This window comes from Cricetulus griseus (assembly GCF_003668045.3).
Source record: "Cricetulus griseus strain 17A/GY chromosome 1 unlocalized genomic scaffold, alternate assembly CriGri-PICRH-1.0 chr1_1, whole genome shotgun sequence".
NCBI lineage: Eukaryota > Metazoa > Chordata > Mammalia > Rodentia > Cricetidae > Cricetulus > Cricetulus griseus.
The window spans coordinates 165,982,492-166,054,580 of NW_023276807.1; the positions used below are offsets into that span (position 1 = coordinate 165,982,492).

The window sequence follows — 72,089 nt, forward strand, 5'->3', positions numbered from 1 at the left end:
ACCTCTGTGCGTTCACCCTGGGTGCACATACCTTCAGCATGCCATTTGACTTTATTTTTATAGTCAGACAAAGATGAAAAGCTCAAGATATCTCTAGATACAACCTTAAATACCACTAAGGGCCACGGGGAGACAAAACAACGTTTTTACCAGACAGGGGACAAAGATGACTCATCAGACAAAACAAATCCACTTCCACCCCCACCCCACCCCATCCCATGGTTCATGGTTGTTGAACTGTTTTAATTTTATATTGCAAAGTGCTGTTGCTGAATTAGAAGGTGGAATAGGAAGACTGTTAGAAGATGAAACAGAATCGTGCTGGCTTGTGTTCGTTGTCCCTGTCCACAGTGCTGTGAGTGTAGGTCTGGGCCTTGGCTCCTGGGGGAAAGGCCCAAGACTGCCTGGGTTAAAGGCTGCTCTCTATCCCCTACAGGCTATGTGACTTGAGGAAAGCTATTGAATTTTAAAAATCCAATTTCCTGCTTGTAAACGTACCATAGGATTATTATGAGACTATAGTAAATTCATACACATGGAAAGCCTCTGGTGGGGAGGGTTGTAGGGATGAATTCTCCTCAGGAGGCACAGGAAGACTGCATATACTAAAAATCTGACCCTGTGACTTACTTGCTGGACATTTGGGGCAAGAGACTTCATTTTATTCCACTTTCTTGATTTTTTTTTTTTTTTTTTGTGGCAGGGTCTCATATCTCAGCTTCCTTACTTTTGCAAGAGGTGAGTGCCCTGCCCAAGAGCCTCCAGTGCAAGAGTTTAGATTAGAAGCTTAAGAGAAACTGGGTGCCTGCAGTGGGCAATAGAGGGAAACCCCCACTTTACTTCCTTTCATCCTGGTAAAATATCCACAGAGCAGAATGTACCACCCGAGCCATTTTTAAGTGTGCAGTCAGTGGTATTAAATACATGTAAGCGTGCATCCCTTAGCAGCAATCTCTTCAGGACTCAGGAAGCAGATCTCTACACAGTAAGCGTCTTTCTTATATGCTAACTCCTGAGGTACTGACTACTCAACACAACTGTGTGAGGATTGTCAGACTGTGTGTGTTGGATTATCTCACAGCACAGAGCCCCTAAGTTGATCCTTACCATAGCATTTCTCCAGATTCCCTCCCCTTTAAGGCTAAATAATAATTCCATCGTCTGTGTCTACTGCAGTTTGCTTGTCTGCTCACCTGTTAATGGACACTTTGGGGTTGTTACCAAATTTTAACCAGTGTGAATAATGCCACCATGTGTGAGTTTTCAGAGCTCACTTAAATTGTTTTGGTTATTTGTACAGAAATGGAATAGATATGCTATACAGACATTTCATTTTAACTTTTTGAGCATCTATCATCATGTTTGCTATAGTGGTTGTGCCTTCCACATGTACACCGACCATGCCCAAGAATTCAAATTATCTTCAACACTTGGAATTTTCTGCTTTAAAAACGTCACAGCCATATTAGTGAATATAACGTGGTAAGTTTTGAAAGACCCACCTTCAACTGCAATTGCTATATTACAGCAACCATGGCTACTTGGGGATACATCTGTTAGGCAGTGTGAGGAGATTAAAACCATCAAAATTATGACCACTGATACCTGTTTCATCTTCTTTCTTCAACCATCAACCTACTGGTTCGTGGCTGGGCTCTGCTGTCTGCTGGGGACTATTTACCAGGTTTTCTTATAGCAAGCTGCACCTGTATAATCAGCATCAGCCTTATGAACTATGTCCACACCACATCCTTAAAGGAAATGGTGAGTGCACACTTCTTCCTCTAACTTTTTTTTGTAATTTTTTTATTAGTTCAAATTAGGAACAAGCTTGTTTCACATGTCAATCCCTTTTCCCTCTCCCTCCCCTCCCCCCCACCCTTATTCCCAACCTACCACCCACCTCATCCACCTCCACTCCCCAGGCAGGGTAGGGCCCTCGATGGAGGCTCCCCAAAGTCCACCACATCATCCTAGGCCCCTAGGCCAAGAGTGCATCCCTTCATGTGGGATGGGCTCTCAAAGTCCCTTCTTACACCAGGGAAAAATACTAATCCACTACCAGGGGCCCCCTAGAGTGCAGAGACCTCCTAATTGACATCCATGTTCAGGGGTCTGGATCAGTCCTGTTCTGGCCTCCCAGACAGCAGTCTGGGGTCCATGTGTTCCCCCTTGTACAGGCCAGCTGTTTCTGTGGGTTTCACTAGCTTTGTACCGACCCTTTTGATCTTCATTCCTCTCTCTCTGCAACTAAGTTCCAGAGTTCAGTTCAGTGTGTATCTGTGGGTGTCTGTCTCTGCTTCCATCAGCCACTGGATGAGAGGGCTCTGAGGTTTGGGCGCCCGCCGCAGGACCTCTTCCCCTAACTGTATACTGCCTGAGATACTGATGCAGTGGAGGTTCTAAGACCCAGACACAAACCCAGGCAGGGACACACTATCAACCCTGCATTGTCATTTTCAGGACTTCCCACTCAGGAGAAAAATAAAATTCTGCTTTGTATTAGTCACTGAATTTTGAGATAATTTAGTCTATAACATATATAATCAAAGTAATTCATTAAAAATGCAGACGGTGCTTCAGAAACCTGCAGAAACAGTTGACCTGACCTAGTGAGAGCATGGAGACTCTAGTCATAAAGCAGGGCAACAGCATTGGACCAAACCAAGCCCTCTGAATGTGAGTGCCAGCTAGGAGGCCAGGGAAGTCTATGGGACCTCTAACAGTGGAGCCAGTCTTTAACCCTAGAGCACAAATGAACTTTGGGAGCCCATTTCCTATAGAGGGATACTATTGTAGCCCAGATACAGAAAGAAGGGTCTAGGCTCTCCCCCAAATGATATGACAGACTTTGAAGGTCCCTGGTGAAGGGCCTCACTATCCCTGGGAGGAGTTCGGGTGATTGGTGGGGAACATGGGAGGATGGGAGGGCAAGGGAATGGGGGGATGGATATATAAATATGAGTAGTAATTAAATAATTTAAATAAAAATGCTAATTTAGTCAGCCACAAAAATAGAGGGAGAGAACATCAACTGTCCTGAGTGTAGTAAAGGCATTTTCAGGGAGGAACATCACCTTCCAAGCCAGACCTCTTGCATCAGAAAGCCACTCAGGTTGGGACTTGTGAGTTCTTCCAGACTTCTGCTTCTTTGCCACAGTGAATTGTGGCTTCAGCAGTGAGAAGTGACTTGCAGCTGTATCCCTGGCTTGCAGCTGTGTCACTGGCTCACAGCTGTGTCACTGGCTCACACCTGTGTCACTGGCTCACAGCTGTGTCATTGACTTGCAGCTGTGTCACTGGCTCACAGCTGTGTCACTGACTTGCAGCTGTGTCACTGTCTCACAGCTGTATCCCTAACTCACAGTTGTATTACTGGCTCACAGCTGTATCACTGGCTCACAGCTGTGTCACTGGCTCACAGCTGTGTCATTGACTTGCAGCTGTGTCACTGGATCACAGCTGTGTCACTGGCTTACACCTGTGTCACTGGCTCACAGCTGTGTCACTGACTTGCAGCTGTGTCACTGGCTCACAGCTGTGTCACTGACTTGCAGCTGTGTCACTGGCTCACAGCTGTGTCACTGGCTCACAGCTGTGTCACTGACTTGCAACTGTGTCACTGGCTCACAGCTGTACCACTGGCTCACAGCTGTGTCACTGACTTGCAACTGTATCACTGGCTCACAGCTGTATCACTGACTCACACCTGTGTCACTGACTTGCAACTGTGTCACTGGCTCACAGCTGTATCACTGACTCACACCTGTATCACTGGCTCACACCTGTGTCACTGTCTTGCAGCTGTGTCATGGGCTCCCAGTTGTATCCCTGGCTTGCAGCTGTGTCACTGGCTCACAGCTGTGTCACTGGCTCCCAGTTGTATCCCTGGCTCACATCGGTACCACTGGCTCACAGCTGTACCATTGGCTTACAGCTGTGTCACTGACTTACAGCTGTGTCACTGTCTCACAGCTGTGTCTTTGGCTTGTAGCTGTGTCACTGGCTCACAGCTGTGTCACTGGCTCACAGCTCTATCACTGGCTCACTATCACTGGCTCCAAGTTGTATCACTGACTCACAGCTTTATCACTGACTCACAGCTGTATCACTGGCTCACAGCTGTGTCACTGGCTCACAGCTGTGTCACTGGCTCACAGCTGTGTCACTGGCTCACAGCTGTGTCACTGACTCGCAGCTGTAATGCCATGCCATTAGATACCCGAGCACTTTTGAGTTTGTGCTTAGATCACATTTTGCATGATTAGAAACTCTATAAGTACCACTGTAATTATCTACATAGCTGATACTTAGAATTTAAACCTATTCAGTTCATGGAGAGATGATGTAGATATCAAAGCATAGGGACTCTAAAAACTTGGAGTAAAAGTTATCTGTATTAATGCTAGTAATATAATTACACCAGGAAGTTTCATACTCAAGACTCATGTGTTGCTTTTTTACAGGAACTATCTCTCTGTCTCTGTCTCTGTCTCCACCCCAACCCCCAGCTATGAGGCTATTGCATAGTTAGTTATTTACAAGTTATCAGATTATATCCAGCTCCATAAGACTGGATCCAAAGCACCTGTTATTGGCTTAAAATGCAGTTGATGGATATTAGTACATTCGGGGGTTAACATCGTACAGTCAAAGGATGAAGGATTATGTTGCAATTCTATGTCCTGAAGTAAGGGAATTAAAGGTGAGTCTTGTCTTCCCAGCACAGTCATAGCCTAAGTATGATTTAATTTTCCGCACTAAGACTTTGACTCATCGAGGGCTATCTAAAGAGAAGGGATGTTCTCATCCGGCCAGCCTCGCTTCATAAAGATTCCAGTGAGAAAACCACACACCCTGCACTTTTCTTCAGTAAACATTCACCCTGCTCTTAGGGTTGCTGAGAAGACCCAGGAAGCCAGAGAACTAGGTTCCCTTTCTGTGGGCAGCTTTGTCCCATATTATTATACATCAGTGTTCTAGTTTAAAAAGCAGTCTCCTGGGAGCTTGGCATGACTAATGCCCATGTGTTCTTTGGTTTCTGGATCAATATATAAAATAGTTTCTGAATTGCTAAAGCTGAGGTCAGATCACTGACTATGGCATAGGCCATAGAGGAGACTCAGTCTGAAATATGCAATCCCCAAATTCATGTGAATTGTTGGCGAATTATATGTTTTTTAAGGGCTGATTTTAATGCCTATATGTTCTCATGTATACATTCAGGAGCACATGTGTGTACAAGTATGCCAGCATGTGTATATACACAAGCATAAAGACAACTTTGGAGGACACCTTCAGGAATTTTGAGATAGGATCTTTTATTGACCTGGAGCTGATGAATTAGGCTAAGTGGGTTGGCCAGTGAACCCAAGGGATTCTCCTGTCTCTGTCCCCTAGTATTGGGAATGAAAGTACATGACACTACACCTGGCTCTTCATGTGGCTTCTGGGGAAAGAGAGAGGGGGAGAGGGGAAAATGTATCTCTATGTGCAGAACTCAAGATGGGTATCCACTAGAAAGCAAAGGTCTTCTAACAGCAGAGCTAGAGAACAGAGTGTAAGGATTAGATTTATAAATGCCTTTTAATAGAAGAGACATTTCCAAGCTTGAAGTGTTTCCTAGGATTGAAGTTAACATGTAACTGTCATAGATAAAGTAGGGAGCTTTTTCTGCCTTGATTGTTGGTCTGCACGAGGAAATGTACTGTCCCTGAGATAGGAATCTTCGTATTAAGAAGGGATAGATCCCCTTGATGGAAGGCTGGTCACTGCCTAGTTGTACCTCCCCTGTCAGTCACCAGGTGGAAACTGAGTTTCACTGCCTAATGTGTCATAGAGTCAAAACTCTTCAGTGATGGTCTGTCATAAACCCAGTGTTCTCCATCACCTCGGGTCTCACTGCATTTCCTTCTTCCTTTCTTGGGATTCAGCTCTCTTCAAACCTTGCTTCAGTTGCTGCTTCAGTGCCTCTGACTTTAAGAGTAAGAGTTACATCCTACCAAGGGCAGCAGGTCCCATACTTCTTCTGATCTTCCAATATGCAACTTTCTTCTTAAATGTAAGCAACTTCTTGGTGTCTATGGAGACTAGTCTCCCCAGCTGCATATTCTACATACAAGACACATTTCTGTCTCCCTTTAACCGAGCAAAAAGACTTCATTAGGAGAAGAAAGCACCCAGCTGGAATTCTGTGCATCTTGAACTCATAGAAGGGTTCATTGTGGAAGACAATGTTTGCCCTGTGAACTGTATTGAGCAATTAATGTGACATTCTCCTCCCACTTCCACACAGGGCACTATAAGGATGGACCTTCCATAGCCATTGGGGAATGCAAGACTACAGTATTTGCCACTGAACATTACCCTGTCCTATGTTATGCAACCCCACTGACATCATAAGAAATTTTGATTTAGGCGACAAATGAGCATTGAATTGTATCTTGTTAAAACACCAGGCAAACAAGACTGATGGTAGAAAACTCAGGGACCCAAGCCTTCTGAGGCTTTTCTTCTTTGTATCATCTGGTGATGTCCAGTGACACTGAAGGGTATCACCCAAAATGGGGCTCATGGCTTTTTGGCCACTGGTCCTTTCTTTCCTGCATGACAGACCAAGAGCTACCATCTTACAAACTGAACCATTTGTTTACCAGGATGCTTCTGGTCACTGACACTCAGAAACAAGTCCAAATGTGCAAAAAGTCTGCACACCTTTCTACAAGAGCACTTCAAGAATAAATGTTGGGAGAACTACCCTAGTGGGATTAATTCAGTATCTAACCCATGACAAGAACCACCTGATGGTGGGCTTGTCTTCCTCATCAACTCTGCCTCTCCATCATAGGCTCTACTCTCATGTGACCTACTTGTTTCAATGGACACAGATGATTCAGTGGTTCTGTGATATGTGGATGATTTAGACTGTTTCCTAAGATTCTGTCTTTCAAGACTAGGTAGACCCAGAAGAATCTACTTGGCACTTTGGGGATGAGCCAGATGGGTAGGATTCATCAGCATCATAGAAGCCTCCCCTGCTTGAATAGAATTCTTGGCCGTATTTGGAGACACATTGGCATGGCTGAGAAAATGAGAATGCTGCTAGGGGTGAATGTCATGGTCTGAACTGTTTGATGTTGGAGTCCAGTGATGTCCCAAGGTAGTTCATGTGGGGTGGAGAAGGTAGTCGCTGCTCTGCCGTGTGTGTTTTAAAGGTAAGATAGTCTGGGAAGACATTGCACTGATCATACATTCCAAGGGACCAAGCTGAAGAATTGCATCTATAGGATTAATAGATTTACAGTTCCATTTGCATGTTGTCTGATTTACTATCGTCTTTAGCAATCTTCAGTTGTGCGATGCAGCACTACTATGATGCCGTCTGCCGGAGAGCTTCACTTTTCTCTTTCTTGTCATCTTTGTAGTTATGAAGCTTGTCATCAAAGAGCATCATGTGTTCTACCAATATTTGTCAGTAAATATCATTCCCCATGAGACTTTTATCGAGTCTAATGCACTAAGAACAAATCCCGATTTCAAACCATAGAGGGCTGAGAGAAGGGGACAGGGAGAGTGTGGCATTTGTTCTTCCATGCAGCAGTTACCCTGGAGGAACTGAAGGGTGAGAGCCAGACACTCTCCCAGACCCTCAACCTCCACCCCAAGCTCCTGTGCTCTGTGTCTCCTGGGCTAGGAGTACCGGCCACTCCAGAGAACCCCTCCCCGCTCAACCAGATACAGAGCAGGCCTAGTCAGCACTTTTAAAATTATTTGACTAGTTCTCAGTCTTACACAGGGCACGCAAATAGAGGAAGATGTCTAACTTACTCATGATTTCCCCTCTAATGTGTATTAGCACAGGAAAAAACACTGAGAAATATAAACGCTGGAAAAGTGCATTCTGTGTTTCTGGGTCATGGTGGTATCTTCTAAGGGAATCAATTGTGTAGTGCCAGATAGCGTAGCAAGAAAACTTTTGACCATTTACCCCAGAGAAAGGAAAAGTTATGCTCACAGAGAAACTGTACAGAAATATTCTGGAAGCTTTATCTGTAACAACCTAATTCTCTCAAAAGATGAATAAAGAAAAGGTGTTAAATTTATACAATGCAATACTAGTGACTTATTTATTTTGATGAAGAGTTATAATATCCAAGGAAACTCATTATAGGTAGTTACATATTTAATTAAAATTCTATCAATCATCTATCATCTATGTATCATCTATCTTATCCATCATCTATCTCCCTGTCATCTATCTATCTATCTATCTACCTACCTATCTACCTATCTACATTTAGAGGCAGAATCTTAGTATGTAGTCCAGGCTGGCCTTAAATTCATGATCCTCCTGCCTCACTTAGTGCTGGGCTTACAGAGGTCTGTTGCCATGACTGGCTTAGCATAGTGTAGATATGGTATCAGAATTGGTTTCTTTGTTATAAAATTGCAATGCTAGCATATAGCTTGTTCCACTGCTGCAGAATGGGATTGTTGGGTTTGTTTTAGAAGTCATTTAGAAAGGACAGTTTGCTCAGGCATCAAGGAATCTTTTATACACTGAGGACCTGTACATCTTGGGCCATGCAGGACATAGAGCTACATGCCTGCCTAAGTATTTATTATTATTATTTTGCCCAGGACTCCAATAAACAAAGTGGGTCATTTATAAAACTACTTAGTTTCTCCCGGCTCCAGATCAGTGGGAAATGCACCACTTTCCCAAATACTCAAACCTCTTCCTTTTTCCTTGAATTCCTCTCTATTCTGATATTCAGAACTGTTGAACATATTTTTGGTGGTCGTCAGTCACCCTGAGTAGACACTTTCCTTTTGCAAACATCTTTCTGATAGGATCTGTGTTCACAGACAAACAGTGTGAACCCCTTACTGTTCACATCCAGCGTTTTTACCAGAGCACAATACATCTCCTCTTCCGGTGACTGGGGCCTGAGCCACTGTGGTGTCTAGGCAGGGCCCCTAAGTAATTACAGTGTTGGCCTGTGGTCTTTTTTCAGGAAGTGCCAAGTACTGCTTGCCCTAGTGTGTTCCAGATCACTGTTCAAGGGACAACAGGAAACAGATACCAAATAAGGACATCCGGAAGCAGCTGCTGCCTTTCTGGGATAAGAGCAAGGTGGACAGGTTACCTCTCAGCACTTCTACTGCCTTCCACAAGTCCTCTGAAAGCTCAAGATCAGGAGAGACCTGTGCACGAACTGTGATGACACCCAACTGATCGAGCCTGTACATGAGGGTGTTGCATTCCTGCTATTGACTATCCTCTGAATCCGAGAGTGTTTCTTTGGCACTTCTGAACTACTTATTCGGAAAGTCTCTGCTTTTATAATTTATTTGAGAGAACAGTAGTTTTAATAGCATCTAAGCCAGGAATAGATTTCTAAAACTGTAACTCAATATCTAGAATTAAACTCAAACTCACTGGTCACAGAAATTGGGCTCCTCTCTGAGTGTTAAATTCTGATGTGCAATGTGAAAGTAGAAAAGTAGAGCAGGTGAGAGGAGGTAGGGGCAGGCGGGACAGGATCTTCTCGGGGGTGTTGCGTCTGTTTCTCTCAGACCTGTCCCATCTTCCCATGTCAAGTGGAACTTTGTTGAAATGGTCAGTGAACTTGGAGAGACATTTAATATCACTAGGGACAGAGAAATGATGACACAATCAAGACCACAGTAAAACACTATTTCAAACCCAACCACAAGTTGTAAATGTCTTGTACTGCCAGTGGCTGGAGAGACAGCTCAGCACTTAAGATCACCTGTCACTCTTGCAGAGGACCTGGGGTTCAATTCCCAACACTGACATGACTGCTCACATCCATCCATAACTCCAATTCTAGGGGATCCAACACACTCTTCTGACCTCCATTGACTCCATGCACATACATGGTTCACAGACATACATGCAGGCAGAATACTCATAATAAAATAAATACATCTAAAAATTAAAAAATCATCGATTACCATGAAATATTGAAGGGGCTGTAGATAATGGATTAACATAATTAATTATATGTTTAGATTTACTCTATGATAGAGAGGGAGAAGGGACAGAGAGAGAGAGAGAGAGAGAGAGAGAGAGAGAGAGAGAGAGAGAGAGAGAGAGAGAATGAATGAGTACATTGAAGTTTACTTGGGAAAATTCCTAGTAAGAACTAGGAATGCATTCACCTTCTCATCCATATTCCTTTGATGATAAATCAGATGCATAGTTCTACCCCACAGGTGCAAATAGCCAGAAAGTGTGTGCCCTGGATGAGAATGAATTAGTGAAGCATAGCATTCCTATTCTTTAGTGAGAAAATGCAGATTCAATGAGTCAGAGTTGGACACTTACACACTGCCTTGAACAAAGAGCCTAAGCTGTGCGGCTGCAATGAAGCAAGGGACTTGGGGTGCATAGGCAGTTAAATGAGCAGAGAGGTCCCTTTCCTTAGGCAATCGACATGGTGGAGCAGCATATTTTTGGGTAGTATAGTTTTACTTTCTTCAGACCATATTAGCAATGACTAGCATCTTGTTGAGTGAAAGGATGAATGAGTAAATTCATAAGGAAATATAATGTGAAAAAATGCTAACCAACTACTGTATCATTGCATTGCCAACAAATGAAATAAAGACTGATTATCCAAAGGGCCCAGGGTACATAAATAAACATTATTGTTGGAGAGAATGGCCCTATAGTGTGCATTTTAATGGCAGTTTCACTTGTAATGTCTGCATTTCTGGACAGTTTCATGTTGAGATGTCTTACGTGCATTTCATGCCACTAGTTTATATGTTTTCAGATGGTGTCTGTAAACGGCTTCCTATGAAAACAGTGTTCACATAGAAAAAGTGTTTCCAAAGATGGTAATTATCATTTTTGCATTGCCTTTCAGAACCAGACACACTATTTGACTCAGAGTTAGAGGTTTATGTTGGAAGGTAAACACAGACAATGGAATCTAACCCTGGTTGTTTCTTGTGGCTGGAAGGCTGAGTCTACACTGTTGATCACATCAGCAGCACAACACATGTTCGGCTATTGCCAGTGGCAACCTGTTACCTGAGGGGCTTTTGTTTGTTTGTTTGTTTGTTTCATCAAACTGTTTTAAGTCTGTCAATAAAGATTGTTGAGACAATTTCAGCAAACAGAATGTATGTATGAAAACAGCTGAACCTCCTGCATCCTGCCCCATCCTCCCAAGGCTGACACCTCACCACAGCACTTCCTCTCCTTGTCTCCTGCATTATTTGCTTATTTCCAAGCCTCACAAAAGTAAGTTAGGGAAATGGCATTCCACCATACCTAGATATGCCGAGTGTGTAGCTAAATATAGCAAATACCTTCAGTTAAAAACAACCTACAATTGTCCAAATAAATGTGTCTGATGCTACAACACAACTACCAGTTTTCCAACAGTGTCTTTCCCTCTTTTGATTCAGTATTCTAACAGGAAAACAAGCCACACAGTATAGGTGGACATTTCTGCATCCATTTTGTCCCAAATAAACACACAGAAGCTTATATTAATTATAAACTGTTTGGCCAATAGCTAGGGCTTTTTATTGGCTATCTCTCTCTTAATTATTAACCCATTTCTATTAATCTGTGTATCTCCATGTGGTCTTGGCTTACAGGAGAATGTCAGGCATCCTATCTTCCCAGTAGCTACATCTCTCTCTCTCTCTCTCTCTCTCTCTCTCTCTCTCTCTCTCTTTCTCTCTCTCTCTTTCTCTCTCTCTCTCTCTCTCTCACACACACACGTCTATACATCTTATATAAATCATCTTGAATAAAGCAGTGTTATGATAAATCTTTGGATCACATTGCACTGCTGGAGGAAGAGCAGAGGGGAAAAAGGATACTTCCTGTTTCTCCTTGCTTAAATATGAGTCTCCTTGCTATGTCACTTCCTGCCTGGAACACCACTTCTCTACTACATTTCCCAGAATCCTCTTTGACTCCTAGTCCTGTCTAACTTGTTGCCTCATTGGCCAAACAGAACTTTATTAAACAATCAATAAGATAAACACACAGAAGTACTTCCTCCATCAGAGCAGAGATGAAAACCTTCACATGTGGGTTGACTACTTTCTGACAGTCACTGCCAAAAGGGTTTTTGGCATAGTCTGATTTGCTTCTTCACAATTCTTGTGGGTTTTATTGTTACTTTGCAGTTGGAGAAATTCAAGTTCATGTCAAGACACAGAATTAATTGGTGATGTAGAGTCTGAAATGAAGTTCTCTGCGTTATACCAACTTTCAAGCTATGCCCACTTCTATCCTTTATTCAGAATTAGTAATCTACTGCCACCCCCAAGCACACCCATTTTAAACAAACCCTTTAAAATACCCCTAATGTGTGTGATGCTCAGCTATATTCTTTAGTTCTATTCCATTTGCATATTTTAATATTTTCTTTTATTGAAAATTGATCTCTTTCATACAATGTATCCTGATTGTAATTTCCTTTCCCCCAACTCTCCCCATTTCTTTCCCACCTCCTCTCCCATGCTGATCTACACCTTTATGTCTCTCATTAGAAAATAAACACAAACAATAAAACAAAATGATATAGAATAAGGTACAACAAAAACCAAACTGGAATAAGACTAAACAAGCAGAAGAAAAAAAGTCAAAGAAACAGCACCAGAAACACATACAGATGCACTTACAGACACACATGTTCATACATACAAGAATCCTCTAAAAGCATAAAACTAGAAGCCATAATATATACTCAAAGAACCTGTAAGGTTAAAAAAAAATACTCTGAGACAACATTGTGAGACAAGAAACCTCCTTCTACTGCTGGGCATGGGGCCTGCCCTTGAGAGCAGCTCAATTCCCCAGTGAGACACCCTTAGGGAAAACTAATTTTTCATTGGCAGTGGTTATCGATTGGAGATGGCTTCTGGGATAGGGATGGAGGCAGGTGTCCACTTCTCCTTTCAGCTCTAGGACCCCATCTGGTGCAGACATGTACAGGTCCTGTATATGCTGCCTCAGTCTCTGTGAGTTCGTACATGTGCCAGTTCTGTTGTGTTTAGAGGGCCTTGCTTCCTTGATGTCCTCCACTTCCTCCGGCTCTTACACTTTTTACTTCCTCTTCTGCAGAGTTCCCTGACACATAAGAGCATAAATTTGATGGAGTCATCACATTTAGAGTTGAGTGTTCCAAAGTCTCTCACTCTCTGTACGTTGTCTCGCTTTGGGTTGTGTACTTGTTCCCATCTACTCCAGGAGGAAGGGTCTCTGGTGATAGCTGAGCAATGTATGGATCTATGAATATAGCAGAATATCATTAGGAGTCATTTAATTAGTTGTTCCTTTAGCATAATAGAAATATTTGGTTTCCCCTAGGTTCATGGGCTATCTAGTCTCAGGTTCTTGGTCACCCAAGCTATATTGGGTATGGGTTCCATTTTGTGGAGTGGGCCTTAAGTCAAATCAGATATTGCTTGGTTACTCCCACAAGCTTTGTGCCACTATTGCACTGGCATATCCTGTAGGCAGCAAACTGTTGCAGATAGAAGGGCTTATAGCTGAGTTGGTGTTTACCTCTCTCCTTTGTATCATGTAGAGTGCCTTCAGTACAGTGAATACTAGTTTGTAAGGGTGAAGATTCCACATAGGCATCATCCCAAACAACTTCTCCGTGTTCAGTGAGTTGTATGGGTATTGTCTTCAGCAATAGGATCTTGCCATAGGTTTGTGGAGAGTAGTCAATAGACTTGGCAGTAGCTTGGGTTGTTTCTGGTTTCCCATGGGACCCCTTTTGTCAACAACTCAATTTGATTTAATCCATTTCCAGCACTGGAAGCTTCATTTGGTGATAAGGCATGTCCAGTTGTGGCTCTGTTTCCCCATTATTTGACAATTTCATTTAGATAAACTTCATGTATGTATATGTCTAGGAAATGTCTACTATATTAGGTTTCCAAATGACCCATCAAAATAGCCATTGGTTTTGACTGTCCTTCCATGCATTCTCCCCCTTATCTCCCTCTTTCCTCTCCCTCCCTGTTTGGTCCTCCTAGGCCAGTCTCTCCCCCTAATCGATCCATAGCTATCTGTTCTATTTCCCCTTCCTAGGGAGATCCATTCCTCCTGCTCCATTATATTCTGAAAAATCCACTAAAATTAATCTGATTGTTTATTCATGGCTTGTGACTCGGTTTGAAATACCTCAGGATGTTATTTTCCCCTTCGCTTTGTTTCTTCTGGTAATGCTTTGGAGGAGACTTTCTTTTCAGTGCTGTCCAAAAGTTCTCCCCTTTGTTCTGCCAAGACCTTGAATGCCAAATTAAAGGAAATGTTGTCCTGGTTAGCTTTGCTTATTTAAATTTATAATGGTGCAAACAGAAGACTGTAACCTGATTTCTCTCATGGCCTTAAGTCATTCAAGGTCCCCTTTCTCCTCCTCTTCTTCCCCTCTTTCTTTTTGACCACATACCCAGGAGGGGACAGATAGACCCTTCAAATTGAACACTGTCATTTTCTGAGTTGATGGGTAGTTTGCTGCTGGAGGGGAATCCAAGGCCATGTCTATAAGAGGCAAATGTAGACAAGTGATCCACTGATTTGCATTTGGCCTACAAACCTTCTCTGAGTGGGTGTGCTGTGTGGGAGAAGAGGTGGAGTTGGGCTCTGTATCGTTTATCCTGGCAGTGCTTCACCAGACAGAGTGATCTTGGGTGGCCTGCCATTCCCAACTCATTTCCTGGTGAATGTCATGACATTCCCATAGGGACCATCTGTGTCACCTATTCACAATTTTCCTTGGGTGGTGGTACATAAGTATACTTATTTATAAGTATGTAAGTACTTCAAGTTCCTGTCCCACGGTGGTATTAATTATCAAGCTCAATCATCCCCTGGGTCTGACAATGACAACTTGTGATCCTTGGTAGCACTAACTCAGCCTTTTAGGTTAATAGTGACATATGTAATAGCTTATTGAATCCTCACAGCAGCCCTGAGGATGTCATTGATATTGTATCATTTTACATTCATCTAAAGCCTTGACTGTCTTGCAGGTGGCTTTTGTTCTGTAGGTTCTTGAAAGGGTATGGGAATTAAATATGAGAACAAAGGAAGTGGTATGAAGAAACAAAGGAAGAGATGAAATTCACTCTTTCTGTCTCTGTCTCTGACACACACACACACACACACACACACACACACACACACAGAGTTTCAGTGTCCAAGTCAAGATTGCCCTGCTTCCTTCTGCTTTAGGATTTGGTCGTCTTGGTTTTGTCATCCTCTGTTGTAGCCCAAATTATGACAACTTTAAATTGTAGAATTTTGACTTTGCTATTCTCCTTTCAAAATATGATTGAGTTTGTGTCTCAGATCTGAGCTTATTTTGTAGTCACAGGATAACTCGGCTTCCCAGTGGAAAGTACTTCTTTTCTAGTTGAGTAGCAGTTCTTAAAGTTAGTGCACACACAAATCACCTAGGAATCATTTCAAAATGAAATTTCTTAGGCATCATGATCAATTTATTTAATATGCAGACAGGCTGATCTTGAACTTGTGGTCTTCCTACTTCAACCTCCTGAGTGCTGATATTACAGGTGTGTTTGATAGCATACCTTGCTCCTATAATTATATTTTAACACATTTAGCTATAGTGGTTTGAATTCAAGTAAGTCATATTATAAAAATGCTAGCTGTAGGTATTATAAGGTATATGGAAAAGTAACCTGTAACCTGGCCCACAGATATATGTCCATACTCAGGAAGCTGAAGCAAGAGAATCATGAGATGACTGGGCCAACCTGGGATGTGTACTGATTTCTGGGCCAACTTGGGGCACATAATGTAAACTCTGTCTTGAAAAAGAAAGATAATACAATATGAAGAGTCAATGAGAGAGAATGGAGATCTTTCATACTGAGGACTCCTTCTTGTTTTTTGACGTCCTCTGGAGTTGGGTTGACCCTCAGCTAGGTTCAGATCAATGGGATGTGACAAAGCCACTTCTTGACTGACTGCTAAAATCCCTATTACTGTCTTTCTTGGGCTGTGTCTTCATCTCATCTTCTGGCAGATGGTGCCAGGTGGCTGAGAAGCTAGAAGGTGGTGGGACAAGATGGAAATAGCTGGATGTTTGAGTTACTGCTTAGAGAAGAGCTGCTTGGCTTGCATTGAATTGTGGCATGAGTAACAATAAGCCTGCTTGTGCTGAACCATTGAAAATCGAGAGGTTATTTATTTTGGCTACATAATCTATTCTGTGTCCATAATACAATGTTATGTTATTATTGTGATGGGAAATTTTCATTTACTATTGTAGGAGAGACAAATTGTTACTTAATGCCACCTGTAACCAACAGCCTAATAGGAGAAATATGGGCAGTTAGGCCATTGACTCTTTAAACCAATAGCCAATGAGAACATCCTACATCTGATGTGTGCTGAAAAGGTTTAGAAAGTCTGTCTTATTTAACATGTGAGGAATAACTTCCTTTCTTTTTTAAACATAAAAATGGTTTCTGGCTTTCTTGACTCAAACTTAATTGCAAATCAGCATTTTTAATTTCTAGGTTATGAACTCTCAAATGTCAGAAAGAGAAATAACATCCATGAATTAAATGATTCATATGTGCACAACCACTATACACTCAATGGGAAAACTGAATGCAACTGAAAGGATGAAAGAGAATGAAAACTTAAGAATCTGTGGCTCATGGGGAAGGGCCTAGGCCTGGCCCAGGATGTTGTGGTAGACTTTGGGGAGCCCCTTTTGAGGGCCTTACCCTGCCTGGGGAGTGGAGGGGGGATGGCTAGGGGCAGGTGGGATGTTGGGGGGGAGGGGAGGGAGAGGGAGAAGGGATTGACATCTGAAGCAAGCTTGTTCCTAATTTGAACTAATAAAATAAAAAAAAATATTGTGATAGAAAAAAAAAAGAATCTGTGGCTGCCATTCTTACAATTTCTTAAGAAGGGAGCCATTGAACTGTCCTCCATCCTTCCTCTCCATAAGTGTCTAGTTCTGACTTTGTCTGCTGAAGGCAGGGTTTAAATGAGTCCACCAGATACAAGATAAATGATAATTAGGTATTTATTAGGGAAGCACTTACACAGATAAGAGTAAATAAGCCCCTCATTCTGGAAGATGCAGTTTCTGCCCTTCTGATGCTCTCCACAACCCAAGAAAGGGAGAGTAAGCTCCTCTTCTACCTTCTAATGGGTCACATCTGCACCTGAAACCACACCCAAAGGGTGTGGCCACCACCACAAGTTCACTGGCACGGCAAGATTCCAATACAGTCTTCCACTAGGAGACAGCCTGATTTCTATTCTATGTACTATGAGTAGATTATTTCAGTGTTTCCCAACTGCCTGCCACAACCTACTACCTATTCATGGGCTACAAGATCAGTATTAGGAGGTGAAAACCTCATGACCAGAATTGAACAGATGAATTAGACACTGTCCAAGTAAACATGGCAAGGCTAATACTACTCATCTCATGAATATTATCTCTGATGTAAAAGTACCCACAGTTTGTTCCTGTTACTGAAATAACCATGCTCTACAGAGTTCATTGGGCACTGAATACTTGCACCCAGAGACTGTACAGTTAGGTTTATGCTGTCTCTGCTTGTTCTTGTTTCATTAACCAATCAAAATGTATACTTGTTTACATGTACCTCTGTTTAACCTGTACGATTGATCCATCAACACTGAACTCACACCAGAAGCTCTGTAACTCATTCCTGTCTGAATGGATGTTACCTAATACATACACTTCTCTGTAAGGCTCATCATAGCCTTCTTTTTTATTTTTAGATAACAGAATTGATTTTATTTTTAAAATGTATTTATAGATAATTTAGAGAGGAACTATTCCAAACTTGTAGCTTCTTCATTCAAGAAAATTAAATAAAAACAGTTATTACCTTGGGAAGTTGGAGCCTCAAGGAAAAGAAAAGAAAAACCTTAAATAACATCTTATTAGAAGACATGATCTGCAGTTTATCATCATAGCCTTCTTATGTTTTGAGTCCATGGACAATACTCCAGTTCTATGTGTGTACCCTTTTAGACAGTCAACTCATCAAATCAGTCAAACACCCACACCTACCTACCCACACACTTAAAAAGTGGTACTGAGAAGACACAACAAAGGGACAGTGGTCCCCAACCGCAAAGCTGAAGTACTATCTAGTGCTGTAATGAGTCCTGTGGAGAAGTAGCTGAATTGGGTAAGGTAAGCATTCATGCAGGAGATCTGAAACAAGGATGACGTCTTCTTCTTGTGTGGGGATCATCAGTTTTGGGTAAGTCAATGTCTGTTCTGTTCATGAGCATGTTCTTGATCAATGGTAAAACCACAGCCTATACTCAGAGGTTTCACTGAAAATGTCAGTGTACAAAGCATTACACTTGTGATGATGGGGGTGGCATATAAATGTGTAGACAGCATGTTTACATGCTTGCAGTATCAGATTATGGTGCAGGACTCATTTCTTATTGTGGCTATGATTTTTAGTGCATTCTGGGAAAGTACTGTACCAATTGAGCTTTTCCCCAGCCCACCCCAGGCTTATGATTATTTTTAAAATATATTCTCTCATATATTACACCCTAACAGCAGTTTCCCCTCCCTCCTCTCCTCCAAGTCCCTTCTGCCACCTCCCCTTTACCCCCAGTCCACTCCCCTGTTTCCCTTCAGAAAAGGGCAGGTCTCCCAGGGGTATCAAACAAATATGGTATATCAAGTACCTTACCTCATATTAAGGCTGGATGAAGGAACCCAGTAGAGAGAATAGAGTCTCAAAAGCAGGCTAAACAGTCAGAGACAGACCATGCTCCCACTGTTAGGAGTCCTACAAGAGGACCATACTACACAACTGTCACATATATGCAGAGGGCCTAGGTCAGTCCCATGCAGGCTCCCTGGGTTATCAGTTCAGTCTCTGTGAGCTCCTATGAGCCCAGGTTAGTTGATCTGAGAGTTTCTTGTGGTATCCTTGACCCTTCTGAGTCCTACAATTCTTCCTCCTTGACCCTTCTGAGTCCTACAATTCTTCCTCCCTCCTCTTCCACAGGATTCCCTGAGCTCTGCCTAATGTTTGACTGTGGGTCTGCCTCTGTTTCTGTCAGTTGCTGGGTGAAGCCTCTGATGACAATTGGGCTAGCCTCCAATGTATGAGTATAGCAGAATATCTTTAGGAATCATTTCGTTGACTTTGTTTTTCCCAATTGTGTTTGGGTCTATCTTAGCTCTCTGGGATACCTAGCCTCTGGGTCCTGGCCCTCTAGGCAGTGTCAGGAGTGGGCTTATTCTCTCTCATGTCTCTGGTCTCAAGTTGGATCAGTCTTCTTGACTACTGATGTAATGTCTGTTCCACCTTTACCCCAACACATCTTGTGGGAAGGACAAATTGTAAGTTGAAGGTTTTATGGCTGGGTTGGTGTCCCAATCCTTCCATTGGAAGTCTTACTTGGTTACAGGAGATGGCTGGTTCAAGTTCTGTATCCCCTATTGCTGGGAATCTTAGTTAGGGTCACCCTTGTAGCTTCCTGGAGTTTTCATTGCACTAGGTTTCTACCCCGCACCTGAAATGCCCCCCAATTACAGTACTGTCAGTACTCTCTCCCTCCATCCTCCCCCTGCCTGATCCCTCCTGTTCTTTTCCCCATTCACCCCTCCAGTCTATACTCCTTATCTATTTTATTTCCCCTTCCCAGGAGATTTATGTATTCCCTCTTGATCCCAACCCTGAGTCCAAGTTGAGCTACATCCCCAGTCTACCCTGGGATTATGCTGTTTAAAAAGGAAGTTGGAAAGACATTGTTGTAGTTGTTTTTATATTTATCCTAGTTTTAAAAGTCATTTTCTTCATTAAAAATCCATTATGTATTAATGTTTTTCTTTGTGTGTGTGTGTGTGTGTGTGTGTGTGTGTGTGTGTGTGTGTGTGTGTGGCTGATAATAAAATCTCTTTTCCTGGCTCTGGAAAAAGGATTAAAATAAGTTTTCTAACTGTTGCATCAGACCCAACTTCATGTTTGTGTTTAGATCACATGCCTTGTTAATGCCAGTTGAAATTGGCAAGAATATGAGGTTATTTTCTTCTAATGTCTTTCCTATCAAACATGTTGGAGACAGAAATGTTGTCATTGTTAAAAGCAGAAGTATTTGTGGCTTTTAGCAAATATATACAGTGACATTTAATGGAAGAAGAAATCCTGTAAACTATGTAAAATCTGTCAAATAATAGATAATTAGTATAAATGGCAGGGAGGGGTTGGAGGTGCAGCTCCATGGTAGAGTGTGTACATAAGACACTGGGTTAAATTTCTATAACTATAGAGATTATATGTGTGTGGTGAAGAAATACCAATGATGAGACCCAGATGGACTTTCTGTAAGAGCAAAGACAAGGTGGATTTAACCTTAACCTTTGTCCTTCATGGAGCTTAGCATAATTTTTGGCCATGTGTTTGCTGGCTAAATGATGGTTTGCAAAGTATGGTATAACCAGTCTCAAGAGAGTTCCACTATAATCTAGAGTATCGGCTCAGATGAGGCCAAGTGATGCTCACACATGAGTGCAGGACTACTGATTCTCTTTAGATGTGTCACTGTTATTTCTGCAAAGAAAAATTACTCAACGATCACCTAAAAGCAGCCTTGTCTCTGGTGACAGAATCCAGTCCTCAACCACCAAGTATAGCAAATAAAAATATAGAATGCCGAGGTAAAGGTGGGCAGCTTCTAATAACCTATGCTTACGAACACTGAAGTAAAAGTAGTTCCTGAGACACTTTTAAATTTAAGCAATTGTTTTCATGAAATAAACTACAGATACTGAGTTATGTAGCTATCACTTTAGCACCATTTCCTGAACGATTTGTCTCCCCTTGCAGTTATTGTTTTGCAAAATTCACTTAGAAACTCCCTGACAGTCACAGTGTGTATTTCATTTCAGTATAGCAGGCTCTCAAAAGTGTCAGAGCCAACTCTTCTGTCTACTGAATATGCATTAATGAAAACCAGCTCCCAATATTAGCATTAACACTGACCAGGCCATCTGTACAAAGTCAACAACTCCAAGCCCTTTGAATTTGATTTGTTGAGGTACATAATGTCACATTTCACAGCATTGCTTGCTTTATTGCTCTTCATGACTGTTTGTCATTGCTTGATCAATGACTTTAAAATGTACCCACCAACCAGAGCTTTGTTGTCACTGTTGCTTCCTTCGTCTTCCAACACTCGATGGTCCCCAGTGTGAGTAGCATGAATATGAAAGATGGATCTTCCAAGAGCTGAACAGCTCCACAAGATAGGGCCAGTGCTGTAGTCATTGCCATCTCAAGTTGGAAACTCTTCCTTTTGTAAGCAGTGGTATCCATTAACGATAGACTTGGCCCTGAGATATTTTTACCCTATTTCTTCTGTTGTTGTTACAGCCTTTGCCCATTTCTACCAAAGACTGGAGCACCTCAGGGAGCATCGGAGCAATGATTCATATCTTTCTGTCACAGTGCTGCTCCAAGTTCCTCCATACTGAGCAAAGCTGGTTTTCCAGGCCATGTCCTGCCCAGAGAGACTCCATGTCACCAGCAGCATTTGACTCCATTCTGAGCTTGACACAGAAGCAAGATGCTCTGCACTTCACACGATGTGTAAAGAACATCACATGTCCAGCACTACCCATGAGGGACATACTCATCAATACCTTATTCCCAAGAATAAAAAGGGTCCTGCCTTATAAATTGATCAGAGTACATTGGGATCATAAGAGCACATTGGCATATTAGAATCACATCAAGAAAACGAGGTCCTAAAACTTACTTAACATACAGACTATGAAGGGTGCGACACTCTAAAGCTATGAACATTCAGAAAAGGGTGCAGCACCTTAAAACTATGAACATACAGAAAGGGTGCAACACCCTTACCTGGACACCATAAAGAGGGGGTATGCCTAACATCACTCTGCTGGGGGGCCCCAGTGCTTCCTTATCGGCATACCTGTTGTATACTTCAAGACATCTTGCAACTGCCCCAGGAGCTTCAGCTTGGCTCAATTTCCACTGATTATGTGGGCTGCTTAAACAGCTGATTATCAATCCTCCTGTCTATCCATTCAACCTACCTCTTCTCTTTGCCATTGCAGTCTCCAGCATCCTGTACCTCACCTGGGTAGCTGTTCTTGACCCCGAGGCTTTGCTCAATGATGGGCTTGTGGTTGGACTCAGTAATAGAGCCTGCTGCAGACCTCCAGCTGAGTTCATTCAAATCTATGGAACTTCCTTTGTGTCTGCATTTGCTTCCAGCTTTTGCCTTATAGTAAGTCCTGTATGGAGACCTCTGAGCTCTGCCATGAGTCCTCAGGCCATTTAAATACTATTCTGTGACAGACAGATTAATTAGCTAGATAGACATGTAGACATGTAGAGACAGAGACAGATATTTGATAGATGATAAATGGTTGACTGCATGGTGTATAATAATGCTATGAGAATAAATATTAGAAGTTAGTATTTGAATAAAAGAACTTGTGTTTGCCTTTGCCAGCTATCAAGGGAAAACTGAGACTAATTGTCAAATTTCAAGCCACGAAAGTAACATAGATTGTTAATTCACCATTATTTGATAAATTCTGACACAGGGGAGACACAGATGTCTTCATGTTTCCGACACGGTATATTCTGGACAAAGGATCTCTCTGATGTGTATAGTGTGAGAGGGAAAGGGACCTGAGGCAGGTGAGTCTGTTAAGAGGCTTTGCACTCTCCAGGGGAATAGAAATGAGAGCCATTAGCTTACACTTTTACCAAAGGTTGGTAATTGACTCATACAATCAAATCAAATAATTCATTCAATTTGGTGTTTTTAAAATCAAGATGTCACTTGGCCAGAGATCCTAATAAAACTTAGGACAAGCAAAAGACTTGTGTGTGGACTATATTAATCCATGTATTCCTGAGAAACAAAGCTATTAATAATCTCTCTCTCTCTCTCTCTCTCTCTCTCTCTCTCTCTCTCTCTCTGTGTGTGTGAGTGTGTGTGTGTGTGTGTGTGTGTGTGCATTTTGTGTGTGTGTGTGTGTGTGTGTGTGTGTTTATGAGTGTGTGTATACATAGGCTTATTTAAGGAACCACCAGCCCATCAGCCTTCATTGTTGGGTTTGGGAAGCCAGATCTGCAAATGGATGGTGGGGTAGATAGCTGGTAAGGAGCTGATGCTGATTCTTAAGTGCTAGGCTGTCTGGTGAGGCATTCTTCCTGGCTAGGGCAGGTCAGTCTGTTTTTCTATTCAGACACACAAATGCAGGAATGGAGACCACTAATGCTGTGGAAGAAGGTCTACTTTATTTTTTTTAATCATTTTTAAATTTGAATTAGAAACAAGATTGATTTACATGACAATCAAAGGTCTACTTTAAATTAGGATTTATATTTCTTTTTAGCAATTCTTTTTAAATCTTAGTTTTGACTTCTCAATTTACAAGATTTGAAATGGGTTGGATTTTGGACAAACAGGGTAGTTTTCTCCTCTAATAACTTTATTGAAGTACAAATGAACACAGCAAAGTGTATAAGGTGATGCATCACAACACACACACACACACACACACACACACACACACACACACACACACACACAAAGCATCATCAAAATGAAGACAATAAAAGGCATTTCCTGTGGTTTTTATAATTCTTTTCCTCCCCTACTATACTTCATATCATACAACCTCCGACCTATTTTCTGTCACTATGTCTCTAAGGTGCAGCGTGTGGAATTTTTAAGATGTCTGTCTGAGTGACCCTTACCCTTCGACAACTCCACTTTCTTTTGAGTTTAAGTGGTACCTGCAAATATGTATCCTTTCCGTGGTTATATCATATTACATGGCAAATAGAATTTGACAGATATAATTGAGGTTTTTGTGTGTTTGTTTAGTTTTGCTTTTTCAAGACAAGGGTTTCTTTGTGTAGCTTTGGAGCCTATCCTCAAACTTGTTTTATAGACCTGGCTGGCCTAGAACTCACATAGATGCACCTGCCTCTGCCTCCTGAGTTCTGGGATCAAAGGTGTGTGCCATAGCCACTGGGCATAATTGAGCTTTAAATGGATAATTAATTGGGTAAATCTCATCTATCCAAATGAACCATGAACACTCCCCCCCCATTTTCTTCTGAAAAAAAATGCTTTAGCTCTTGTAATTCTTTAAAATTACATAGAAATTTTGAAGTCCATTTATATACTTCTTCCTAGATTCTAATTGCCACTGTATGGAACCTAGAGACAAATTTTGGGAGACTTGACTACACAGTATCAAGGTTTTCAGCCCATTAGCATGTTTAGGCTCTCTTTAATTTCCCTCAGCAAAATTTGTAATTATCTGTATTTAAGTTCTCAATTTTATCATATTTTATTTGTTGGAATTAAAAATGTATTTGCAGTCAGGCAGTGGTGGTGCACACCTTTAATCCCAGCTCTGGGAAGATAGAGACAGGTGGATTTCTGTAAGTCTGAGGACAGCTTGGTCTATATAGTGAATTCCAGGACAGGCAGGGCTATGTGTAGAGACCCTGTCTCTAAATAAACAAACAAACAAACAAATAGGTAGGTAGATAAATAAGTATGTCTAAGGAGATTTATTTTTGAGCCTAAAGTGTTTGCTTTAGTGCAGGTCCCTCATGCTCTTAAAGAATGTCCCTTTGTGTCAAGTGCTCTGTGCTATGTAGCCATCAAGTACTTCTGTTAAGACCCTGAAGATCTTCCTGAGTCTCCATCAGTTGTTTAAAGAGAGCTGCTAAACTCCGCAATTAAGACTCATACTAATTCAAGTTAGGTTCAGGAAGGCAGCTCAGTTCACTACCTTCCCCTGGAGTGTACGTGAGCAAAGTTCCAGGCAGTGAGTTGGGCATTCTTAAATGTGACTGGGCCCTTTAAGGTGCTCAAAAAAAAAAAAAAAAAAACAGTGGTAGGAAACTCCTTCCTTCATCTCCCATCCTATTCAACAGACTGCTTTCCCCACCCCCATTCCCCTTCCCCCCCCACTTCACACATATGTACCCCCACACACCACACACACACACACACACACACACACACACACACACACACACACTTATTTCTCTTTGTATATAATTCTGGAGCTGCTGTTGTTGAATAGTAATATAGTATTTCTGATGTTATGTGTTTTACATCCCTCAATAGTGAACTTAAAAACACGGGTACATCCCTAAGCTAGTACACAGAAAGATGCCAGTTGCCTATTGTGGAACTCACAAACTAGAGAAATGGTTCAGGAATTACCATGTACATCCAGGGCTCCAGGAAGGATAATTTCAGGCACATACTTTTTTTCTTTTCGAGAAGTACGGCCTGTTTTTACTATTTTGTGCTTCATAGTTTTCACAAACAATGGAGCGGGGACGGAGTTTGTGATGTGGTATGCATGCTTGCACTTGTGCATAAATACCTTACACCGTTTCACCTTTTTGAACAGCTATTTAAAAAATCTTGCTTGAATATTAAATTAATAGATTTTTTAAAAAAAAAAAAAAAACCTTTATGTCACTGTTTAGATTAGATCAGAAAGGTTTCCTGGAGTTACTATTTATAGATTTATTTTTAAGTTCCCTTAGGCAATGGCAAGACTGTTGCATGCATGAGGACAGCTGCCTGAATTATAGCGCATCGATTTTAATATGTACCTCAGGAATGATAGGGTCCTAAATAAGCCAGTCGTATTTACCAGAGAAACCTAGAGTTTTCTTAGATTGCCAACCTTGGCAGGATGAGAAATGCAGGGTGACAGAGCCTAAGTGGCTCTTTTCAGATATATCACACTGATTATCTATATTTAAGATGCAAAACAGTCTTCCAGGAGCTATTTAATTAAGTGAAAGTAAGTCCTTTTGGAACCAAGTGGTTCAGCAAACAAACACACACCAGCACGCCAGGGAGCGGGGCATTATTATGGGCTTCATAGGCACAGTGACACTTTAAACCCCCACACCAGGGATCCTAAACAGTGATTGGTGGAAACATTATCAAACTGAATTTAAATTTCGGCAGGTACAAAATTGTCATGTAAAAGCTCCGGACAGTGTCCACTCTGAGTCTGGAAAGAGAGATAAGGGAATCTGGATTTTCAAAGTCCCTTTGAAGGCTTTCAAGGTAAGATGGAAACCCCCCTTTGCAGGAGTCAATTGCCTTCTGTGGGAAGCCTTTTTCAGCCTCAGAGATGAGAGGGACTTGGGGTAAAGCTTTCTATCTCTTAACCCTTCAAGTCTAGGGTATCTATGAAAAGATAGTGGGTTTTGTGGGAGGGATGCTGAACCCATCTGATAAGATACCAAATCCCTGAAAAGTAGAACTTATATTTGCCCCCAGACAGTGTTTTTTGAGATACTCTTGCTTTTCAGAAAAACCTAAGACGAAACAAATATTCTAATTGCAATAATCTTAAAAATCAACAGCTGGAATGTTTCATGTATCATTCGCTATAGCTCTATTATTGTTATTTTTTGATCCAGGGAAAATATATTTAAGAGCTTTAAATCGAGTCAAAGGCATTTTTTTCAGTCTCCTCATTGGAATGTAAGGAGCGATGGGATTTAACCCAAAAGGACCACATACTGTCTTCCTCTTTGAGACAGGGATGATGGTCGCATCCAAACACCAACTCTTCTTGAGAGGAAAGTTGGATTTGACATTTGATTTAACCACTGTTTGCTGCCTCAAGGTCTGCCTAGTTGGTGTGCACAGTTAAAGATCTATAACAAGAAGGCTTGTGCTTTTTCCAGGGCTCAATATTTGGCTGATATCAGTCTTCTGACTGGACCAAGTCAATGAATCTCAGCTTAAATTTAATACTCGAAATCAACAGAGACCTGAGAAAGTATTTGTCTGGCATTTGATATGAAAATTCTAAAAGCAGACTTTCAAAGGATTCTACGCAGAATACCCTCTTATTTATGTCAAACTGATTTTTTTCTGGTTCAAACTTCATGATGATAGGTTCAGAAAAACAAAGATGTGTTGCCACATGTTGGCAAAAGTCGAGGTGGAAATTTGAAAATTGTGTGGTTACTTTGAATGGTTTTGATAAGAAATTAGATAACATGTTTTAAATATCTTTAAAAATGTTTTTATTAGTTCCTTGAGAATTTTTTGCCATATGTTTTGATCATATTCACCCCTCCCCAACTCTGCCCAGATCCTCCTCCCTTCTTGTACCCTTTTTGTAAACAAACAAACAAACAAACAAACAAAAAAACAGGACCAGTCTATGCTTGCCAAATATTATCAGATGTGCACCTTCCATTGGAGCATGAACCTACACTCTTAGAGAAATCCGCTTTTTTGTCTCTCCTAGCACCTATCGATTGTCAGTAGTTCCATGGCTAGGGGTGGAATTTTATGACCAGCTTCCCTTTGTATGCTGGGATTTGGTCAGGTTTGGGATTTCTTAGGTCTGGTCATGTTGTCACATGGCTATGACAATAGCTCAGGTGTGAAAAGTCTACCTCCGCCATTCCAACAAGGCCCTTGCTCTCTGTTCCTCCATCTTCTTATTGACATAGTCACACTCACTTGCTAATCACTACATCTCATTTAATGTGGCAATATATAACTTAAAAGAGGCTCCTCAATTCTAATGAATTGGCCATGTCCCTTGGGCCTTTGAACTGCCTTGCCAGCAGGTGCAAGTATCACACACCACAGTGCTCACAGTGCTGGAGTGAAAAGGCAAGAGAGGGGACAGGAAGCCTTAGATGACCAGACTTCCGTTTAGAAATGAGATGGATGTATCGATGAACTTTATTACAGGTGCCTTTCCTGGACCAGGGATCCCCAGGTCACTGTTGAGATGGCTTCTGCAGTGGCAATAACTGGGTTTGGACTTGCCAAGGGCAGTCTAAGCTTGGCTGATAGACAGATGGCCGTCCCCCACACACCCCTCCCTCGCCAGCTCTATCTCAAGACATTTTAGTCTTATTTCAGTCTATGAACTCCAGCTCTTCTTAGCACCTTTTCCCAGAGGCCTCAGAACTGTGTTCTCACTCTTCTGAAGCAGTACCAATAATTCTTAATACATATTCATTGGCGTTCTATTCTAGTTCACTACTAACCTTGAATGTAATCAAGGCCATTTTATGACATGCAAGATTATAATCTTTAAATCTCGTGGAATGTCACAAAATAGGAGAAAACAATCCTTTCTATCGTGACAATATCATGACACAAAGAAGTTAAGTTTTAGGAAAATATGAACCTAAATTTAGATCCATGTAGATTTTTTTTATATATTTTTATAATCTCTATTCCAATGTATGAAAAATATGCATGTGACTCTTGGTGAATTTGCATTGTAAGAGGGGTGAGAGATTTTGCTCTTAGAAGTCCTTTCATTCAGTGGGAGACTACTAAAACGTACTTGGGGAAGTGCGGGGTGCTGTTTGTACCCTAAGTACTTCTTCACCAGCAACATCTGCAGGTATCCTTTCTGCACTTTGCATCGGAAGACAATGATAATCAAGACACTCCCCTGGGCTCCAGGACCCTATGGCAATGAAGAGGAACATAGGGTTAGCTAGGCAACTTCCAAACAGTATGGTGTGTTGCCAGTGAGCTCGAAAAAGCCACTGGCTGTGTGGAAGGGGAAATAAAGATGCTTTAGGAAGCTCCGGAAGATTCTTCTGCCAGCCCTTGGGATATTGTGAGACGTGGTTTTATTATTCCAGACTGAGGAAACAAAAGCCCAATAAAGCTATTTCAAGTTCTCAAGCTCAGATGGCAGATAGCAGGGGAAGAATCTGAATTTAGGGAATTTGAAACCAAACCTTGTGTTCTTTCTCCTTGCCCAAGCTCCTTCTCATGGATTTCTTCCTCTTAGAGTGTTTATAGCCCAACTCTGTAGTCAGGTGAGGAATTACAAGTACTTCATCTTTTAAGTTCACTCTTGGTAAAAGCTAACCCCGGGGAAGAGAGCTGTTACCCTCATGGATAGCAGCACAGGGCCAAAGCCACAGCCATGTCCTCTGTACCTCTGTGGCTGTTGCTCCCACGGACAAAAAATGTCAGAAACCATGACAGTGTTGAGCATGCCGAGGCCCTGACATGTCTCCACAACCATAGCAGGTTTATTCTGGAACCTGGGAAGTCTTCTCACATTAGTGCTCTCCCTTTGCCCTAGGAAAGGGCAAATGTAAAGACTGAAATAACGACTTCCTGCGCTCATCATCTTCCAGTTTTATAAATAATTCTGTGGCATTCTTTGTTCTAAACAGACAGTGATTATTATTCATAAAGAAAATGAAGATTATTATATATATTTGTATTTGGGCAGCGGCATGGGCCATTCCGGTAAGTACATATTCCTAACCAAGCCTTCTTACTTTGCTCTGTCTTTTAGCCCAATGTTAAAGTGTACATATTTCCTTAAGGTTTTGCAGAGAAGTTGAGTCTAAACACTTAGATTTGCATCAAAACTATTATGTGATATCATTTGGAATCTCAATACAAGGCAAACATGTGAACCAACTCATGTTCCCTTTCTTCCCGTTGAAACACATCTTATCAGAGGATAACAGACTTTTACAAGTTTATTCATAGTAATTAAATGACCCGGAAGTTGTGGAGGCTCTGTCTGCCTCTGCTTCATTCCATGGGAATTTCATTTCAGTGTCCACACAGCTTAGACTGTTTGGGAAAAATTGAAGCAAGAACAAGAGTTGAAGTTCAGGTTTTTCAATGCGTGATCAAATCGGGGTTCCATGTGTGCTATTTGTGTGTTCATTGTGGAAAATCTGGAGCATACGAATATGTACAAACACAGAAACATTAAGAATTTTATTAGCCATCCTCCATGTCTAGCATTTGTTTATGATTTCACATCACCAGATATGGTGTTGTTTCTGTAGTTGAGAAATTTTGCAAGCACTTCAAGCTTACTCTTGTAGAGCTTAAGTAGCAATTACTTGATACTGCTTCTCCAGCAGCACACACTCACTATTGTTTTACTGGTTTTAGTCTGACATTGAACTTGGGGTGGGTCCTGTACAGGTTACTGCCAGGAGTGGCTTAACAGAACAGGGATTCACCTTGTCTTTATACATGTGAAGTAAGTGGGCTTGTAATACTAACTGATGACAATGTTATAAAAGTTCTCATTTTCTCAGCTTGAAATTCCGTATAAGCACTTTAATGGGCTGCTTTTCTGCTCTACATGCCAGATTAGGCTCTGAACTTTGTGTTTTATCTTTTCTTCTTCATAAAACAAGAGCCTGTGTAATATCTATGGTTTTACTTTGACAGGTTCCTCAAATCACACCGTCAGAAAGACATACTGTTGAAAAATCTGTGAATGTATCTTTTCTAGTACACTCAGGGACTCCAGCACAGGTAAAAAATGCATATATTCATTTTCCACTTTCAAGCCACTTCTATACTCTATGATCTTCTCTAAAATTTCCACCTATTTTCTCGTTCAGTTGGCATTATTTGAAAATAATACCCACAATGATTTTTGAATTGTATCTCTTTTCCAGAATGAGTTATATATCAATAACACCACTAAAGACAGCAGTGACCCCCAAAACAGGAGTGAAATAGGAAGACAAGTGTATACCAAGGACAGTTTCAAAAGAGAAGGGAATGGCTCTGAGTCAATTGGTGTAGGAGGGACAAATCCTTCTACAAAGCCCTTTTTAGCAAATGAACAGGGGAACATTGATGATGAAAATGGGGACTCAGAAACATATGGTCATGATGAAATTCATGCAAAAGTAGAGAACAGCACAGCAAATGACATCAGGGGCCAAGTAAGCATCACTGAAAATGCAGGAGACGCAAAGGAGAGTAATGTAAATGGACATGCCGATCAGGACACAAAACCTGGGGATGCTGGTGATGTGAGCCAGAGTGCAGATGGCACGCTTGTCCAGGGAAATGGACCTCAAGTAGCTGCAAGCAACAATAGCACAAGTGGAATACATGGGGATGGGGTTGCTACTCATGAAACGACATCTCAGAGAGAAGGGGAGGGAAGTGGGAACAAGAGGGTTGAGGTAACACCCAGCACTGAGGAAGATGCTGGTTTGGATAATGCTGACGGGAGTCCCAGTGGCAATGGGGAAAATGAGGATGAGGACCTGGGCTCCGGTAATGATGAGGGTCCAGAAGCAGGAGATGGAAAGGGGGGCCATGATGACAGTAAGGGCCAGGAGAACCAGTCTCATCAGGGGAGAGATGATAACAGAGGTCAGAGTTCAATCAGTAGTGAAGGCGATGACTCTAAAGAAAAAGATGGCTCCCCAAATGGATGTGATGGAGACAACACCTCTAGCAGTGAAGAGAACAATGGTATTGAAGAAGGCAATGGTGGCCAAGCAATACAGGAAAACCAGAAGCTCAGTCACAAAGACAACAGAGATACAGAAGGTGGAATCACCTGCCAGTCAAAAGTGTGTCCTCTGGGGAAGAGCCAGGGTCAGGTTAGTTTTGAAACTGATTCCTTTCTATGGCAGTTCACATTCCCCCCTCTACACTCTGACAGCTGGGCAAAACAACAGAAACAAATCTAGACAAATACAAATCAAACCCCAAACTAACATAAAAAATGTCACAATAAGTGTCTGGGTACTATTTTACCAACAATGCAAATTTTAATGAGAAATCAGGAGTCCTTATAGACTTTGGTGTAGAACAATTTTTAAAATTTCAGAAGGTTCTGAAAAATTAGTCAGAATTCTAAAAGTCAAGCCGAATAATGATCAATCATGTTTGTGTAATACATTTTATTAGTGTTACATTCATTACACAAAATAAGGAGTTTCACGGTGACACTTTCATTATTGTGCACCTGTTTAATCCAAGTTCCTGGGTAGTTTGTTGGAGGATTTGAACCCTGAAACTCAGCACTTTAAAGTATGAGATAAGCACATTAGCACAAGTCACCATTGCACTGGCAGCCCAAGTCCTGGTCCTAAGGCCATCTCCCCAGACAGCTCCTCTCCGGCCATGGAATTTTACAGCAAATATTCACTGATTATCTATTCTTCTCTATATTGTTCCATAGGGAATAGAAACCGAAGGTCCCAGCACAGGCAACAGAAGTAATATTGTCAAAGAATCTGGGAAACTCGGTGAAAATAGAGAGAACAATGGACACCAGGGAATGGAAGTGGACAAAAGACATAGCCCAAAGCAAGCAGCAGAGTCTGGCAAGCCCCAGGGGCCTGTTGAGACGCCAGAAGCCCACAGCAAAACTGGACACAGCAAGATAGGTAGTGGTAGCAACAGTAATGTGCACGACAGTTATGATTTCGACGATGAGTCCATGCAGGGAGATGATCCGAACAGCAGTGACGAGTCTAATGGAAGTGACGATGCTAACTCTGAAAGTGAAAATGAGAGTGGCGGCCAAGGAGATGCTTCTTACAGCTCTGATGAATCAAGCGATGATGGCAACGGCAGCGACTCCAATGGGGGAGATGATGACAGGAGTGATGATGCATCGGATGCCCATGACAGTGATAGCAATGGCGATGATAACAGTGAGAGTGATGACAAGGATGACTCAGAAAGCAGCGAACATGACAACACCAGTGACAGCGAGAGCAAATCAGGCAGCAGTGACAGCAGTGACAGTGGTGACAGCAGTGACAGTGACAGCAGTGACAGCAGTGACAGTGACAGTGACAGTGACAGCAGTGACAGTGACAGCAGTGACAGCAGTGACAGTGAAGGCAGTGACAGTGACAGCAGTGACAGCAGCAGCAACAGCAGTGACAGTGACAGCAGTGACAGCAGCAGTGACAGCAGCAGTGACAGCAGTGACAGTGACAGCAAGGACAGCAGTGACAGTGACAGCAGTGACAGCAGTGACAGCAGTGACAGTAGTGACAGCAGTGACAGTAGTGACAGCAGTGACAGTGACAGCAGTGACAGTAGTGACAGCAGTGACAGCAGTGACAGTAGTGACAGTAGTGACAGCAGTGACAGCAGCAGTGACAGCAAGGACAGCAGTGACAGCAGTGACAGTAGTGACAGCAGTGACAGTGACAGCAAGGACAGCAGTGACAGCAGTGACAGTAGTGACAGCAGCAGTGACAGCAAGGACAGCAGTGACAGCAGTGACAGTAGTGACAGCAGTGACAGTGACAGCAAGGACAGCAGTGACAGCAGTGACAGTAGTGACAGTAGTGACAGCAGTGACAGCAGTGACAGCAGCAGTGACAGCAAGGACAGCAGTGACAGCAGTGACAGTAGTGACAGCAGTGACAGCAGCAGTGACAGCAGTGACAGCAGCAGTGACAGCAGTGACAGTAGTGATAGCAGTGACAGCAATGACAGTGACAGCAGTGACAGTAGTGACAGCAGTGACAGCAGTGACAGCAGTGACAGTAGTGATAGCAGTGACAGCAGTGACAGTGACAGCAGTGACAGCAGTGACAGCAGTGACAGTGACAGCAGTGACAGCAGTGACAGTAGTGACAGCAGTGACAGTAGTGACAGCAGTGACAGTGACAGCAGTGACAGTAGTGACAGCAGTGACAGCAGTGACAGCAGTGACAGTGACAGCAGTGACAGTAGTGACAGCAGTGACAGCAGCAGCAACAGCAGTGATAGTGACAGCAGTGACAGCAGTGACAGTGACAGCAGTGACAGTAGTGACAGCAGTGACAGCAGTGACAGCAGTGACAGTGACAGCAGTGACAGTAGTGACAGCAGTGACAGCAGTGACAGTGACAGCAGTGACAGCAGTGACAGCAAGGACAGCAGTGACAGCAAAGACAGCACATCTGATAGCAGTGATGAGAGTGATAGCAAGTCTGGTAACAACAACAATGCAAGTGACAGTGACAGTGACAGTGAAGGCAGTGACAGTAATCATTCAACCAGTGATGATTAGAGCAAGGACATCCCATGAGAGCCCTTTGCATGGATGTTTGGTGAGGAATTGAAAGGCAGTAAAGACTCCCAACACATTAGAGACAGGCGAGGAACAAACAGATGATGTGGAATCCACAGAACTCACAGGGAATCAAGTCAAACTTGGATTTGGAGCCAAGATCCAGCTCTCTCAGAGAGAACCTGGGTGCACCAACTTTGGTACATGTGTGTTAAAATATGTTCACGTCCAGAAAATATTTTTTAAAAGTATAAATCTAAATATAAAATAATTAAACAGAAACGGAAGTAATCACTTACTGTGATACATAGCTTCGATTTGAATAGCCGGTGCTTTAGAGTAGAGCGAGCAATTACAGGCAGCCTACAGCGTTGCCTCCATTCTCCAGCAGTCTGAGTACCAGACAGCTGGTCTTCATGCTGTGGAGTGAGTGATGCTGTTCTGTGACATTCAACTTAACTACTGTTTCCTTTACCTGTTCTAGGAAAAATACATTTGGGACATGAGCAAAATACTTCAGCAACAATTGACCCTATCCAAGGCACCGGGATAATCTTTGTGATGATAAAAATAGAGTAGTTATGAATTATGAAAATTCTGAAGAATGAATCAGAAAAGAGTTCTGAGGATGGCTCGCTTGGACAAGATTTGACACATGCCGTTACATTTCTGCGAAGGATGGAAATGTAGTACAAAGTCCCTTTGAACAGTCCTTTCCAGCAGCCGCTCTCAGATCTTAAGTAAATGAGGAGCACAGATGGGAGTTTTCCGGGGGTGGGATCATATATGGGTTCTCCGTGTGCCGCTTTGCTATTTGTTGTCTTCAATCAGTCTCACAGGAGTGAGTATGAGAACTGAGCGACCTTTGGTGTGTGCTAGGACACTTTTGAAAGTGAGAGAGGTGGTAAAAATGAATCACACTAAGATGAAAGATGTGAATTGGGATTGTCCCAAGGGAACCTTAAGCCCTAAGCCTGAAGGATATCTTTCAAGATTTGGTGTTGTGCTTTGCGGTTTCTCTTTTTTCCCCACGTGAGCAGTTATGTCAGATTTGGGTTGAAGTAAAGCTACTGAGGACATTAAGACACTAGTTGACTCTACTATCATTTTAGACAAGTTTTACCCAGAGTTTCTGCCTTTTCCTATACTCACTTCCTTTTGCAAGAGTTTCTTAGCTAAGGAATGTTGCGAAGGCTTTGAGATGCTGCTATCTACAAACTCATTTGTAACTCCTAACACTGTAAGACACCAGGCTTCTGCTTTGCCATGGCCATGGTAGGACTCCAGACCTCTTACCAGAAAATAATGGTTTAGGCCTTGACTTCTAATAGACTGCAAACTTGCCTTTGTTTGATTTAACTTGTGAATCTGCCTCTAGCACCTGTCACACCTGTTCACAAAAGTTGTGGTGATCACTAGGCAATGAATAGGAAACTCATTGTAAACTGTATAAGAAATGTAAATGAAGAGATAATTAACTTCAGCATTATAATAAACATCTATTTATACAATTGCTCACAGGGAAAATTCTTCACTCTACTTAGTTTGTAAACACTTACCCTCCCTATTATAAAATGTGGTATATATGATTACATTTCTTACACATATTAGATAGACATTCTTATTTTTAAAAATCGGGATTTGTGAACATAAAATACAGCGTTGAATACTACAAAAAGACACAATGCTAAATCTCCACCATCCACAGTTCTATTTCTTTTCCAGAGAGGCAATTCCTCTTACCAATGCTTTACAGATATCCCAAAAATGTTGTCTGCACATAAAAAATGGCTATGTTCACCTTTTAAAATTCTGAGGTAGTCTACCTCATAAAATGCACTGAGGTTACACATAAACTTATCAACATGCCTTGAACATTGACTGACAGCATGTAGGTCAACTTGTTTCTCGTAGTTCTGCTCACTTCATTAACGGATGTAAACGGTATTATCCTGTGCTCGTTACGTTGTCATCTAGATCATAGCCTAAGTCATTGTCTTAGTCAGTGTTCTATTGCAGTGAAGAGACACCATGGCCAGGGAAACTCTTATAAAGGAAAACACTTAATTGGAGATGGCTTATAGGTTCAGAGGTTCAGTACATTGTCATCATGGTGAGGGTATGATGGTTCCAAGGAGAAGTAGCTGAGAGACACGTAGCTGGATCCACAGGCAGCAGGAAGAGACACTTGGCTTGGGATGGGCTTTTGAAACCTCAACGCCTACCCCCGGTGACATACTTCCTCCAACAAGGCCACACCTCCTAATCCTTGTCAGTCGTGCCACTCCCTGGTGAATAAGCCCATGGGAGCCACTCTGTTACAAACCAGCACAGGCAGATACTATGTAGCCAGATCTCAGAGCACTTCTTCCCTAAAGTGTTTTTAAGAAGTTGAACATTTAGGATGCAGGCTTATATCAGAACTCATGAAGGAAGATTATGGTCTTAATTTTCTTATAGAAACACATCTGCATTTGGAATTTCAAGGCAAGAATGTAGGAGACACAATTAAAAATGTCTGAAGATTTGATTCTCTGAATACCTTATTTTACTTTTTGGAGTAAAGATTAGTAGGCAATGGCCTCGTATTGCTTATTGGGGCAATATCTTTTAGGTTTTCTTTTCTTTATTTATAAGTGTGTGTGTGTGTGTGTGTGTGTGCGTGCGTGCGTGCGTGCGTGCGTGCGTGCGTGTGTGTGTGTGTGTGTGTGTGTGTGTGTGTGTGTGTGTAGGTATCCATGGAGGGCACAAGAGGGCATAAGATCTCCTGGAGCTGGTGTGACAGGCAGTTATAAGCTGCCTAATATGAGTACTGGATCTGAACTTGGGACCTTTATAAGAGCAGTACATACTTTTAATTGCTGAGTCATCATCTCTCCAGCCTCCCAGAGTAGTATTTCCTAAACCCCATGTTGTTAATCACAATAACTCATTATATCAATTTAATGAGTTACAAAAATACTTGATAGATGAAAGAGTAAGGAAAAATCATAATGCAAGATGGACAGTGTGCTGTGAAACTTTCTATACACATACATGCAAATAAGTCTAAGTATCCATACACTAGGAGATAGATGTGGGTGATGCCTTTCTTACTGTTGGTTGCAGTTAGAAAGTAGAAAGTCATTAGTTTAGGAAGGCATTACTGTACTGATAATTTAATAGTGACTTTCAACGTTCCAAACCTCCAACTTTCTTGCCCCATTTTGAAGACAGCAATTTAAAAGAAAGTAGAAGAGGGCTGAGGATATAGCTGAGCTGGTGAAGGGTGTATCTAGAGGCTCCTGTTTGATCCCTGGCATTGCAAACTACCTAAAAGCGGACATAGCGTTCCATTCTTGTGATCTCAGCATTCTGGAGGCAAAAGAATCACAAGTTCAAGGTCATCCTCAGCTACATAGTGAGTTCCAGGGTAGTATGGCTAGCATAGCATTCTCAAGACCTTGAACAGAGGGAGAAGGCAAGGGAAAAGCAAGAGACGGAGACAGAGACAGAGACAGAGACAGACATGCATTCCCTGGGTTTACTTCTGTCATGGAGGAAATGCCAAAGTTACCATGGCCATTCCTGTTCTCCCAGCTGTGCTGGGGGATGGTTGTCTTCTTGGATGCACACCGGGTTGCTCCCTGTGTGGCTAAAGACAAAACCACGAAACAGGTTCTCCCAGCTTTTCCCTCCCACCTGACCTGGTAATTCTTTACACACCCGATCAGAACACTGGTTAGGAAATAGCGAGAGAGGCTTTTACTTCAAAACCTAGATCTCACACAGAACACCGGCATTTAGGAAGCCATACGTCACCATATGAATACATTTAAAACTATTAACCAGAGGGCAATTTCCCAGAAGCCAACCCTGCTTTATGGTTTGTCATGGAAGTTTTGAAAAGCCATCGACCAAAATAACCAGGGGCAATTTTCCTCTCCCTATAAGGAGAGGGAACCGAGTAGCGCTGAACAGTCATGGATGGAAATACCACTGTGTCCTCTCGGGGATCTGTTCTCTCTTGTTCGGGAGCAAATCTTCACGGGGGAATGAGACAAATCCACTACATAATGTCCCCAACAGGGTTCTAAGCATCTCATGCCAACAGCGGGCAGGGAGAGGAGAAGAAAGAGTTAGTGTCTGCAGTCACAAAACCCGGACTGCCGGTCCAAAGTCTAAATGGTCTTCCTTTGAATGTTATGTATGAGTTCACACTGTTCCCGCTCTGGCGGGAAAGTCTGGGTGGACAGCCAGCCCTCCCATGGGAGCCTTTGCTCATTTCCAGGCACATTATTTTGGGCTTTGCCACTGGTTTTACCCCTCCTTTCTTTATTGTTTCCTTCTGGCCACCCTTAACCCTTTGCCCTTCAAAGAGCTGAGGGCATCGGGGAGGATGCCTTTGACCTTCACAAACTTGAGTTTCCTATGGGAATCCCTGACTGCTTCGCTTCTGTGCAGGCCAGTTTTTAAGCTCTTGGGTTCTGGTCTCAACCAGATGGCTCCAGCCCCATATTTTCTGTACTTTCCTCAGTTAAAACCACTGAGTCATTGTTGATGCCTACTAACTCTATCTCCATGTGGTGAGATTAGTCTGACATACAGGTGACAGCTGGACTCCAGGTGGACTTGACACACAAGCTGAAATTCTTTCCTGGGACTCTATTCTGCCAGCTCACCCAGAGCAACAGAGTCGGCCAAGTCCTTGAAACACATGCCACTCTTTTCTATCTAGCCACACTAGTCACCTTCCTACCTATTAATAAGAGACACATCTGAGTGACAACACTTGTCACTCAGAAAGGTGAGTCAAAAGAGGCAGCTACGGAGATCACCAGTAAATAAATACTATATGTTTTTAGATGAAAAGTTTCCAAATACATTTGATAATGGAATATTCCATCCCTGCCACCAAGGGAGTTCAGACTACTTTTATGTGTGTGTGCATGCGTACATGTCAGCACTTAGTGTTCTTATTTTATTTTTTTGTAATTTATTTTCTAATTTAAATTAGAAACAAGCTTCTTTTACATGTCAATCCCAGTTTCCTCTCCCCTTCCCTCCTCCCCTGGCCCCCACCAACCCCCATATCCCAAACCCTTTCTGCTCCCCAGGGAGGGTGAGGCCTTCCATGGGAGATCTTCAAAGTGTGTCATATCATTTGGAGCAGGGCCTAGACCCTCCCCAGTGTGTCTAGGCTGAGAGAATATCCCTCTATGTGGAGAGGGCTCCCAAAGTCCCTTTGTGTACTAGGGGTAAATACTGATCTACTATGAAGACAGACTAGTTTTAAGAACTGATATTTTAGCAATGTCACTTTGCTTTTTTTGGGGGGGGGCTCTAAAATTGACATCCATCCCTCTGCTTTCTTTTATCCTCTTCCTAAACTGGCCCACCTGCATTTTACATCTCTTTACCTGCCTCTTGGGAACAGTTTCCCCTGAAGCTTTCACAGGCTATTTTGTAGGCAACAGAAATGTGGGAAGAAGTCTCAGATGACTCAAGGCCTAGCTAGCATCTGAGAAGCATCTGCCACTAGAATCACCTGCCTGAGTCCACTCACACAAGTCTAAGGGATAACAAATAGATGATTTAAGCCACTGAGTTTAAGAAGCTAATATTGTGCTTCCTCAAAATTAATTTGTTATGATTCATTTGCTATGATGGGAGCAGGGGTGGGGACTTTTAGAGATGTAGGTTATGGGGGTGAGGGCTTTATGGATAGGAGTTCAGAGAGCTATATTGCTCTGTCTCTCCATTATGTGAAGGCACAAGGACCAGGAAGCCATAGCCTGCAGGAAGGGCCTCTCCAGACACCAGAAATGAAACCCCCGGTCTCTGGCTTCTAGCTTCCAGAACTGTGAGAAATTAATCTCGTTGACTGTATGCCACCCAGTCCACGATACTTGGCTATAGCAATGGAAGCTAGGACAGTTGGTCCATCAAAAAGCAATAAATACATGGAATAGTTGAGTCAGCTCTCCTACATCAATACCCAAAGTACCTCCAAGGCTTTGGGCTGCTGCCATCACTATTATTTTGTTAGGGTGAGCGGTTTGTGTCACTGCTTAACTTACTGAGGAACAGACGGTAGAATTGATTCTGCTTTGTATTCCCACGACAATGCCCAGAAACCAATTTGATCAATAAACAAGCTCTACACACCACCCTGAGTGAAGGATAAATGGCAGGCAGTACTTCTTATGAGTCGTGACCATGGAATTGAAGAGGAGGCTTTAAAAGATACATAGGTTGCCGACAGGGACAAGTAGGGCATTTCCAATATGGAACTCCTGGTTAGAAGCAGAATGTATGGAGGGGTGGAATGGCCAGATCAGCGTGACTACAGTGCAAATTCTCAGAGAAATTAGAAAAAATAAGAGCTAGGGAAATAAGAAGGAAGTAACATATTGTAATTGCTACATCTCAAGTATTATATTTTTAACTTCAAAAACCCCAGAAATTTCATATAGCATGACACAAGGCAATAATAAATATGATCCGACACAAACCTATTTGTTCCTTTGAAATTTCGCAGGTAATGTATCACCTTTCTACGTAGAACTGTAAGGAGTGGGCCTGACCTGGTGATTAACACGTGCCTACAGGGAAAAAAAAGAGAAGGGCAGAGAGGAAAATAAAATACAGAGATTAAAAGCATTTGGGAAAAGGAAATTAGAGTAAGTTACTGGGAACAGAATTGTAGGAACTATATAAAATGAGCACATAATTAGATAAAATTCAAATGTATGTATATAATGTTACATTATCAGGAAATGAACCTAGTAGATACACAGATATTATGTTTTATTGGCAAGAAAGGATTACTTTTTGGTCTTGAGGAAAATGTAATGAAAGCTTTGGAAAGGTTAACAATTTATATAATATATATATACATATATATATGTATACACACAAATATATGTATTTAATGAAGAAAGATCTAATTTAATTCTCACAGACCCTCGAGTGCACAGATAGAGGAAGCACCAAGAACACAGTAATATTCATGAAAATTAATGTGCAGCCAAGTGAAATTCGTGCCTGTCTGCATAATAATTGCTGTCGTCAGAGGCTCGCTACCCCACTGGGGCACATTACCCACTTGACTTAACAGCCAGGTGAGTTAGAAGTAAGCCCCTTTTGTCACCAAATTTCTTATATTCCTCTGGCATGTTGATGATGAGGATGATGAATATTTTTTCATGGATACAAATTGGACTTTTGCCAATATGAATACATGCATGATCTGGTTTTTCAAATTGATAGGCTTTTATTAACAGACAGATATCATAATCTTCTCCTTCTCCTTCCTTCTCTCTTCTTCTTCTTCTTCTTCTTCTTCTTCTTCTTCTTCTTCTTCTTCTGCTTCTGCTTCTGCTTCTGCTTCTGCTTCTGCTTCTGCTTCTGCTTCTTCTTCTGCTTCTGCTTCTGCTTCTTCTTCTTTTTCTCAAAACTTGCAAGTAAAGGTGCAAATAAAGCAACCGGGAGAAATATACTCCACCAGATTCATCTGCAGGCTAACACTTGACATCCAGTGGGCTCACAGGTGCTGCAATCAGCTGGTTTCCGCATCTGTCTGCATTGCTCTGTAACTGCCAGCACGCACACACAGGCAGGCTGAGCCCATCCTTCTTCACAGAGTTGATCTGTCTCTAAAAGGCCATTTGACAGCTCTGGGAGGGGTAGTAGCCTCAAGCAGGACCTTGCAGAGCTGCTATTGTCTTAGTCTAAGCGCCACTTCAGGCTAGCACAGGAAACTCAGGAATGGACTGGAAACAACATCATCCACTTCTATTCTACTAGCAATTTTTTCAAGATCAGAACGTTCTGAGGTCTCCAGATCAGAAAGGAATAAATTTTTGTGTAGACTGAAACTCAACTTTTTCAAATAAACCGAGTTGTGGTATTGTAAATTTGAGATTAGACTCTGGGTAGCTGCAATTTTCAAATGTTTAAAAAGAAAATTGGCAAAGTTATTTTTATATCCCCCCAAGCCTCAAAACCACCACCATCACAACAGCAAGAACCAATTTAAGTACACTACAGAAAAGAGGAAATGTTTTAAACACCGAGGCAACACCACTATCACACTATTGTAGACATGTCTTGCCAGGCAGCTTAACCTTAAGGTCTGTAGTTGGGTGTGGCTTTTCTCCCCAATGGCCTGCTTGTCACCTCCTGGCACTGTGAACACTAGCTAGTGCAGAGGACCTTTCCAACTCAGTTCATGTCTGATTTGTCTGCAGCACAACATTTCCATAAAGACAAACTATCCTTACCTCTAATTTGGTCCAATTCTTACAGGGTTGGGCAAATGTTATATGCTTTCCATTTATTTGCAAGCCTTTGAGTCAAGTTGTTGGCTACCTATCGTCACTCCAAGGTGGTCAATTAACACTCTGTTTTACTATTTTTTTTGTAAAGGCATTACAGAACCAAATGGAAAAAATCATTGTTGAATTACTTACTGGCTTTCAGTGTGCAGTGATTTTATTGTTTCCCCTTTAGCTGGTGAAGCCTACTCAAGTTGCCTCCAGCATCCCTGTGATGGTCTCCTAGCCTCTCATAGCTTCCCACAGTTTAAGCTACAACTTGTTCCAGATTCGCCTTGTATATTTTCTGCCATAGATGGGTCATCAACCAGCTCCCTGGGAGGCCTTACATTCTAGAAACAGCAGGTTTGTACAAAGAAATAGTGAATGTGTTTACATAGTGTATGTGTGTGTGAGATTTCTGAGCAATTTATTTAAAAACTCACCAGATTATGAGATTTCTTCTTCATCAAATTTGTATGCCTTCTCCTTTGAGCTTAAAACCTGGAGTCTCAAGGACACATCGGACAAAAGAAAGGGAATAATTCAAATTAACTATATTTTCAATCCCACATTACATAATAACAATCTTGGGGTAACAATGATATTATGATCACTGGTATAACTACATTTCTTTATCTCACATTACATACCCAACAGTCTTGGGGTAACAGTGATATTATGACCACTGGTATAATTCTTAAGAACAGTCCACATTATTTTTGTGTGTATATTCTTCATTTCCACCTCATACAAGTCATTCTTCAACTATGGTAAGTATGAAACTTATACTGTAACCATCCCCTTTAGCCTCATTTTCTTTCATTTCTACAGATAACTGTGTTAATGCTTACCACCTCCTCCTTCCATGATAGTTTTGTGTCATTGTGATTGTGTTACACTTGTGTTCTTACACTGTCAGGAAAGGTTAGAGTTGACACTCACTTATCTCTAGGATGCGATACCAGCTTGTTTCAATCCTTTACAGGTGGAAGTTTGAATGAGTAATAATCCCTTGGTTTACACATTCTCACACCGAATGTCTTAACTATGTGACGGTCTTATTTTCTCTGGCAGAGAACACTGCTGTCCATAGGACACAGTCATCTAAACCACTCTCCCTGTGAATCGTTTCTTTTGCAGAGAAACTCTGCACATTTTCTTTTTTGGGTGTGTACCTATCAATAATTTTACTTTAATATCCATCTGCCATACCCAGATCTAGAACCCCAAGCAGGTTCCTATCAAGCCATTTGAAAAGCACTAATAGATAGAAAAAATCAAGTAAAGCAAAACAAAACATAAAAAAACCAAAGGTACCACAAGAGCCAGAGAAACAGGTAGGCTAACTGCAGTTTCATCTCTCCCTCCTCTATCCAAATCCAAGCCCCCAGTCTCACCCCTAGATCTGTAGAAGAAGCCCCCTCATCTCCATCTCTGGTGGATCACACACACCTTCCCCTCCAACCTTCCTCTCCTCCACTCATGGCTCTATCCCAGCTCCCAACTCTGGTAGGCATTCCCGGGGAACCCACATGCCACTCTTCATATCCACATAGATGTGAATGCCAGATGTGAAGTCAATAATAACCAATTTGCAATGTGTAGAACCACAGAGGTTAGGTATAGAGTAAGGGGCTGGGGGTGGGTGGGTGCAGACTGATCTCCCTAGGAAAGAGAAATGGAATAGATAGTTATGGATGAATATGGGATGGGGTGGGATGGGAGGGAATATGGAGAGAAACAGCTAAAATTAAGGGCCATTTGAGGTATAGTATGGAAACTGAATACAGTAGAAGCTTCCTAAAATATATACATAAGTGAGGTTGATCTAAATGAAACTGCCAAATAATGTAGGAGACAGACCCCCCAACTGGAAATCTATTGTCACCAAATGAAGCTTCTAGTACTGGGAATATATAATTGGGTTGTTGGCCAAAAGGGTCCCAGGGGAACCCCCAAACTCCACAAACTGAGAGCAAGATTCCATTGCTGAAGACAACATCTACACAACTCATTGAACATAGAGAAGTTGAGCTGGTGCCTAGGTAGAGCCTTCACACCTACATATTAGCATTTTTGGTACAGGAAGGTACTCTGCCTGCTACCAAACTAGAAATGTAAACACCAACCCAGGAACAAACCCCTTATCTACAATGGTGTCCTGCCTTCAGGATATGCTAGTGCAATGGTGACACAAAGCCTGCAAGAGTAACCAACCAAAATTCGATTTGACTTAACACCCACTCTATGAGATGGAACCCACACTGCTTGAGTGACCAAGAACCTGAGACTAGTTAGCCCAGGGTCCCAGGGTAAAAACAAAATAATATTGGTCTGTGAAAAGAACATAACAATAAAATGATTCTTAACAACATTGTGCCATACTCAAAGATCTGTTCCTTGCTCAGCCATCATTAGAGAAGCTTCCTCCTGTAATAGATGGGAACAAATAGAGAGACCCTCTACCAGACAACGGTCAGAGAGAAAAAGATCTTAGAACACTCAGTCTTAAATGGGATGTCTCCATCAAATCCGTCCCTTCAGGGCTCAGAGAACCCTGTAGGCAGAAAGAGTGTGAGAGCCAGAGGGGATGGAGGACACCAAGAAAGCAAGACCTTCTAAATCAATATGAGCGAAGCTCATATGAACTCACAGAGACTGAGGTAGCATGCACAGGGGCTGCATGGGTTTGCATCAGATGGGGCCCTAGAGCTAAAAGGGAAAGTGAACACATGCCTCCATACCTAACCCAGAAGCCATCTCCAATTATTAACCACTGCCAATGAAATACTAGTTTTCTACAAGGGAGTCTCACAGGGAAACAAACCACTCTTAAGGGTAGGCTGTGTGCTCAGTGGCAGACAGCCAACAGGAAATGAACTCAAAGGCATCTTTGGAGTTTCCTTGTCTGGTAACGTTATGTCAGGGCTTTTGTTTTAGCATAGATATATGATATATATGTATATATATATATAATAAATCACATATACCACATACATACAAACACACACACACACACACACACACACACACACACATATATATATGATAAAAGATATATCTTTTCTTCCTCTTAGAAGCATGTTTGTTTTTTAATGAGAGACAGAAAAGGGATGGATCTGGATGGGAGAGGAGGTAGGGGAAGAACCAGGCATGGTGGTGGGGTAGAATGGTAATCAAGATGCACTGTGTGAAAAAAAATATTTTCAATAAAAGGAAAAAAGAAAGGAAAAAGAAATGTCAAAAAGTTAACCGTGCAAGTCCAGTGATCTCAGTCCCACGGAGGCAGAGGCAGCATAGGTTATCCAGGTTTCAGGTCAGCCTGTGCTACAGAGTGAGACCATGATCAGAAAATAAAACCAACGAGAAAAGAAAAGAAAAGAAAAAGAATGTTGTGGTACAGGCCTGTAATCAGCCTTAGGCAGGCGAAGTGAAACAGCAACACATCTTTATGTAGTTAAACAAATGCAGCACAAACAAACGTAACAATCTTTTCCAGTTAAAATGATAATCCACAACACTTGTGTGACAAGTGCCCCTACCCACTGAGCCATCTCTCAACTTGCCTATGGTGTTTTGGGCAGATATCTTGTGGCAACAATGAGACAAGTTACAAATGTAACAGGTTCATCTGTGCCGCCCACACACATGCACATACATGTGTATTCACACCCCCTATACTCACCAGTATATACTCAACAGGTACATGTGTACACACACACACACACACACACACACACACACACACACACAGTGTGTCTTGGTGGTGGTCATTCTAGACCAATATTCATGCCCTCTAAATATTAGGTTTAAGTCTTTTTCAACTCAGGAAAATCTTAACTTCTCTAATTATGGAGCTTTTGTTTTGTGAATATATCTACTGATGCTTATCAAAATGTTCAGGGCTACACAGAAACAGCTGACTTGAACATCGGGGAACTCTTGTTCCCCAGGCTGATAGCTGGAATACCAGCATGAGACTGATCCAGACCCCAGGAATATGGATTTCAGTGAGGAAACCTCAGAAATCTATGGAACCTGCTGTAGTAGTTCAGTACTTATCCCTAGCATAGGTGTGGACTTTGGGAGCCCATTCCACAAAGAGGAATACTCCCTGAGCCAAAACACATGGTGGTGGGCCTGGGTCCTACCCCAAAGGATACGATAGACTCTGATGACACCCTATGGAAGCCATCACCATCCAGGGGGAACAGAAAGGATATGTGATAGGTAGGGTTTTAGTTGGGGGGAGGTGGTAGGGGAGGATGGGAGGGAGGAGGGAACTGGGATTGTGATGTAAAACAATCCTGTTTCTAATTCAAATTAAAAAATCCGAAGAGAAAAAAACCCAAAAAACCAGCCAAACAAAAAAGAACCTTGTTAATTGGAAAAAAAAAATGTTCAGGGCTCCTATTGTCTGCTGGATCTCTCTCTCTCTCTCTCTCTCTCTCTCTCTCTCTCTCTGTGTGTGTGTGTGTGTGTGTGTGTGTGTGTGCGCGCGCGCGTGCGCGCGCGCGCGTGCGTGTACATGTATGGGTATGTGTGTGTACATGTATTGTACATACTTGTATGGAGGTCAGAGGTTGACTTGGGGAGTCTTCCTCTATTAATCTCTGTTTTATTTATTTATTGCTTCTTGTCTATCTGAGTGTATGCATGTGTAAATGGGTGTATAGGAAGTTGACACTGGGTATCTCCCTCCATTGCTCCCACTTTATTATTAATTTATTTGTATACCACAGGTTCTCCAGGTACTTGCTCTTTTGTCTGGACTGGCTGGCCAGCAAGCCCCTCAGACTTGCCTTTCTGCGTCCTCCCTTCCTGTCACCATGCTCAACCTTTATTTGGAGTCTGGGAAGAAAATCTCAGGTCTGATGCTTGCCCAGCATGCACTTTAACCCTAAGCCTTCTCTCCAGTGCCTCCACCTTAACTTTTCAGAAACAGTTTCTTTAAAGAACCACAGCTCATTGTTTCAGCCAACATGACTGACCAATGAGACCAGATCCTCCTGTCCTCACCTTTCAATGCTGAGGTTACAGGTATGTAGCATTCCTGTTCTTACATGATGCTGATGTTACAGGTATTCAGCACTCCTTACATGGTGCTGAGATTACAGGTGTGAACCACTCCTGTCCTTACATGGTGCTGAGATTACAGGTGTGAACCACTCCTGTCCTTACATGGTGCTGAGGTTACAGGTGTGAACACTCCTGTCCTTACATGGTGCTGAGATTACAGGAGTGAACACTCCTGTCCTTACATGGTGCTGAGGTTACAGGTGTGCAGCACTCCTGTCCTTACATGGTGCTGAGGTTACAGGTGTGCAGCTCTCCTGTCCTTACATGGTGCTGAGGTTACAGGTGGGAATAGCTTACCATACAGCATCATGACTTACCTTGAAGCCACCCTGGCATTTCCTGTTCTCTGCAGGTACATCCTGACCTTCAAGTCATGGCATAGAGACTATGTTCTCTTCTGAATTTGGGATGCCTCTCTGACTGATTTGACCAAAAGAACATGGAGAAAATGACATTCTGGGCAGTTGTTAGGGTCCTGTTGTGAGGATACCAAGCCATAGGGACAAGTCATAGCCTGAACACAGTGACAGTTTTGACTGAGGGAAGGGGCCATATTGAAAGTCTGTTCAGTCAAACCCCAGATGGCTTCAGACTCCTCTGTAAGAGGTGGTAAACTACTAGCTGTTTTAAACTACAAACTAAATGCAGCAATAGACAACAAAATACCCAATTGTGCTTTAACCATTGTCTCATTTTTGGTGATCTAGCTAGCTCTCTGTGTGGGTGTGGGGATTTGGAGAATCCAAATGTCCTTCTCCCCAGCCTTCCCAGAATCCACTCTCACACAGGATTATAAGGTTCCTGTAGGATAGACTTCAGGCGGGACCATGGAGCCACCAGGGATTCAGAACAGAACAAAACATGTGTCATTTAGAGCTTTTCCTATGAACATTGTCCTTCTAACCAACTCCATGTGAAAATAGGCCCCTCCCCCTCGAATCCTGCCCCACTCTGCCCAAGAACCCCCATATCCTGCCCCCCCAACTTTAAGTTCACACTGAGTAAGTCTAATAATCTATGTACTTGAAAATGGTTTCCAGGTTGTTGTTTCTAAAATAGTGAACGAGTCATACAGGCACTTTAGTCAAGGTAATTGTATACCTCAATCCATCCATTCGTTCAAAAAATATAGTTACTGAGAACTTACGATGACCCAAGAACTGTCCCACGTATTAAGGGCATTGTGGCCTTGTGTATCCCTCAGTTAACAAAACAAGCATTCTTACCCTTGGGGAAATGAAAGCCTGGTGGTGTATATTATATCATCTACGTGTTTATTTAGTGGTATGCTATTGTTATTTGAGTATGCTCCTGAGCAGGTGCCAAACCCACTTCCAGAACCCTCAGCCAACTTCAGCACACTCCTCAGAAAGAATTCTAGTAAACAGTGTTTATTCATTTCATTTCAGTTTTGGTGATGAAGCAGGCTCTCTTAGCAATTCTTCTCTGGATGCGATCCACCTAGTTAGCATTCCTCTAATTCAGTTCTGATTTCAAAAATTGTTAAAATATGCTAAGTAGTAGAGGATAATGGAGGATTGAACTCTTTTTTTGATGCTGTTAAAAATATAATGTACTTAAGGGAGGTGCTTTGACATTTCCTATTTATGTGAAATTGTGCAAATGATGCTTCCTTAGATACATGAGAATTTGGAGTTTCTGTGTACAGGTGGGGTAAGGGGTGGGTAGAGACAATAATAATAATAATAATAATAATAATAATAATAATAATAATAATAACAATAATAATAGAAATAAAAGCCAACATTCTCAACATTGACAGCCTAAGAAAATCTAGACTTTTAGTAGCTTCCCTCATGTGGTACCTGGAAATATACACCAACAGGAAATTTCTACCCTTCTCAGGCTCTCCTTTTCCCATCCCTGGGTCTGCTGGGGTCGGTTAGTGGGCGGGAGACATTGTCACTGTTTATGATGTCCACAAGCCTGCATGGATGTGAGTGACATATATTTAGAAGGCAAAATGAAGCTTTAGGAAGATCTTCAATTTAATGGGAACTAGTCTAGTCATTTGAGAACCACAAGAGCTTTTTAGAGAAAACCCACTTCTGCAGCTGGAGGAAGTGTGGGTGGATGGGGTCCCAGTGACACCTCTGATGTCAGTCTCCCCCAGCCCGGGGCTGATTGGCTCTGAGGAGTTGCAGCAGAGTTTAAATTCTGCTCTGTCAGGCAAGTGGTCAGAGCAGCAGCTGGAGAGTGGTTTCTTTCAGATTCCTCTGTGAGAACCTCAACTTGGCTTTTGACTTATTGGGAGAAGACCTTGTGAACTAGCAAAGGTAAGATATTTTCATCATTCATTTCGTAAAGTAACTTTTGATATTTGAAAAATATGAAACATGTACATGTTACAAGGCATTGATCCTCAGAGGGAGGTGGGGAGAGCTAAGCTTGGAGGAGAACTGCTTTTCATTTTTGTTTTTGTGGTCAGTATCATAGTAGAAAATGATATGAAAATGGCATGTTAAGTCAAAGAAGCCAGGTATTCTCCTGGCAATGCTTCAATTAGATTTCTGTGTAATCACTACTGAAAGAGAAAGTTTAGCAAACGGGCTGATGCAAAAGTCCCCCTGGAGTTTAGCTTTAATTAATAAAGTTCTTTTATGTAGGTTTCTTAGCTTAAGGATCTGAACTTGTGTGGCAGGAGTTTCAAAACACGTAAACTAAACATCACTGAGCCTTGTTCATTTAGAGAACAATGGCAGTCGTTATGAATTGTGTGCGCAATTGAAAGACATCATCAAGATTGCTGGAATGAATCAAGTATATGATGACTTCAGGTAGTTGGGTAGTTGGCTATTCATGTTAGTAAAATGCTTGCAGGCAGCTAGACTTCGATAAATGTTGAGTGGGATTGCTTTTTAGAACATTTTCTAAGAGAGGACACTCAGGTGTACCATCAGACACGACTTTCTATCTTACTTCACTTGATCAATAGCTGGAGCATCTGCCCTCCACAACACAGAGTGGTCAGGCTGTGTGTTTCTTATGACATCTAGAAGATGCTACATGGAGTAAGCAAGCTGTCCTCGTCAACATTGATGACTCCTGGTTGTCTGAAATTTCTGTTTAACTGACACTCTTGGCAACTAGCCTACCTTAATCTTATTGATTAAAAGCATGTGAACAAGCAATTTTCTAAAGACTATTTAATCAGTTCACTGTTCACCAAATTGTGATGTGGACCAGGGTGTATAAGATGTCTAGAGTTTTTTCTGTAACCTATATTTGGGGCACTTCATGGTTATTCCACCATGGATGAAGGCATATAATGTTGAGTTGATAGCAATTGTCCTAGAGGCAATCACAATTACAGGAAAGATAGGGAAATTTTATTTGTTTATTTAGTTCTTTGAATTTTAATAGAATTTACATTCTGACCAAATTCCATTACCTAAAACAGTTCCTGGCCCATTGGTTGTTCTCACCAAATATTTCTCCATGGCTAATAAATACATATATTCTTAATTAGTATTCTCAAGGCTAACACCAAGAAGAAAATACACCTAAGCAATTTCCCACTGGTTTAAAAAGAGCCCATGATTTTCTACTCTTTGATTTCTTTCCTTTGGCCCATTCCTTCATTTCAGTTCACATCACAGAAGAGCTCTACCTTACAAATATATCAGCTTTGAGGAAATTCTAAAACAAGTTGCTTTACTTAACACAGAGTTTTGGACATAGTTGGAAACTAGCTCATAGTCCCTTTCCAGACTCTATTAGATTCTTTTCAACTCCAGGCTAACCATTCAAAGGGCTGGAAGTCTCTAGAACAGTGACTTCTTAGCTGATACTATTCAAGCCATGGCTATTGAGTTCCCTTACTTGGGGGCTCTTATAAATAACCACATATTGTGGCTCACTCCTTTAGTCCGAGCACTCCAGAGGCAGATACAGGTGGATCTCTGTGAGTTCGAGGCCAGCCTGGTCTACAGAGTGAGTTCTGGGACAGCCAAGGCTACACAGAGAAACCCTGTCTCAAAACCAAACCAAACCAAACCAAAACAAACCAAAACAAAACAAAACAAAAAACTATCAACCACATATTGAATGTAGAGATGCTATAATTAGGTATTGAAGGAGAGCTGTGGCTCTGAACTCATGATAAACAGACAGGCCTGTAGCTACCTTGGTAAGCAGGTATTCAGAATCTTCTACTCTTTCTTTGAGAGTAGCTAAAAAGTTGACAAAAGTTTGGAATTTTCATTTGGAAATATACTTCACAAAAACATCAACAGCACAGAAAAAAAAAAAAAAAACTTATTGAAGACCCAACATAGGCCTTAAGATTTGATTTTCTTCAATGGGTCTGTGTTCTCTGGGAGTCAATATCAGCTCTTCTGAGACCCTGCATTGTCTTGTTCTGGGCTCCCAGACTTCTATTTGGGAAATTACTGTTTTAGGTTGGGATGTAAATGGTGTTTCTAGAAGCCTGAGCAAGTTAGTGCATCTTCCTTATGCTAAACACCTCTCCACTCGGGAGGAACTTCAGCAAGGAGGCCACACCCTTCCTGGTTAAAACACACAACCTTTATTGGTTCAGAAGGAGTGCATATCACATCTCCATACTTTTGTTATTAGGTAATAGAGAAATTAGAGGAAATGCAAGGAACTCAGTAGTCGCTGGTGTTTTCTGGGATATTCGATAGAGTTATGAAGTTATAAATTGTAAAATCAGAATGGAGATTTGCATAGCTTTCCTTCACCTGTGAAGCCAAAGCTGTTTACATGCAGTTATTTTGAGAAAATTGCATTTGGGATTTTATTTTTTACTTTTTAAAAAGAATTAATCTACAAACTTAAAAAAGTGTTTTGATTGTAAGAAATGACATCTGTTGAATTAGACTTATTTTAGGTATAGCTGAACATTTTTACATGGTCTTCCCAGGTGTTATTAGATAAAGAACTTAAGTTAATATAGTATGCTAAAATATAATGAAGAAAGTATTTTTTAAGAAAATATTTTTAAATTCCCATCTTATACTAATGGATAGTTGTGAATCTATGGCTTAAATATCTTTTCACTTTATAACATGTACTTATATATAAAGAAAGAAACTAATGAATAGGGAGTCTGGATGAACTTGCAGAATATTTAAAAACACATGTAAGTCAATCAGGGTTTACTACCATAGGGGAATTTTTTCTCTTCAAAGTATTTTGATAGCTTTTAACATCAGCACTGGATAGGTCTATGTTGAGATAAAGAACAAATCATTTTTTAAGTCACTGGTTCACAGTGAAATGAAGTGCAGCTTGGTTTGGTCTGTTTCTCTCAGTGTGATTCACAAGTGTACCCCAAAGCCCCCAATCTTCTCCAGATCTGTCCTCGCTATGAATGACACCTAGAGAATTCAACATAATCATGTGTAATGTATGACTGAATGTATCACAGTAGACATTAAGAGCTTTCTGGGGCTGTAATATGAAGCCTGCCACAGCTCATGGCTTGAAGATCAAAACAAAAAAGTGCAAAACCAAGTTGTTTTTGTCTAGACTTTATTATATAGCTATAAAAATGACTGAGTGCGTGTGTGCATGCACGAGCACACACACATACACACATATGGGGGAGGGGAGAGAGGGGAGTGAGGTTGCTCTGTAACACTACACCACAGAATTATAATAAAGTATATTTATCTGGAAACTTCTCTACTCTCTTTTCTTTACCCATTTTCTGATTTATATCTTATGAGTTAATGAAGGCATATTCTAGGTGTCTTCTTTTGTCTTGGAGGACTGAGGTTTTCATTAACGTATGGAGGTGTAATTTATATAGCCCTTCCTCTGTTTGAAGTATACAGCTGAGTGGTTTTCTGTACATTCCCAGATGAGAACTTTTACCCTTTAAGGATATCTTCATCACCTACAAAAGACATCCGTACCTCAGAGTCAGCACATCTCAGCTCCCCATCTTTCCAAGCCCTGGAAACCATGAATCCGCTTTCTCTGTTTAAGGATTTGCACATCCTAGACACTATATAAATGAGTCATACAACTGTGGTCTTTACTACCTGTCTCCCTGTCAATCTGCACAATGCTGTTAAGACTCCTCACTTTGTAGCATATATCAGGGCTTTGTTCTATTTTATGGTCAAGTGCCATTCCATCATACAGATGCAGTGCGCATTCTCTACCCATTCATTCATCACAAGATGAACATATTTAAGAGGGTCATTTTTGATAGAAAAAAAGTAAAAATGAAAGCATCCTCTTTTCTGTATCATGAAGTGAAACATCCATCACTTTCATTATAGGTAGAGGAATCACATCAAATATGAAGACCGGTATCCTACTTATGTTCCTATGGGGGTTATCCTGTGCCCTCCCGGTAAGTATGATGCTAGAGATATTATCAGTGGCTATAAACCAGGTGGTTGTGTATGCTCAGTAAGATGAGAGTAATAGTCACTTGTTTAGGAAGCTGTTTTCTTTAAACATTGGTCAAGTTATTTCTTATTATGTTCACTTCCATTCATACATGTATGATTCTCAACTTCTACCTCATAGCAGTGGTCTTCAAAGTGTCACCCCTGAGTTGCAGAATCAATGTTGACTAGGCCTCTGTTAGAAATTCTCATTCTTGAATCCTATCTCAGATTCACTACCCAGATTCTCTAAGAATGGACACAGGAAGCTGAGTGTTAGCAAGGCACCCAGATGGTCCTGAGGTGGGCTAGAAGTCAACTATCACTGCTCCCCAGTATGTGAAGGGTTAGAAAATGCTGCCTTGAAAATTTCCCTGTGGGTTTATTGTGTTTATTCTTCTTTCTAGGTTGCCAGACATCAAAATACTGAATCTGAGAGCTCAGAAGAATGGCCGGTGGGTAGAAAACAAAACTCTTTGAAATGTTTTAATTTTAGTATGTGATTAGTATAACCTAGTTGACTCAATGGCAAATGATAAAAACTGGTGATAACTTAAGAGCATAAAAATACCTAAGCTGTAAGTAGTAAGAACGATGGCTCTTAGTTCGTATAAGAAAATAATTTTTCAATTCCTACATGGTGTAATTTGATGAGGAAACCATTCTTATAATGATGGATACCATGGCCCAGGGGGTGACTAACAATGAGCCAGCTGTTCTTGGGAGATCAAAACTTCAAGTCTGCAAACAAGAGCTGTCTGGAAGGCAAGGAGTGGAGAGCCCAGTAATGAGGAAAGAGGATGAAGAGATTGGAGTCCTTGTCATGATGGTGATGTTTCCTGAGTGCTGAACTCTCAGTCACTCCATAGTTGCCAACTGCCAGTCACTCAAGAAGCACCACCAGGCAGAGTTCTATTTTGGATAAAACCCAATTCTCATTTTCCTATTGGCATAATGAACTAGGCATGTTTTATTTCTACTGTATTCAGCAGAAATGGACGCTCTGGGATTAATGTAGTCTGTCCAGGTTATATGCTTAATAAACATTAGAGGTGGACCTAAAATTCATGACACTGTGACTGAAGGGTTGACATTTTTACTTCGAATGATAGATGCTCCCAACCCAAGAAGCCAGGGCCAGGAAGTCTGAAGTTCTAGAGACTGGCACTGCAGGTCAAGGTTAAACACGAACTCAGAGAGCTTTGTTCATTGCTTTGCTTCCTGTTGGCTTTTTCATAGGATGCAGTTTGGGTCCAATGCTCTCAATACAAAGTCAGAAGCCTGGAGTTGGGTCCTGCCCTGCCTAGGGCGAGGATAGACATTGCAGGATATACTGTGAACCTTTGTCCACACGCCAGTAGCAATGGTCCCCTTTATATTTAGTGTCTTGGACATGTTACATAGGACTTTTCTGTGTTTAAGGAAAAGGAGAAGAGCTGAGATGGCGGGGAAGGGGGACAGGGCAGAACTCGCTCACTGATTCTTAGGCTTCTTATGAGGCTGAGGAAAGTGAAAGAAATCACGACTATGACTGTTGTGGTTACATTTAACCTTTGCCTTCCATGTCATTGTCCTCTGTAGACTGCACAAAGGGTTTAATGGCTTTCTAAATTTAATTTGTCTATTCTTGAATTTTGTAAGGTGGAAGGAAATATTCAAAATGAGTTGTTTCTTTGGTCTATATCACACCGAATAGTACTAAAGATGTTCCCATGCAAATGGCTGAGTCCACTCTCATAGCCACCTCATAGTATCATGATACTTTTTAAATGTATGAATAAGGAAGGAACTGACAGTCAGTTGAAGAGAGCTGCCCATACTTTAGTATATGAGCAGTATTCTAATTACCCGAGCGTTAAGAGGCTCCTGGACACATAACTGTCAATGCCAACACCAGGATGGCTGCTTTTAAGGTCAAAAAACGAGGAAGCAGTGAGTTAACTGAGATGAACTCTGGATTCTGAGTCCCAGTGTTGTCCTATATTATATTTCCTTTGGTTGTAGGAGCAGCCAACTTCAGAGCAGACATAGTGGGCGAAGTGTCAGAAATACAGAAACCTCCCATGTCTATTTCAACATATCTCAGGTTATTACATACTTTTCCTCAGCTTTTAGACATTTTATCATAATATGAGCATATGATACATCCCCCTCAAATTTAAAAATCACCTGAAATTATTCTAAATATTTGCAGCAACATAACTACTTCCGAAGAATAACTGGCTTTCCTTCCTTTACACAGGGCGATTTGGCTCCATCACCACCACCACCCATGGTAAATATTTCACTTATTTTTGTCATAAGTGTCTCATGAAGTAACTTTAATACCCTCTCCCCTTTCACCATTCTGAAAGTAATAAATATAAATGTCAAGCTAGTGATTTGTATAATATTTTTCCTTGGGAATTACAAAGGAAAGTAAACATTTTTCTTTTCCCTTTCAGAACAGTGAGTCATCCGACGAGAGTAAAGTTAGCTCAGAGGAACAGGTAATTAAACAGGCTTCCTCAGCTTCTCCGGCTACTTAGGAATCGAAGGAAAATGATGGGAGATTAAATTACCTGGCAACAGTTCTAAATATAATGTTTTCTAACCATTGGTTATGCAGAATAAACAATCCCATAAAATAAAAAAGGAAAAATGAGAGAAGGAAATTCAAATGTGAACGTGCTGTTCATTCCATTTTTATCATTTGAGACATTGTGTCCCTAAATGCCCCTCTTAGTTAAAAAAGAAAAAGAAAAAAAGACAAAACAAGGGGAAGAAAAAACAAACCAACTAACACACACACACACTGCATACACTGATCATGTTAGATGAGTAATGACAAATAAAAACAACTGCTTTAGGGGTGCCTATCTCTTTAAGATAATCCCAACATGGTCCTGGGGGATAAGAAAGGCAGAAAGCTAATATCTTTTATTTAAAAGTATCTCGTGTGTGTGTGTGTGTGTGTGTGTGTGTGTGTGTGTGTGTGTGTGTGTTGTGTATTGGGGATGAAAGCCAGGGGCTCACACTTGGTAAGCAAGGGCTCTACCACTGAGTAATCTCCTTAGCTATGTCCTATCATTATGCACAAACGGTCCTGTGAGTACACCAGCAAATGCAGGAATGTGGTTCTTTCTGAAGTGCAGGCTCCCTTTGTACCCTACACAGGTCTAGGAGGTGAGTCATTAGCCTGCTTATCTTTATTTACTAAATATTCATCAGAGAACATTATAGAAATTCAAAACCATAGCATTTGGAAAAATGCCCCTTTCGAGGAGAATTTGTGATTTATTGACTCAGTATTCTCATTTCTCAAGGGAGGATAGAAACTACTGGTTGAGAAAGGTGTGATGTATAATTCTGATGGAGGGTAGGGTTGCAGCATTGAGGGTTATGCCATACAAAATAGAAAGTAGTTAGGTATGGTGGCTCATGCCTCTAATTCCAACATTCAAGTAGTTGAGGCAGGAGGATCATCGTAAGTCTAAGTCCAGCTTGGGCTACACAGTAAGTTTAAGGTCAGCATGGGTTACAGGATAAAAGAGTGTTGAGAGAGAGAGAGAGAGAGAGAGAGAGAGAGAGAGAGAGAGAGAGAGGATGGTGGAGACACACACACACACACACACACACACACACACACACACACGGGGCGGGGGGAGAATTCCCTTGAGTTTCAACCTGTTCTTCCTTCTCCTTCCTTTTCATTTAAGTTCTGATAGTGATTGGGACATATGATGGAAAAGCAGAAAGAGCCCATCTCTAGATAGCTTCTCTCTCCATCAGCTCCTGGACACTGACCATAGCTGTTTACCTCGATTTCAGACAAACGACAATCCCAGTGACAGCACTGAGTCTCAAGAGGATGTGGACTCTGACGGTGACCAGTATGCTCATAGACCCGCTGGCGGCCTCTCTAAGAGTGTGGGGACAGAAGCTGATAAGGAAGATGATGAAGATGACAGTGGAGATGACACCTTTGGTGACGAGGACAATGGTCCAGGGCCTGAATGGGGAGGACGCTCCAGACAGGACAGTGATGAGGACTCTGCAGACAACACACAATCCAGTGAAGACAGCACCTCACAAGAAAACAATGCCAAAGATACCCCCAGTGACAGCAGGGACCATGACAGTGAGGAGGAAGCAGACAGCCGACCTGAAGCAGGTGACTCCACTCTGGACAGTGAGAGTGAGGAACACTGGGTAGGAGGTGGCAGTGAGGGGGAGAGTAGCCATGGGGATGGCTCTGAGTTTGATGATGAAGGGATGCTGAGTGATGACCCTGAAAGCAGCAGGAGTGAGCAAGGACATTCCCGGATGAGCAGCGCTAGGATGAGGTCAAAAGAATCAAAAGGGGACCATGATCTCACAGGTACTCAGGATTCAGATGACAGCCAATCTGTGGAATTTTCAAGCAGCAAATCCTTTAGAAGGTCCCAGGTCTCTGAGGAAGACGACAGAGGTGAGCTTGTTGACACCAGTAGCAGGGAAACCCAGAGTGACTCCACAGAGGACACCACCTCCAAGGAGGAAAGCAGGAGCGAGTCTCAGGAGGACACCACCGAGAGTCAGTCCCAGGAAGACAGTACAGAGGGACAAGATCCTAGCAGCGAGTCCAGTGAAGAGGATGGGCCATCCCAGGAAAGCAGCAGTGAGTCTCAGGAAGGAGTGGCTGGTGAGTCCAGAGGTGACAACCCAGATAGCACAAGTCAGACAGGAGACCAGGAAGACAGTGAGTCCAGTGAGGAGAACAGCTTGAATTCGCTCTCCAGCTCAGAAAGTCAGTCTACAGAGGAGCAAGCTGACAGCGAGTCCAACGAGAGCCTCAGACTCTCAGAGGAAAGTCAGGAATCAGCCCAGGATGGGGACAGTTCCAGCCAGGAAGGCCTCCAGTCTCAGAGCACTTCAAGGGAGAGCAGGAGCCAGGAGAGCCAGTCTGAGCAGGACAGCCGTTCTGAGGAAGAGGGTGACAGTGACTCTCAGGACAGTAGCAGATCCAAAGATGATAGCAACTCTACAGAGAGCACTTCAAGCAGTGAGGAAGACAGCCACCCCCAAAACATGGAGGCTGAGAGTAGGAAACTAACAGTTGACGCTTATCACAACAAACCCATCGGGGACCAAGATGACAACGATTGCCAAGATGGCTACTAACATTAGCCTTGTCTAGCAGATGGCTCTCACAGGAGAGGTTCTTAGGGGCCTAAGAGTAGGGAGTTCACTACAACTATAACTTATTGATGTTTTGATTAGACGTAAAACCAGGGCCATTTCTTTCCATGAGAAATTGTTCAAAGCTATACTGTTTTCTAGGGAGCCACCCACTCCCTAGAAGTTTAAGTAAATATGGCATGATGTAAGAACAGGCGCAGTGAAAGTACACTGTAGCTTCATAGGTGAAAGTGCCCTGACTCACTAACCCAACAATTATTGGGGTTCTGTTAAGTACCAGGCACAGTCCTAGGTGCTGGGGATGGGAGGGTGCTTCAGGCTCACTTTTGTTTCTGAGGAGCAAACATTTAATGAAAACACCAAAGGGTACTGATGAAGGGAGCCCACGCCATGGCGGAGGGATGCATAGAATGTACAGATTCACAGAAGGGTGGGGACCAACTTTGCTTTGGAGAGTTAGAGGGTTTCACAGCAGGAAATTGGGAGTTGGAGGGTTATCTAGAATTTCTCAATTGAAGACAATATAATTCTATTTATTCTTGAGATAAATGGCATTAAATCTTATACAGTTAAATGTTCAGTTTGTAAAAGCATTCTCAAATGATGGCACAATGGGAAATCTTGGATAAACATTTTTTTCCCAATTCATTTACTGCATCAGTGTGTTTGTGGGCCTTCTGTAAACACTGCCTTATTGATGATGATATGGGTAATTTGGTGGGGTGGGGAGGCGGGAGAAAAAATAATTTTAACAAGGATATATAGCTTCATTTTTTCCAAACTATCCCCTGAGTCTTTTACATGTGTTGAACATAGCAAAATTCTGTACATAGGACTCGACTGTTTTTTTGTTTTTGTTTTTTTGTATTTTTTTCTCGAGTGCTATTGAAGTGTTACCTCATGAAAAATTCTTTGTTTTGTAATAAAGATAATAATACCCAGAGGAATTGTGCACTTATTTGTTACAGTGCCTTTGATTATTGGGATGTATTCATGGTAGACAATCCTTTCTTTGAAACATTTCCAATTATTTTGTTTTATGTGATTAAGATAAAAATATTTTCTTAAATCACTTCATGAAAAATTTCCTTGTAACTAAGGTAGCAGTGTGAAGTTGAAGAGGGCCAGAGAGACAGTTTATTGGTTAAGAGCTTATCAGGCTCCTGTAGAAGACCCAAATTTGGATCCCAGCACCCACCCTTGGTGGCTCACAACTGCCTGCAACTCCATCTCCAGTGTGGTGCTTTCATGCCTCTAACCTCCAAGCACCTCTGCACTCATGGGCACATACCCCTCACCCCACACCCACATACACATAACTAAAACTAAAAATACATGTTTTGATAGTCCATTAAATACACCTGCTATATAGATAAGGAGGAGTGATTCTATTCTTAGCTTTGGTATGAGGCCACATCAGAAACTTGTGATGTTTGAGATCAGTATTAGTTCTTACTATTCTTTCAAATGCTCATCTGCGTATTCTAGAAGGTGCAGGAAAACAAAATCCTTAAGCATTTGTGTCTGGGAGGGGAGCAATTTCACCTCAGCACTTCCTGCTTGCCTCTGTGTTTACCTTCCAATTTCCCCACCATTGTATTAAGGGAATCCAGACTTTGGTCTGATCCCCCTTATCTGTCCCTCTCAAGATCAAAGCTGTGTTCCCTTGAGGGTATATACATTCATGTGTATGCACATCTAAATATACATGCATGTTCTCTAACCCTTCCCTTTGAGATTACAATTCAGTGGGTCTGGAGTATGACCTGGAATCATTCTGCTATAGCCCACCCATGCTTGTATGTCTGGGTTCTAGGTTCTTCATAGTGATTTTCAGGGTTCCTGAAAGCTCTCAGCTCCTTCAGAGATAATTGTCCAAATTTTGGGCCTCTTAGGTGCCTGAGGCATAGGTGACAGTATTTTGGAAATTCATCAAAACAGTTTAATATTTATACACACACACACACACACACACACACACACACACACAGAGAGAGAGAGAGAGAGAGAGAGAGAGAGAGAGAGAGAGAGAATGTGTCTGTCTGTCTCTCTCTCTGTCTCTCTCTGTATACATATATTGTAAGACCCCCAGAAGCTCAGGCCTCCAGGATCTCAGCCCAGGACCTCGGTCACCCCAATCACCAGGCAGATTCGAAAGCTTGATGCAAACTGCATGAGGCTTTATTGTTGTTTAACGAGCTAACTCCATGTTAGCTCGGGCCTTCCATCCATCCACCATGGCGGATGGCTAGGGAAGACAGCTCGAAGCGTCTGCATAGAGATCTTATAGTGCAACGTAAGGGGAATGTCTAGGGGTATGCACAGGCTCAGGATTGGTGTGCCTCCAGGCTTGGAGAGTTTGCCCTGTGTTGATTGGTCAACTGGTTGTTATGGCCCATAGGCCTTCCCAGGGTGGTTGCTATGCTCTGCGAGTCACTGCTGTGCACTTGTCTGTAAAGCACACCCAGAGCTGTAAAGCATAGCACCACCAATTAACTTCTGATTGGTTCCTTGCCATGAGGCAGGCATCTGACCTCTTAGTGACTAAGACAAGGTCAGACAAGCAGGTGTTCGGCTGTTATGGCTGCTGAAAGGGGCAAGCATCTGACCTTAGTCACCAAGACAAGGTCAGGCAAGTGCGTGTCTGGCTGTTATAGCTGCCGAAATGGGGAGCTGGTCCCTTCAATACACACACACACACACACACACACACACACACACACACACACACACAGAGTATAAGGGTAAAACATGCATCTGTATAGGCAGAGAACATGTGAATGTATTTGTAATTGCATAATATTCTATTGCTTAACTCAAATATTGAGTATCTTTATTTACTAGCTGAAGATTGTTAGACCCCCCAGAAAACTCAGGTATCCGGGGTCCCAGGCCATGACAGCGGTCACCCCAATCACCAGGCAGATTCGAGAGCTTGCTGCAAACTGCATGAGGCTTTATTGTAATTTAACCAGCTAACCCCAAGTTAGCTCGGGTCTTTTGTCCACTCACCATGGCAGACGGCTACAAAAGACAGTTTGAACTGGCTGCCGAGAGATCTTGTAGGGCAGCATAAGGGGAGTGTCTAGGGGTATGCACAGGCTCACGATTGGTGTGCCTCCAGGCTTGGAGGGCTTGCCCTGTGTTGATTGGTCAACTGGTTGTTATGGCCCATAGGCCTTCCCAGGGTGGTTGCTATGCTCTGCGAGTCATTGCTGTGCACTTGTCTGTAAAGCACACCCAGAGCCGTAAAGCATAGCACCACCAGCTAACTTCTGATTGGTTCCTTGTCACGAGGCAGGCACCTAACCTCTAGTGACTAAGACAAGGTCATATCGAGCACATGTTACTGTCATGGCTGCCAAAATGGAGAGCTGGTCCCTTCAAAGATAAAAGTATTTATTGGTCTTTAAAATTATTGTGCCTTACTAGCTTTTAATTTTACTTATTATTCAATATTATTTAGATGTAATTGATTTCAGACTGAATTATCAACGTGATATCAAAAAATACACAAAATTTAGTTAAAAATCAACAAAACACTGGCCTTTGAAAATTCGGGCAATGAAGAGATCCCTTAGGATGTAATCCAGTCGGTAGGAAGTTACAGTTTCATGGCCTGATACCATTTGGTAAATTACTAAATCAAGAACTGCAATTATTTGTCAGAACTTTAAATTGAGATCTGGATAATTCATGCTCAGCTCATAGATCTTGCTGTTATGAATGAATGTGCCATGACCCGGCTTGTATCAGTCCCACGCTACAGAGGCTATTCTACTCCAGACTGATGGCCTTGGGGGCTGTGATCAGAGCCATCTGAACAGCCATGGATCCTTCCTTGAGTGAGGGTTGGTGGACCTGGAATCTCCTAGCTACCCAACAGCGATTAAGACCAGACACAGGCATCTTGTCATCTTAGGAGGGCTTTCAGTCCATGCTGGAAACTGGAGGCTTCGGTTTATTCTAGCATCCTCCTAAATTGCTTTCTAACAGTCAGGGTGACTGCTGAGAGCATCTACTATCAAGTCATTCTTTTAAACCTAGCAGCATACCTAAAAACAGTCTCTAGGCATGTAGACAAAGCCCTCAGCACAGGTGCAGCACATTAAGAGCCTGGGCCTGTTTGAATGCAAACTAGGAGATGTTCTCTACTGAGGCCATGCCATCCAGCAGCAATTAGCCATCATTTGCAAGACAGTGGGGGTCTAGGCTCCAGAAAAATGGATCGGAGATTTGGACCCCCCAGAAGCATTATAATAGATAATTTTTAGTCCCTGACATGAATGTGGGAAAAATGAGATGAGGCTGTAAACAACTCACTTCTAGCTCATTGTACATATCTTATGATGGTGGTTCCCAGACTCTCCTCCCCTCACCTCCCTACCCCCCACCCAGGCTTTTAAAAAAAAGTTCCATTCTAAAGCTCCATTCTAAAAGTTCTGGGGTTAGAATCACTCTGGGGGTAGTTTTGGGTTCAATAGTGCTTTAAAGAACCAGGTGACTGTAAAATGTAGCCAGCATAGAGAGCTTGTGCTATCCTATGATAGTCAACCTGGAACCCTTTGACTATTCTTAGGCCTGTGTACAGGTGAAGAAAAAACAGTAAACAAATGATAACCCTATTTCATTTGATGGATTGGACACCCCCTGCCCGGCCCCCAGCTTCACAGGCATGCTCAATTTCTCTGGCAAGAAGTTAACAGGTAACAGGTGCATCATTTTAGCATCTGGCACACGCACCCCATTAGCTCCTGGATGATAACAACTAAGACACAGCCAGTCATCAGAAACCAAACAACAAAACAAACAAGGATGCTTTCCTTTTTGAGAAACTGCCTATCACAGGTTTAGATAAAGCAGGACTTGTCTGAGTTTTCCTCTCCCGGTTTTTCTATCATCATTGGCTTCATTGTCAAGTCAGGATTTACATATACAAGGTTTCCCTCTGCCTTTGTGGCATGATACACCAGAAATAAGCCACAGCTCTAGATGCATCTTCAGATTAGTGGACCCATGGATAGAAAGCCTGGCTGCCTTTGGCACGTATCATGACTACTATTTGAGCTAACTGAATATATATGAAGTGACTGCTCAGAGGCCATATTGTGCAGCTGACACAAAGGGAATACTGCCACTCTCTTGTGTAACACAATCTGGCATTTATAAACTGTAAGCCTGGAGACCTGCTGGAAGTTCTCTGTGGGGAAGAAGGCTCTGTGAGCACAGGAAGGTGAACCAGGTCTCACTATCACTGTATAGTTGCACCTGTCTCCTTCCTTCCGTGGGCTCTGCTTTACCCCCATCTTGGCCAGCAGTACTATGTAGGTTTATATTCTTCTGTGCTTTGAGAAGGCAGTGGTGCAAGTAAGGAATGTGATTAGTGTTCAAATGAATCACTCGAGTCCTCAAAGTTTTCCTAGCTCTTTCCTGTGTAAGGCCCAAGGAAGGCAAATCACTCTCTTCAACCTTCCCTGCTCCGGCCTTACCAAGGGAAAAGATTGGTAGAAACAAGTCATCTGGAGGGATGAGAAAGTTCTAGAGCAACAGAGAGTGAAAATAGGCAGAGGAAGAAACAGAAGCCCATGCTGATGTTAGACCCCCAGAAAACTCAAGTATCCGGGGTCCCAGGCCACGTTCTCGGTCACCCCAATCACCAGGCGGATTCGAGAGCTTGCTGCAAACTGCACAAGGCTTTATTGTAATTTAACAAGCTAACCCCATGTTAGCTCGGGTCTTTCACCCACCCACCATGGCGAATGGCTAGCTAAGGACGGCTCTTAGGGGCTCCCGAGAGATCTTATAGGACAGCGTAAGGGCAGTGTCTAGGGGTACCCAAGGCTCAGGATTGGTGTGCCTCCAGGCTTGGAGGGCTTGCCCTGTGTTGATTGGTCAACTGGTTGTTATGGCCCATAGGCCTTCCCAGGGTGGTTGCTATGCTCTTCGAGTCATTGCTGTGCGCTTGTCTGTAAAGCACACCCAGAGTTGTAAAGCATAGCGCCACCAGCTAACTTCTGATTGGTTCCTTGTCACGAGGCAGGCATCTGACTTTCTAGTGACTAACTTCTGATGGGCATCTGACCTCTAAGTGACCAAGGCAAGTTTATGGCAAGCACGTGTTCGGCTGTTATGGCTGCTGAAAGGGGAGCAGGTCACTTCACTTAGACCCCCTTGTTCTTGAGAATGGGATTCCACTTGGGTTGATAATTGTTTTTCAAGGGGAACAGTGAAGAGCTATTTCCACCATTTTCTTGACACTGTGTGCCGTTAAGGGGCACTGTTGAGTTTCTCTCTGGGAGCAGAGTGGGCTTGCTTTGCTTTTCAAACATTAGGGGACTATCAAGGGAACCACAGAGGACATAGCGTACTCATCCTGGCCCAGAAGGTCGATGACAGGATTTACTCATCGGCAGACAGTTTGTTCTCTTAGCCATGTTCTGCAATCATGTGCATTTCCAGTAAGTCACAGTCAGAGTCATTTTCATCTGCTTATCAATATCCGGATCTTTTGGTGTTTTATAAGTTTCACATCATCACAAGAATTATCTATATATTGTTCTTTTTTTTCTTAATAACAGTGATGAGGAAGCAAATAGCTTTGTGCTAATATCATGTTGCTATTTACCTAAGATGACCTCTTCTGAGTTAATTAATTAATTAATTAAGCAGAGCATCCTCTACCAAAAGTCTGCCACAATGCCCTGCCAGTTACTCTCCCAGGCAGTCTGAATGGAGAAGCAAGCACACAGGTTCTGGAGTCTATTCTACTGCAAAGTGCATTTCACTAGGCTAGATTTCTTGACTTACTGCTGGCAGCTTGGTGGCACCATCTGAGAGTACAGCCTTCCCAGAGTTCAATGTAGACAGAATTTAATAATACCATTGTGATTTAACAGACGAACATTATCATTCCATGTAGACAGTTACAATTTAACAATTCCATGATGATTTAGAAGATGAACATTATCATTATATGTAACGGGAACCCCCCTCTTCCTCTTTCCTCCCTCCCTCCCTCCCTCTCCCTGGCTGGTTTCAGTTTACTGTTCACTGTGTAGCTCAGACTGGCCTCCAGTTTTTATTCTTCTTAGACTGCTGAGAACCGGGATTACCTATGTATGTCACTATATCCAAATATGCATTTCTTTTTCTTTCTTTTAAATAGGATTCTTGAGAAATTTTCTTCAGAAAATCCTGAAACTAAGTAACATTTGAATGAAAATGATCAAGTGTTGTAATTTCTACAAGCTCCAGCAGATGGCAGCATTGATTGCTGTTGTAGCTCATGAGCACCAGGAGGTGAATGGGATCCACGTTGGCCAGGAGGATGGGTCAGAGTTGGGCAGTTCTTACATCAGAAGGTCCTGTTCCCTTATGTGCCATCAATAACTTTATAAGCTACTTATTATATCGACCTAACTTTATAGTTTTTAAACAACCACTCCTGCACAGGTCTTGTGCCTGCTGTCACAGCCTTTGTGTGTTCAGACGTGCATCAGAGCTCTGGTGTCAGGAGGACACCGTTTCCTGGCGATCACTCATCACCTCTGGCTCTTATGGTCTTTCTGCTTCCTCTTCTACATATGCTGTATGAGACAAAATCAATAAAAACAAGTTTAAAAAACAAAACAACAGTCACCCCACATTACCTCTCCTTTAAACTGTCCATTTAACTATGGAAAAGTCTTTCCCCCCCCTTAAACTAAAAAATTCAAGTGTTTTCATCTACTGATTCCAATTTGCCTGACTGTCAGTAGATGAGGAGTTAAGAATATACTGTCCCTAAATTTGTCACTCATTATAAAACATTAACTCTTTGGAGATTATGGTCACTCTTCCTTCTCATGTTTCTTGGGAGCAAAAGGTAAACTTCACATGTGAAAGATGCCCTCCCCACACCAAAATAAAAGGGTAGTTCTTATCACCAATGAGGGGAGCGGAGGCTGAGAAACAGGAGCAAACGTCATTTGACTTTAGCCTCACATTTGTTGTCATCTCTCCTTCCAACGAACTACACCCTCCTCAAGCCCCCTTCGCCTTGTTCTGTCTCCACAGTGTTCTTCTCAGTGCAATGCAGAGTCTGCATCCAATTCTGGGTCTTCACTTCCCTGATAAGGTTCTCAGGTGTTTCTGAAGAACCTACGTGTAGAGATGAAGCTTTGTCTCCCCCCCCCCCGCCGCACACCCCCAGAGGCATACATACACCAACAAAACAGGAAGCAATAAGCCCAGCTGGGAGATTCCCATGGTGCATCAGTTATGACTATTTAAATGACTGGAGGAATTAAAAAACGGAAATTATCCTAAGGAAACAGAGGATTGAAATGCAGAAGGCCCAAGGAGGGATATGGTGGCCCAGATGGCTGCCTCCCACCCCTGCCTTATCTCTGTCCTTTGTATGTTACTTTCCTCTTCTTCAAAGACAGTTGTTCTCTCCCTTTGTTAACACACATGGGGAGAAGTATGACTACCGATAATCCAAACCCAACATTTCCATCACATAGATGATTTTCTTTTTGTCAGAACTAGGGAAAGATTTCACCTTGCCTAGTTTGGACCTATCCAATGTTATCAGTGGAACAAGATCCAGTCATTTAAAGTGAATGTCACCTAGTATACAGTCAGAAGCAGGCAGTTTCCAGAAGATGTGAGATGGGGATGCACAGAGCCAAGAATGTGTCTAATACACAGAGACCTAGACAAAAAGTCATAGCATGTGTTGCCTTTGTGATGTGGTGTCATGATATATGGTGTAATGCCAACACAGTGTCATGGTGATATGGTGTCATGTATAGTGTTATGGTGTGACTGTGATAAGGTGATTGGAGATATGGTACCATGGTGCATACTGTCATGGTGATATGGTTCAAAGGATATATGTGGTGACATTGAGATATGGTGCCATGGCATATGGTGTCATGGTGACACGGTTCCATGGTGATATGTTTCAATGGAGATATGGTGCCAAGGTGTCCTGATGATGTGGTGCCATGATGATATTTTGCCATGACATGTTGCCATGGTGATGTACAGAGCCCTTCCTCGACCCTTTAGTTGTGTCCTCGGGGTTAGGAAGTTTCTCCAGCTGCCCTCAACACATTAGCTGATGCTACAGTCACCTCACAGTTCAGGTGGGATGGGATGTGAGTCCCTGCAGGTTGCTGCCTCAAAGTCACCTTCAGCTTCTTGATGGATGGCCCTCTGCATGAGCTACCAAGAGAAGACGAGCAGTATGGAAGAGTCCCCATAACCTAGCCTCAGGAGGGACTTCCCATCTCTTTCGCTCTCTAAAAGTACACTACATGTGTGCTTGGTGCCCACAGGAGTGAGAAGAGCACACAACTGGAGTTAAGAATAGTTTTACACTGATATATGGGTGCTGGCAGCCAAGTCCTTGTCCACTGCAAGAGCAGGAAGTGCTCTTAACCATGGGGCTGTCTTTTCATACCCAAAGAATAGTATTTTTACTGAGTACGTCTGGGGATGTTACAGCCAATAGTTAGAGGACATGGCAGTCATTACTTTATCTACTATAAACAATGTTGTGGAGCACACAAGCTCTTGCATCTTTCTTATGTTGATTTATAGAGAAATTGTTATGAGCTCTCACGACCAGGAAGGGTGTGTCTCATAAGTAGCTGATTTATTCTAAACTCACACACCCTGTGAATTACAGGTAATGTTTCTCTCTTTTCTCACCTAACACAGGGCTCAAACACATGCCTGTGGCTGCCAGCTTTTGTGTGTGAATAGTAACTCAGACATGCTACACTTTGGACATGTTGATGTCCTAACTATCTCCCTTGGTTTTCTTTTATTTTCTTGCCCTTACTTCCCCTCCACTCAGATTTGCTCATCTATTTAGTTTCTCCTACTTTGTGTGTTTTTTGCAAGCTACCTTGACTCCTTTTATAGCAAAGAGCCATGTTTTTCACAAGCTCTCACAAGACACACAGTACCAGTTAGATGGCTGTGACACTGTGAACATCTTGGTGGTGAGTTGCACTTTGAGGACACTGAGGGTAACAACATAGGGCAGCCCTTTCCATCTTATGGACATCCACTATTACCATGTGAGATGCTTCATAGCAACCTGTTCTTAAGTTTTGGGGCTGCTGTGATTTATAAAGAAAATAACCATAACAAAGATTCCATATTCTGGATGCATCCTTAGCAGACCACTAGCTTCCACCAACCCCAAAGCTAAGAATGTCAACAAAGGCCATCTGAAACCTACAACAATGTTCCTTGCTTTGCTAAACAACACCCACGAGTGGTCCTGACCAATGTATTTGGTATATGCCTTGATTTATAACTCTTTTGTTCTGTAACTATAAAAAGCCCATGAAATCATTTCCACATTAGGGCATGTTATTCGGGACAACCTAAATCCATGTCCACAGGCCAAGATCACCTGTCTTATTTCCTTTGAGGTAAAAGCTGTGTTTTGTATCAGTAGCTCTCGATCTCACCACAGCATCCAAAGCACAATCCACGTTTACCACAGGAGTCATTGGAGTGGGCACCAGGTTCCAACAGACCTTTGTGAGTGGCTTGGTGAGTTTTTCCTGGGCCTGGGTCACTCCTCTGGTTTGGGAAGGGTCTGGTTTACTCTGAGCTGGTTGTGGGAGATCCTTTTGCTTGTCAGAACAGTACATCAGAGCACATTCCTGATTTTGTTTTCAAAACATTCGCTTGCTTGCACCCAGTCTTTGCCATCATTCCTCCAGTATCTAACCCTGTCTCTCTTTCCATGGTCTCTCCGGCTTCCTGTTAATCTGTGCCTCTTCATTTGGGGATTCCTTGAGTTTTTGATCATAAAGACATTGAAGGTAAGAGGCTCATGTTCCTTCCAGCCCATGTGTGTGTGTGGCGGGGGGGGGTGCAGGGGGTTAAATAATAAAGATTCTTTTCCAGTTTGATGATGGCTCTGGGATGCAATTCGAGTTAACCTATCCTTTAATAATACCTGACATCTATCCTTTGGTGATGCCTGACACCCATCCTTTAGTGATGTCCAACACCCATCCTTTAGTGATGCCTGACACCTATCCTTTAGTGATGCATGACACCACAGTGGGTGAAGGTAAGGTAGAAATCTCACAACAATCCACAGAGCAAAGGAAATCCCTGACTTCAGAGGAGGTGGGTCTCTGAGCAGGCAGCACTGGGCAGAAGGTCGAGCTATTGCTATGAAATCAAACTGAAATAATCCCTTAAAATGAAAAGGTAATATAAGTTATTGCAAACACTCCCAGAATTTATAAAATATTTCACAGGACAAAAGTAACTGTAGACAGAATAAAAAAATAAAATAAAATAAAATAAAAACCAAGCAAGCAAGCAAACAAACAACAAGCATTCTGGTTAAGGAGAGTGAGCCAGAGCACTCTTGGTTGGTGACAGTGGCTGCTTTCCATGTCTGCCACCATGGTTTCTCTAGGCCATACTGTGTTCTTGATTATCTTAACTTTAGATGCAGTACTCCTATTGTATGTCGCATGGTAGGTGTTGTCAAGTCCAGAGGAAAAAAGCAAATCAGAACTAGATCCCAATAGCTACTAATAGTGATAAGATTTGAAGATATATTTTTATTTATTTCTAATCTAATTCCCTGTTTCCTTGACATCGTAGTTCACAGCATTTCAATCCTTAAATTTAATTGAACATTTCTTTCTTTCTTTTTTTCTTTCTTCTCTCTTCCCTCCCTCCCTCCCTCCCTCCCTCCCTTCTTCTTTCTTTCTTTCTTTCTTTCTTTCTTTCTTTCTTTCTTTTTTTCTTTCTTTCTTTTTTCCCTTGAGACAGGGCTTCACTGTGTAGCCCTGGCTGTCCTGGATCTCACTTTGTAGACCAGGCTGGTTTCAAACTCAGAGAGATCCACCTGCCTCTGCCTCCTGAGTGTGGGGATTAAAGGCATGCGCCACCACTGTCTTGCCCTTTTTGTTTCTTTATAACTCCAATGTGGTTCACTATTCCATAACCACGGATTAGATCACTCTAGTTGGTAGTGTGCCCAATTCTATACCTGGACTTTTGCTTCTCCTGCATAGTTTTAACAATACAGAGGGAGGACTGATAGGCTGCCCAACTACAATAATAGGTTTGTCTACTTCCCCAGGGATTTGCCGGTTACTGATGTATTTATTATGAAGTTCTCTTACACTGTGTATACTTTTAAACATGTCTATTCTCTCAAAGTATAGTTCTTTACCCCTGCTGACACTTCTTTTGCCGAAGAGAACACTCCAGCACTGGTGCCACCATCTTCTCACAGCTCCTGTGTGGTTACTGGATTAGTAGGTCTTTCCCTCATCCCTTTGCCTATAGCTTGCCTGTGCCTTTGTATTTGGAGACAGTTTCTTGAAAATACCCTGTCTGCCTTTTGGTTGGCTCTTCAGAGCTTTTATGTCTTATGCACTCATTTACACGCTTAGGTGCTGTTTGTTTCTGGATCGGCCCATCCATTTTCCCATATTTTCCCTCGTTTTAAGTATTCATCTCGTCTCTTGACTTATATCATTGTTTAATCTATTTAACGATTTCTGCAGAGGATAAGATATACATTCTTCAGTCATTCTGTCTACTTCATATGTGATATGGAATATTCTATATTCCTTCCCTCTCCTCTCCTTTGTGTGTCACATACCTTTCCATACATTACAAGTCCCACAACATATTTTATTATTTATGATTCAAACATTTGATTTTTTCTCTTTTAAAAAATATATTACCCTTTGACAGCTTCAACATTCATATAATGACTCTGGCCATTTGCAACCCCCATTGCCTTCTTTTACCCCACCCCCCATTCCTGTTGAAGCTCTTCCTCCCCACAGCGCCTTCCTACTTTCACATTTTTGAGGGCATGCTGCCCAGTGAGTTTAACTAGGGTTACCAGAGTGAGCTGCATGGGATGTTATTACTGGAGGCTACCTATCAATGGGTACACCATTGAAGAAAGCAGCCAAGTTAATTTTAAGAAATTATGAAAGTAGAAGAATGCACCATACTCTATTTCATGAAAGTTTGAGCATCCACTTGCTACAATTTATTTATTTATTTTATTTTATTTTTTATGCTACAATTTATTTTTAACTTGAATAGATCTATTTAATACTTCTTGGTGGGTTGGTCATCATATTGTCCCTGTGGAAATGTTTTTACCTTCACTTATGAAGAAAAATTTCATTTGTTATAATTCTGATTTAATGATGCAGCTATACCAAGTGGCATAGACTTAAAACTTCAGCTACTTG

The 72,089-nt window shown here is 42.1% G+C and overlaps 2 protein-coding genes across 4 annotated transcripts; both read left to right on the forward strand.

Annotated features, from left to right (window-relative positions):
* Positions 1-21,244: 21,244 nt before the first annotated feature.
* On the forward strand, positions 21,245-33,908 carry Dspp (dentin sialophosphoprotein). The gene is made up of 8 exons (XM_027388457.2): positions 21,245-21,256; positions 21,439-21,654; positions 22,091-22,321; positions 26,066-26,167; positions 29,306-29,359; positions 30,311-30,397; positions 30,544-31,488; positions 32,073-33,908. The coding sequence occupies exons 1-8, from the start codon at positions 21,245-21,247 to the stop codon at positions 33,906-33,908; spliced, it is 3,483 nt and encodes a 1,160-aa protein (XP_027244258.2).
* Positions 33,909-53,582: 19,674 nt separating this feature from the next.
* On the forward strand, positions 53,583-58,815 carry Dmp1 (dentin matrix acidic phosphoprotein 1). 3 transcript variants are annotated; one of them, XM_035452154.1, is made up of 5 exons: positions 53,583-53,636; positions 54,081-54,128; positions 55,916-55,948; positions 56,088-56,162; positions 57,484-58,815. In XM_035452154.1, exons 1-5 carry the CDS (start codon positions 53,583-53,585, stop codon positions 58,813-58,815), a joined length of 1,542 nt encoding a protein of 513 aa, XP_035308045.1. The 3 variants fall into 3 exon arrangements, with proteins under 3 accessions (XP_035308045.1, XP_035308046.1, XP_035308047.1); XM_035452155.1 differs by having other exon boundaries at positions 56,118-56,162; XM_035452156.1 differs by lacking the exon at positions 56,088-56,162.
* Positions 58,816-72,089: the final 13,274 nt, after the last annotated feature.

Bases quoted from the DNA above. Each gene is read 5' to 3' on its own strand.
- Dspp (XM_027388457.2), top strand. The intron at 22,322-26,065 runs GTAAGTCCTGTA...AAATTTCGGCAG, and splicing joins CTTCCAGCTTTTGCCTTATA to GTACAAAATTGTCATGTAAA. The intron at 26,168-29,305 runs GTAAGATGGAAA...TTATTCATAAAG, and splicing joins TCCCTTTGAAGGCTTTCAAG to AAAATGAAGATTATTATATA.
- Dmp1 (XM_035452154.1), top strand. From the start codon at position 53,583: ATGAAGACCGGTATCCTACTTATGTTCCTATGGGGGTTATCCTGTGCC. The intron at 53,637-54,080 runs GTAAGTATGATG...TCTTCTTTCTAG, and splicing joins GGTTATCCTGTGCCCTCCCG to GTTGCCAGACATCAAAATAC. The intron at 56,163-57,483 runs GTAATTAAACAG...CCTCGATTTCAG, and splicing joins AAGTTAGCTCAGAGGAACAG to ACAAACGACAATCCCAGTGA.